Source organism: Miscanthus floridulus, chromosome 5 (assembly GCF_019320115.1).
Source record: "Miscanthus floridulus cultivar M001 chromosome 5, ASM1932011v1, whole genome shotgun sequence".
NCBI classification, from domain to species: Eukaryota; Viridiplantae; Streptophyta; class Magnoliopsida; order Poales; family Poaceae; genus Miscanthus; species Miscanthus floridulus.
Genome location: NC_089584.1, coordinates 46,175,360 through 46,247,448, shown reverse-complemented (window position 1 = coordinate 46,247,448; position 72,089 = coordinate 46,175,360).

Here is a 72,089-nt window from a genome sequence, read left to right as displayed (position 1 = left end):
GCTAGTTATCATGAGCGGTGGGTCAACGGGAGAGAGAGAGAGAGATCAGATATGGTCAAGGACATGCAGATGGAGCATTTCAAAGAGAGAGGGAGAGAGAGAGAGAGATCAGATATGGTCAAGGACATGCAGATGGAGCATTTCAAAGAGAGAGGGAGAGAGAGAGAGAGATCAGATATGGTCAAGGACATGCAGATGGATACGGGCGTTGGTTATTGAATTGGGGCATAGCATACAGACACGAGTCATCAAGCCATACCACTAGCGGTTTATCATTATTATATGTTTTTTTCCTTTCTCCTTAGTATGTTGCTTCTTCATGGAGAGTCAACTGTTGTCTTGAAATAAATTCAGCAGCCGCTTAGAAAGGATCCTAGACCAAATGACTTCAAGGCTAGGGGTGAAAGAGGAATTTTGTTCTTGACAATCCTTGTATTTTTTCAAAAGGACACACTATATTTTTTTTTTACAATCCTTATAAGATTATGAGGTCTTGATTCTTGATAGTTATTGTAAAGATCTGGATTTTGCAATAAAAAAATGAAGCCTGTTTTATAGACATGAATATTATAGATGGTTCAATAATAAGTGTTGCACATCCAATATCTCCGATAGTAGGATAGAGCTGTATAATTCTCTCATAATTTGGTGGTCCAATTGCAAGAGTCCGAATACTCAGATTCTATGCTCAATTTTAGGAGATCCAAACAAGACCATATCTATAATTTCTATATTATATTATGTACAGATAGTATGGTGGAGCGTTTAAACAGCGTGGATAGGTAGCTTTTTTATTATAATATTTGGATTTTCTTACTTAGAAAATAATTTTGCTAAATAGTTTTGTTTATAATTTAATTTTTGAACTAATCAATATCTGTTATTTTAGTGCCTCAAATCTAACTGTTTTTGTAATTATTGATAGTTAGAATTTTTTTTAAAAAAATTGTCTCCACCTTGTTCAAAACGACAAAAAAATATACTACGGGTGTACTACACCACTTCAAGTTCAAATTCCACGCCTCGCTCAAAACCAATGGTTGCGAACTTGGAAAACCAATGATGACCGGTTTCCTTAGCTTTTTGCTCAAACTAACTTGGTTTAGTCTGCCTAGCATCCATCAATTCGTCTATATTTTGTTTAGCTTCAATCTAGATTCTAGAAGCCTATGCATAGGTTTCACGTTTGGAAAGCAAAAGTTCCCATCCGTTAATCCCATCGGGATTGAATAGTTCCCTGTGAGATTGATACGAGATTTGTGTCCTAGTGGGGGGTCCACTTCACGACCCACAAGACGAAGACCTACGATGCACGACACTGCTCGACGTGCACAGCAAGACATTAAAAGCGATATCCTTAAGATACTACAAGATCTGTTAGGATACGTTCGATCACATGATTCATGTAATCTGTTATTACCTTCCGGTTGTCTCCTAGGTCTAACCGATTTATAAGCCTGCCCCTAGACTATATAAGGCAGGTAGGGACCCCCTCAAAACACACGCAACATCATATCGTAGCCAATACAATCCAACAGACCACAGGAGTAGGGTATTATGTCGCACTGACGGTCCGAACCTGTCTAACTCTTGCGTCTCTGCTGCCTTCTTGTTCTCAATTACACGCATCTTTGCCGATCAATCTACCTTCGTGGGATAACCCTCGGAGGACTGCCGACGATATTCCATCGACAGTTGGCGCGCCAGGTAGGGGTGTGCGTGCTGTTTCATGGCGAACAAGATGGTATGATTTTCGAGCTCTCCGTTCTCCCCGAAGCCCGGCTAAACCTTCACGGTTGGGTCAATCTCCTGGGTCATCAACGCTAACGGAGACGGAGAGATCGTCGAGCCGGTGCAGATCGACTCTGCGCCGACCACCCCAACACCTGCGACAGCAGATCCGATCTCGAAACCACCTCTGAGGTCGTCTTCATCAGCAACCTTATTAGGATGCCCTAAGGGACAAATTTGTCAACCACTAATATGAGGACGACGTTGCCTGGACTACTTACTCCGACCACCCGCCGCGTCGCAATGATGATCGCCGCGAAGAACGGCACCGTGACAACCGCGACCATCGTCATGACGACAGTTCAGAAAGTTCGAGGGCCAGACAATTTCGTCAACGCCGACCAGATAACTCCATACGCCGCCGACCAGACGTTCTGTCTAAAGCTAGGTCACGCTTTAATATTTCTTCTAAATATTCTCCAATCTTCATATATCGTTATGATGTTTCTCTGATCTATTTTGTCCATGTTTGTTTTCTAAATGATTTTTTTCATGTATGCCATCTTAAAGGTGACATACAACTAAGCATAATGCATATCCCTGAACAGTCATGTTGACGCTCGGATGTCCCCAGAGACAGCCCTGTCTCCGGCTTCTCCCTACACGTGCACAAGCGTCTGCCCTCTGTGTTATGGGTGGTCGGCAGCGGCTCGTTGGCGACGCTTTGTTCTTCCTACACGCACACGGGCTCCGCGCTCCGCGTTATGGTTAACAGGCTAGCTAGGACTGGAGACTCAGCTACACAATAACTGGTCGGATGGTTTATATTAAATATAAACACATCTTCAGAATAACATTAAGTATTCACACCAACTGATCACCGAGCTGCATACGCTATTTTATCACCATTGCTAATTCTTCTCCGGAGTTCATATATTTTATTTTTACTACCTATTCTACACATTTGTTTCGTAGGGACACGGCTCGATCAATGAGCTTATGCTCAGGAACTGGACAAGATGGTCATCGCCCGAGTGGTCGGACCACCTATCGGATGGACTTTATCGCCAACCAGCTGGTCGGACTGCTCGGCACTCACTCCTACTCGGCGTTCACTTCGTAGCCGACTAGTTGGTTGGACTGCTCATCACATGGGCTTCATCGTCAGCTACGCTAGGGCTCGCTAGCTAAGCTAGGGACTCCTCGGCGTTCCATCACTTCGCCGCCGACCAGTAGGTTGGGCTATTTGGTTGAAAGGTCCTAATGGCTTGAGTGGGGGTGAATAGCCTATTAAAAATTTCTACAACAACACTTAATAAACCGGTTAGACAATTATGAGGCGAAGCGAGTGTTGCGCTAGCCTTCTAAAAAGCAAGCCACCTACCATAATTCTATAGTTTCTATCCATACAATAACTATGTCACTACACTAAGTTAGTGTGCTCTCAAAAGGCTAACTAAAGAGTCACACTAATCAAACTAACAAGCTCTCACAACTAGCTATACTAAAGAGCTTGACAACTAGTTTGCGGTAATGTAGAGAGTGAGCAAGATAGTTATATTGCCATATCGAGGAGTGAACCAATCAATCATAAGGATGAATACCAATGAAAACCAATCACCTCGAAATCAAATGATGAACACAATAATTTTTTACCGAGGTTCACTTGCTTGTTGGCAAGCTATTCCTCATTGTGACGATTCACTCACTTGGAGGTTCATGAGCTAATTGGCATCACACGCCAAACCCTCAATAGGGTGCCGCACAACCAACGTAAGATGAGGATCACACAAGCCATGAGCAATCCACTAGAGTACCTTTTGGCTCTCCGCTGGGGAAAGGTAAAGAACCCCTCATAATCACCACGATCGGAGCCAGAGACAATCACCAACCTCCGCTCGATGATCCTCGCTGCTCCAAACCGTCTAGGTGGCGGCAACCACCAAGAGTAACAAGCGAATCCCACAGCGAAACATGAACACCAAGTGCCTCTGGATGCAAACACTCAAGCAATGCACTTGGATTCTCTCCCAATCTCACAAAGATGATGAATCAATGATGGAGATGAGTGGGAGGGCTTTGGCTAAGCTCACAAGGTTGCTATGTCAATGCAAATGGCCAAGAGAGTGAGCTTGAGCCAGCCATGGGGCTTAAATAGAGAGCCTCCATGAATAGAGCCGTTGTACCCTTTCACTGGGCACAACACGGGGTGACCGGACGCTCCGGTCATATCGACCGAACGCTGGATCTCAGCGTCTGGTCACGCGATACGTGCCACGTGACCCCTCTCTTCAAATGTTGATCGCCTGATCTCAACGGTCAAGAGACGACCGGATGCAGCAGCTCAAAGTGACCGGACGCTGAACCCCAGTGTCTGGTCGTTTCCAGTAAGCATCTAGAGATGACTTTTCACGATCGGACGTGTCCGGTCATGCTCGACCGGACTCACCCAGCGTCCGGTCACTTGGCGTTTCCCCTGTGCATGACCATGTTAGTGTGACCGGACGCAGTCAGCCAGCGTCCAGTCGTTTCAGCGATAGCGTCCGGTCGACCAGCGTCCAGTCACTTACAGTGATCACGTTCACCTGAGTTTAGGTCGCCGGTGGCATTATCGGACTGTCTGCACTCTATGGGTGGACACTCCACCGGTGAAGTTTCTAACCCTTGCTCAAATGTGCCAACCACCAAGTGTATCACATTGTGCACATGTGTTAGCATATTTTCACAAACATTTTTAAGGGTGTTAGCACTCCACTAGATCCTAAATGCATATGTAATGAGTTAGACATCTAGTGGCACTTTGATAACCGTATTTCGATACGAGTTTCACCCCTCTTAATAGTATGGCTATCGAACCTAAATGTGATCACACTCTCTAAGTGTCTTGATCACCAAAACAAAATAGCTCCTACCATTTATACCTTTGGCTTAAGTCTTTTGTTTTTCTCTTTCTTCTTTTCAAGTCCAAGCACTAGATCATCATCATGGCATCACCATCATCATGTCATGATCTTCATTTGCTTCACTACTTGGAATATGCTACATATCTCATGATCACTTGATAAACTAGGTTAGCACTTAGGGTTTCATCAATTCACCAAAACCAAACTAGAGCTTTCAATCTCTCCCTTTTTGGTAATTGATGACAACCCTTTCACAAAGATATGAATTGAAATTCAATTGAATCTATGTTGCTTGCCCAAGCATATTTACCATGTGTAAAGGATATGGACAAGTTTCATGAACCCCAAATGGTAGCAATTGCACCCCCTACATATGTGCTAAGAGTTTGGATTGTAGCTTGCACATATGCTTAGATAGGAAATATAGGAGACAATGTCTACCAAATGATGCTAAGGTATAAAAGATGGACCTTTGAAGTGTGATACCAATCGGAGTGCACCATTATACCATCCTTAGCACCATGGTTAGCTCGATACCACTTGGAAACACTTGGAAATAAAATCACTAGATAACCTATGCATGCTAGATTTTCATTTCATCATTTAAACATACTACTAGAATACACCACACAAGCATGGATATTGAAATTTCAAACTTGTGCAATGCAAGAAAACATATGAAATGCACATTCAAATGCACCATACAAGTTCATGAGCTTGCTCCACCTACTTATGTGCTCAAAAATTTTAATTGATCCCTTTCCTTTTAATTGATCCCTTTCCTTTGTCATATCTCTTGCCATATCTCTCCCTCTATGTCAAGTTCTCCCCTATCACTTATATCTTTATTTCTTTTCCCCTTTGTTGTCTTCTCACCATCTTAGTACATTAATATCTTTGTTTTTCTCCCCATGTACTAATATCACTAATATCTTTGTTTTTCTCCCCCTTTGTCATCATTGACCACAAAGGTTCAAAAAGTAGATAGGTTGAGATTATCAATGTCAATCAATGGGGTGAGGATCGTTTTCTCAAATTTGGTTCAATCTAGAATACTTGCCAAAGACATTTAACTCGGTTTGATCTAAGGACAAGCTTCTTCACACCTCCAAATAAGGGTTATCTTGTACCATGTTGAGTTAAACACTTATAGCTTATTTTCTAGACTAAACACTAGGTTTACAAGCCCATGAACATGTCATATACTACCACTAGATCAAAATAAGCATAGAAGCAATAGTGGTACCATATAATCATCAAATTCATTTGATTTTCATGAATGAGCCTTTTAAATGTGAAAGATGTCTAGATGCACTAACCATGTCCTTAGCAAGGATGTATGCCATGCCAATCAACTTTTACCTTGGATTGCTCAAAGTAGAGGCATGTCATATAAGTGGGGGGTGCATCAACACATATTTGAGAAATCCAATATGTTCAACTCATTTCTTAGCTTACAAAACCTTTTCTCATCCAATGGCTTGGTGAATATATCGGCAAGTTGATCTTTGGTGCCAACACTCTCAATGCAAATGTCCCCTTTTTATTGGTGATCTCTTATGAAATGGTGGCGGACATCAATGTGCTTTGTTCTTGCATGTTGAACTAGATTGTTGGTCAACTTGATTGCACTCTCATTGTCATATAGCAATGGCACTTTCTTGAACTTGATTCCAAAATCATTCAAAGTGGCCTTCATCCAAAGTACTTGTGCACAACAACTACCGGCGGATATGTATTCAGCTTTGGCGGTTGATAATGCAATACTATTTTGCTTCTTTGATGACCATAAAACAAGTGATCTTCCCAACAATTGATATGTGCCCGAGGTGCTCTTCCTTTCAACCTTGCATCCTGCATAATCCGAGTCAGAGTAACCATCTAGCTTAAACTTTGCTCCTTTGGGATACCACAAACCAACATTTTGTGTATGCTTCAAGTACCTAAATATTCTCTTAGTAGCCTTCAAATGACTTTCTCTTGGTGAGGCTTGAAATCTTGCACACATGCATACACCAAACATGACATTCGGCCTTGATGCGGTCACATAGAGTAGGCTTCTAATCATAGACCGATACAATTTTTGATCCACCATATTTCCACTTGCATCACTATCCAAGTTGCCATTGGTTCCCATTGGTGTGCTAATGGCCTTGCTATCACTCATGTCAAACTTCTTGATCATGTCCTTGATATACTTACCTTGACTCACAAATGTAGCATTCTTCAATTGCTTGATTTGAAGACCAAGGAAGTAACTTAACTCTCCAATCATGGACATCTCAAATTCATTAGCCATTATCTTTCCAAACTCATCGTAAAAGTCTTGATTTGTTGATCCAAATATGATGTCATCAACATAGATTTGCCACACAAATAATTCTTTTCCAATCTTCTTGATGAAAAGAGTGGTGTCAACCTTGCCCATCATGAACCCTTTAGAGAGTAGGAAGTCCCTCAATATCTCATACCATGCTCTAGGTGCTTGCTTCAAGCCATACAATGCCTTCTTCAACTTGTACACATGGTCGGGCTTCTTGTCATCTTCAAAACTGGGAGGTTGTTCAACATATACTTCTTCATTGATGTATCCAGTGAGAAATGCACTCTTGACATCCATTTGATAGAGCTTGATGTTGTGGGCACAAGCATAGGCTAGCAAGATTCTAATTGCTTCCAATCTAGCAACCGGGGCATATGTTTCTCCAAAGTCAAGACCTTCAACTTGTGTATAGCTTTGTGCTACTAATCTTGCTTTGTTCCTTACTACTATCCCATCTTGATCTTGCTTGTTTCTAAAGACCCATTTGGTTCCAATTACATTGTGTCCCTTTGGTCTCTCTACTAATTCCCATACTTGATCTCTTGTGAAGTTATTCAATTCTTCATGCATAGCATTTACCCAATCACCCAATCAACATCCGTTAATGCTTTATCTATCTTCTTTGGTTCGATGGATGACACGAATGAGAAATGCTCACAAAATGAAGCCAATCTTGATCTAGTTTGCACACCTCTTGAAATATCACTAATGATAGTGTCCAATGGATGATCCCTTGCAATATTGGTTGGTTGGAGGATTGGAACTTGATTGCTTGCACTTGCTTGATCATTGGGTTGAGATGATGTACTAGCCACTTGATCTTGTTCATTATCATGATAGCCACTTGTACTAACTTGATTTGTATCACCTTGCACATTTGAGATGGAGAGCACTTGCACTTGATCATCTTCATCATCATTCACTTGCATAGGCCTCAATTCACCAACATCTATGTTCTTCATGACATTTAAAAGTTGAATGCCTCTAGCATCTTCCAAGTTCTCATTCTCATCTTGTGAACCCTTGGTTTCATCAAATTCAACGTCATGAACTTCCTCAAGAGTACCACTATCCAAATTCCAAACTCTATATGCTTTGCTAGTGGTTCAATAACCAAGTAGAAATCCTTCATCACATTTCTTATCAAACTTGCCCAATCTAGTGCCTTTCTTCAAGATATAACACTTGCAATAAATGACCCAAAAATATGCAATGTTGGGCTTTCTACCATTGAAGAGCTCATATGGTGTCTTCTCTTTCAATGAGTGACAATAGAGGCGGTTGCTACAATAGCAAGTCGTATTGATAGCTTTGGCCCAAAAAGATTGACTATTATTATACTCACTAAGCATAGACCTTGTAACACCCCAGGTGTTTGCCACCAGTTAAGCAATGGGTTTGAGCTAAAACAGGGTATATTAAGTGATGATGAAGATGTCAAGGTCAAACCTATAGAAACGAGCCCCAACCTAAACTTGTATATTGCACCTTTGCTCGTCTATAGACCCCTTTTCAAGATATATGCTTGGGTGGTGTGACTGGAATATCTTCATGTGTCTCACATCAATACCCATCTATATTGATCCATGGAAAAGTTTCGTGAAGTTTGGAATCAAGAAGTCACATGAAATGACGAGTTATGTCCTTGCTTGAATAATTTTATAAAGTGAATGGAATTCTCGATCGTCAACCAAATCTTGCAACCATGCCCAAATGACTCTAGATAAACTCTACAACAAAAGTCATGAAAGGTTCATGTTGAGCAAATGCCAAGAAAATGCTCCTAATGGATCAAAAAGGATAATTTAAGCTTCATCGTGATCCTACTTTGGTCAAAGTAGAACAATAGGTTCTATACCAGTTTTGAGGTTGGACCTTAAATGAAAGTTGTAGTCCATATCATGTAGAACAAACTTTGTTTTTGGACCAAGAGCTGGATCAACTTGGAAATAAGTCAAACAGAGGCTCGAAGTTGGAACCTGCTGCTGATTTCAACACTTAGAATTATTCTAAGTCAGTTTCGCTAAGCAACGACGTTGGCATTCCGCGTTCTCCAAATTTTGCTAAGCAACTTGAGTTGGTCCAAAAATAAAAGTTGAAGGTTATATTATGGAGAAAAGCATATAAAAAGTTGGGCTAAGTTTGACTTCGTTTTGAACCTCAATTTGGGTTTTTGTTCATCGCCGTTAATACGTTGACACTATTAACTTGGAGCCTAATTACCCGCTGATCCAGAGCTCTAATGACTTGGCTCCTTAAACAAGAAATGTAGAGCGTCAGGAAAGAAGCAAACTTCGTTTTGGGGCCATTGTCAAATTCGGCCCGTAGACGTCCTAAATACGTGTTCCACTACGGCCACTCCGTCGCCCGCCAGGTGTTCGCGGAAACGCCCCAAAGGATGCCGCGTGGCCTGTGCGTGGCAGCCATGCGTGAGCTCGCCCCCCTCCATTGCCGACGCGTGCATCCACGCCCCTGCCTCCCTGTCGCGTCCCTGCGCCCTCCTTTAGTGAAAGCCCAGCGCCCGAGCTCCCTCTGGCTCTCTCTGACCTCTCCCTCTCGCTCTCCAGAGCTTGCGCGCGGGTGCCAGAGCGCGGTCGCCATGGGCGCCGCCGCTGAGCTTGCGCCGCCGCGTCCTCGCTGCCTCCGGGCTTCCCCGCGTGCGTCCACCACCTTCTCAGTCGTGCGCCGCTCCCCCTGCACTATTTTTCCAGTCACCACAGCCGCTGTAGCTCGCTGCCGCCGGCGTTGCCTGCTTGCCGCAGCCGGCCCTCCTGCAGCCTCTGCCGGCCGAGCCTAGGGCCGGGCGTGGCTCTGGCTGGCCACGGCTGGCCCGGCCGCACCACCGGCCGGCCTCCCCCCTCGCGTCCCTGGCTGGCCGAAGGCCCTCGCCGGCCGGCCGAACCGGCTCCGACGGCCTCCTCTGCTGTGATTCACGTGAAGGACCTCGCGCAGCAATTCGACTAAAGGGAGAGGGTCCTAACTGCGAAGTCATGTGACTCATGTGAATAGTGCCATAAGGACTGGTTTGTAATTATTTTGCAGGAACTTTGGAAATTCATAGTAAATCGTAGAAAATTCGTAAAATAGTAAATGAGGACTTTTTGGAATCCTTGTGAAATTGTCTATGCAGTGGATCTATAATATGGCATGTTTTAGTTTAAATATTTTAGCGGTAAAAATAGATTTGTGCAGTAAGGTTGTAATGCTAGTTGTAATTTGTCTTTTTCATAACTGTAGATCTAGGGCTCCAAATGAAGTGAAATTTTTGTGGCATGCTACTCATGTGATAGTTGATGTGTGGTAAAAATTTCATGAGTATTGGATGAAGTATGAGTGAGTTATTGGTTTATCTTGCTCTCACATGAATTCTTGCTTTAGCAACTTGTCTTTTTCATAGAGGTTGCTATACATATCCAAATGGAGTGAAATTTGTACAGTAGACTATTGAGAGGATATGTGAGCCACTGTAATTTTTGTAGAAGTTATTGTGCACTTTTGGTATATGTTCATTAAGTCACCTTGTTATCTAAAATAAATTAAGAAATGCATTAAAAGAATTTATTTGGTCATGGACACTAGGTTTTCTGGTGTTCTTTAGTCATGTGTGAAATGTTGGTAAAGTTGGTTTTGCCCAATTATGTATTTGCAACATAAGTTAATAATTATTTTCTTGCCGATGTGGTTTATGGACAGATCTGAGGAACTTAGCAAAGTTCTTCATGATAATGTGCTTTGTTGTGAAACTTGTTTATACAAAAGTTGTAGATAATTCATGTATCTAGCTTCTATTAAAATTTGGTGTCATTTGGCCAAGTAGTTTAAGAGTTACAGCTGTTTAATGTTGGGTTTCAGAAATGGCTGTTTTCTGTCAATTGTGGACCTAGTTTCTGTAAATGGATACTATTTGACTTAGTTAACTTGAGAATCATGCTAAGATGATTAAATATGAATTGTAGAAAATTTCATAAGCTTTCCATAATGTCTTCTTGCAAGTCATTTGGATTTGTGTAACTCCAGTTATAGCTAAATCTTGTAGCTGCTGTTTGCATGTCCAGAAATTGGCAGATTCCAATTATAGTGCTTGCTTGTATATTGTTAAGTGTGACGTATGCCTTGAATGATGACTGAGTTAGAGCACTTGAGATATGGGGAAACTTGTGTCATGATTGGTGTTGTCAGTCTTCTTTGCCATCTTAGCATGATAGATTGTGTGATGTTTAAGTTAAGCATCGCAAAGTACTTAAGTGTGTTAGTGTAAACTATGCTTGTCTTGCTTGCTATTTTGTGATGTGTCTCATGGTACTATTCTTCATATTTATGCACTTGCATATTGCATCTCATCTAGGTACGCTAGATGAACCACGTGAAGGACGTGATGTTGGAGCCAAACCCGAAGACGAGTGTTTGATGGATCTGTCCCGAAGATGGAAGGACTAAGCGAGTGCTAGGATCTGAGATGTCACCAGGATGGTGCAAGCTAACTGAACTGACTTGTGTCGGATCCCAGGCAAGCCCCAGAGCATTATAAGTCTCCTAATTTATAAAAGCAATTCTTTCTATATATGAGTTATATATTGTTGCATTAAGTTGTAGGAGTTGATTGAAACCGTTGATGCATTTATTACTATCCTTGCCTACCTTATTACCTTTTTACCCTGTTAGGTCAGGATCGAATAACTGCTTAGCCTTGCTTAGACCGGTAGCGATCGGTGATATCCGGTCACCTACATTATAGGTGGTTACTGGAAGAATTTAGCTATGGAAAGAATGATATCCTGGAATTAACCATATGTGATGGATAATTGGAGACCGGACGGAAAAAGTTGGAGGCAACCAGACAGGGTTCTGGGGTGCTGTTAGTTTCCGTCTGTGTCGATTAAGGACCGACCGTTGTTGGGCCTCGAGTCATGTTGAACGCATGCCTTACATTTAGCTGGCCGGATAAAGTACCTTCCGACCGCGAAGCTGGGAGATTTTTCGGGCCGAGTAGATTGCCCGCAGCGCACTGTGCCGGAGCAGGTGTGGTAGGACACGGGGGCGAGATGATAAGACCAAAGTGCAGTCGGTCGGCCCCCGGGTACATGTGGTTCCTGGCAAACTCGAGATTCCTGGAAAGTTGACTCGGTGATCAATATCTCACTTTAGCGGGTGAGTGAGGTTTGTGTAAGGAATAAATCACCAGCTGGTTAGGAATCGATTCGAATCGCCATCGCTCCTGGATAGTGAGCACTTGACTCGAGTTACTGCATCGTAGTAATTATTATGGAACAATGATGGTTATCTGGATGGTATGGGATATGCTAAATCTAAATTGGTAACTGGATGTTATTGGTTAATCAAGTGATTGCTATAGTACAGGTGCTTACCTAGATGGATAGGTCATAATAAAGATGATGCAAAGTACTTAAAATGGTTTCTTCATGATAGCTTATGCTTTTCGCAAACAAGTCAGCTAGCCCACTAAAGAAAGCCTTGCATGATCCTTGGTGTCACTTTATTTTGGTTTACGACGGGTAAGTCTGGCTGAGTACATTCGAGTACTCAGGGTTTATCCCACCTTGTTGCAGGTGATGTTCTCGACCTGTTGATGATGGTGGCTAACCACCGGTGGGCTCGGTGATTCTATACTTACTTCTCATCTATATGCTTTTGTCGGATGATGTCACTATGCTAGCAATATATTTGGAACTTATATTAATGTAATCATTTGAAAGCTATGTTGTTTTCACTAAGCGGTTTTGAAACCCAAACTTGTACTATTATTTGTTAACCCCTTTGTAATATTATTTCCGCTGCAACCCGATGTATGTGATGTGTATTTGCTTAATCACGCGATCTTGGTTGTGATGTTGATTTACCGAGGTCTTTCGGGACACTCGGCGGACTACCGGGTTTATATGAGTGAAAGTATGGGTGTGTCAACGTGTTAGCGGGGACAACCGTACTTGATCTTGTATAAATTGGGCGGTTCTGTCACAGCTGGTATCAGAGCGAGATTAAGCATAATACTGTCAGGTACATAGTTTTAAAAGCTAAGTTTTGGTTTTAAAAGGTCTATTTTAACTAAAACTTTAGCTACAGGCAAATTTGTCAAAACTTATTTGCAAAACTATGCTAGCGACATCTTCCTTTATGCCCAGTTAAGGACTATTAGGTGGCTATCTAAGTACTAACTTTAAGGGATGTACTTTATTGCAATTTTTACTTTCGTCATCCATACGGCGTGCTATTGTATGGATGCCATTCGCTTGAATGGTAATGTATGGATCAATTGCCTCTACGCCTAGGTAAGTGTGAGTTGTGAGAGCATGACCGTTCAACTATCGGTCTAGGGGAGAGTTAGCTATGGTTACTGGAATATTTACATGTTACACCCATGTATATATGAAGGTACTTAATTGTAGATATAGCTGTTGGGTAGCTATGGATACCGAAGTATATATATCTGGGGATGTATATATGGAGAGTATCTTAGTTTACTGCTTTCATTGTGTGCTTATTTATCTCTTGTGGGGATGGGCTGCAATGAATTTGCCTGCAGGTACGCTAACCACGAATGCGTAGCTTGAATGTAGCTGACGACTAGCTATATATCGAGAGAGTACGTGTTATGCCACCGACATAAACGTGATTGTCGCCTTAGGCTGGCAATTTTGTGAGGACGAATAGGACGAGCATGCATCATGATTGTGCTTGTGCATAAATATGCTTTCCCTCACCTTGTTCTAATACTAAGTAACTTGTGATCAATGTGATGTTACTATCTTCTCTGTGTGAAGCTAAACAAGAATGCCTTGTTCCATGTTGCTTGAATAGGAAGTGCTTGAGAAAAGTGTGTGCGTAGCCTTGCTAGAAATAATTGTGGTTACATGCTTAACCTATAATGTCATCTAGTTTAGCCAAGTGGTGGGTATGTATGCTTGTTATCTAATTAGTGCCATAGTTATCACCCCTTTTGTCCTCGGTAAGCATACGAGTGTTGAAGAGCGCTATCCTAGAACCACGTCCAAGTTTTGGTAATCACTTGGTGGACACAAGACGTATATGGAAATTTGGCAAGAAGTCCCCTGCTCAGTTGTCTTTGGCAATTAAGCTATGCTCTCTTGCGTTGTGTTTTGATTTTCGGATCCCTTGCTTGTTGACTCCTAACCTTGTGACTACCTTTGTTTGCTATCCCTCCTTCGCATAGTGCTTGCTCCTATGCAACCCAATTTGTGCCATGTGAGATTTCTTGTAGGTTATATGTTCAGTAATGGTGCCATGATTAGCAATCTATGGTGCCGCAACGAAACCGAGAGCCTCCTATGGGCGCGCACACAAGGTTGTGCTGCTCGGCACGCGCTGGTATCGAGGTTCCTAGTCATGATCCATTGCAGAACTGCACCGATATGTTATTCTCACTTGAGCTCTTCCTTGGTTATCTCTCCTTATCATGTCAAGAGATCTATATGTTGAACTAGATGTAATAGGACTTCTTGCTGGAGTAGTCCAACGGTTAACCTTTGAAGAACAGGTCACTAACAGGAACATAAACAGACTGCAAGAGGTGGTAGACAAGTGACTCTACTTGACGATCCCTATAATGATGTCTGTCATCTAGTGAGCAACTTATGTCATCCATGTTGGATCAGAAAGGAACCCAACACTTAATGTTGAACAAGTTATCAGTCGGATGATAAATGGACCAGGAGATTATGTGCTATAATAGGTCACCTGGTATATATGAGATTCCTGCCCAAGTTCTCAATCTTTAGGTGCATAAGGATCACGTAGACGAACTGACCTTCTTTGGTGTGACCCCTTTCTGCTGACTTCAATGGCGACCATCTGTAGGCTTCGACCACAAATTTTTATTATCAAGAGTGAAGATTTGGAACCTTTTTAGTGTTGAGGGACAACTGATTTGTTACCAGTAGGAAAGTTAGTCTTCAGTTAGGTAACGACTATTGGTAACTATGAAGGCCAGATCTCACAGAACAATGTTGATCAAGGAAACAGCAAACCTGGCCCCACAATGCAAGTGCTACTTCTTCTCCAAATGTGCTATCAAGTCAATTCCATCTTGGACAATCACGTATATAGTACAAGACGTTGTATCGGCTAGGTAGGAGCTAGCGAAAGCACGTCCCTAGTTTTTAGTCAGCATCTTTGTGCCCCAAGGTGCCACTAACACATGTGTCCGGACTCTATTGGATGAAGTGCCGAAGGATATATAGGAATGGTTCCTTGTCAATGTAGAAATGCCCTACATGTGGAATAATGTTTTGTGCCCTGCGAAAACAGCCCACAAGTCCAATGCTTGTGCATAGTCAAGTTGGTGTCTAGAACGATGGTTGAAGTGTTACCTAGAGAAGCATGTAAGGAAAACTCTAGCCTCCATCCTCAGCTAGAGAAAGGCTGCTGCTGCTATGAGAAAGGTTAGAGAGTGCAAAACACACACCTCAACGTGTGGAAGCAAAGAAAAGGGAGGAACACTGAAATCTGTCCAGATTTTGTGGCACTAAACCGGTTATCTTCAAGCCGGCGATTAGTGACTCAAACGAAGTTGGATTGACCCCAAACTTGGTGATCTCATTCCTTGCTTAGGACCCTTCAATGTCTTAAGTTGGTTTGAGTATTGGTTGAGTAAAACATCGGATTTGAGAGATATCTTGTCGGCTCGGTTTGCTGCCATTTCAGAACAGAGCAGTTTTGGTAGATGAATTGTTTGGATGGTCAAACGGTGTCCGGTTGAGTTGATTTTGGTGAGTAGTTAGAAGACCCATGGATCTACATGCCCACCAAAATTTGTGCATATTGGAGCAGTAGTTTGTGAGATATGAATAGAAAACAAAAGGGTACAGAATCTGCAATTTCGCTGTGACTGCGATCATCATTTGCATTAGACGGTTGTGTTTGTAATTCATGCCAAGAAATTACAACTTGTAGGTGTTTGCTGTTAGACAACCCTCCATACCCTTGAGAAGACTAATTGCACCCCTATGTGCCTTGTTGCCTGTTGTCCTCTTAGATCAGCAATGCGTGAGCAGTCAAGTGTTCTAGAAGTCAAATTGTGCCCTTGCAATTCGAAATAATTGGAAAGGTGTCAAACCAGATTTTTGGATTATGGTTTTTGAGATATTGATTGGCCTTAGAATGGAAGCCTCGACACAATAAGTAAGAAAGCTGGTTTTGCTACGATGCAAGTCAACCCAACTTGCTGTGCAACTGCACCACGAAGGCAAATTGTACTCAACCTGCTTGGTAGTGAACTAGTCCCTAGTTTTGTGATTACTTGCAACTTGTGTTGCCCTCCAAGCCTCACTAACATCCTTCTGCATCAACGGTTCTCCAATGCTGACATGCCTTTGGTACCTTATATGTGTTTTTACCCAATAGGTTGCATCAGATTCAACCCAGATCACTGTTGCAACTTAGATCCAAAGGTTCCCTAAGGAATGATCATCGGGAACATTGAGCCGACAGAGTCAGCTACTATGTTTACCACTCACTCAGCAGACTCAGACCATACAATATTGTTATCAAAGAAAGAGCACTGCACACATGGAACATTATGTAGCTTTCCATCAGTTGACATTTGAGTAATTGCACCGCTACAATCAGTTTGGATATTGGTTAACTAGCTTCTCATACCCTCAAAGGATGTTTACCTGTTTATGATCACATCCTTTACGAGAAGTTGTGCTCAAGCCACTTTAATAGAGAACTGCTTTTCAAACCTTGGGAGCAAATATAGCACCATTGCAAGGAATATCCATCAACCGACTATGGTCTAGTGCAGAGTCCATAAGGTCTGTGCTATATCCACTTGGAAAGTAGATGCTGCAAGTATTTAGTCTATGTTTGTATCGCTCTTCGTACATCAAGGACGAAGTACGTAGGACATTGCTATCTTGGATTCCTCCCAAAGTAACAATACATCATGAAGGCCAACGAAGGAAATTCTTCAGACAAAACTTACTTACAAAGGACAAGTATCAGAAAGTGTCTTGACCAAATTAGCCTCTCTTATGCTTGAAGCTATGTAGCCTAAAGCTCTGGCTGATATTGGAAACTGGTAGCATGTCTCTCTTCCACAAAAGTCTTTTGTCCTGAATCTCGGGACGTGATTCCTTTAAGGGGGAGGGCTGTAACACCCCAGGTGTTTGCCACCAGTTAAGCAATGGGTTTGAGCTAAAACAGGGTATATTAAGTGATGATGAAGATGTCAAGGTCAAACCTATAGAAACGAGCCCCAACCTAAACTTGGATATTGCACCTTTGCTCGTATATAGACCCCTTTTCAAGATATATGATTGGCTGGTGTTATTGGATATCTTCATGTGTCTCACATCAATAACCATCTATATTGAATCCATGGAAAAGTTTCGTGAAGTTTGGAATCAAGAAGTCACATGAAATGACGAGTTATGTCCTTGCTTGCATTATTTTATAAAGTGAATGGAATTCTCGATCGTCAACCAAATCTTGCAACCATGCCCAAATGACTCTAGATAAACTCTACAACAAAAGTCATGAAAGGTTCATGTTGAGCAAATGCCAAGAAAATGCTCCAATGGATCAAAAAGGATAATTTAAGCTTCATCGTGATCCTACTTTGGTCAAAGTAGAACAATAGGTTCTATACCAGTTTTGAGGTTGGACCTTAAATGAAAGTTGTAGTCCATATCATGTAGAACAAACTTTGTTTTTGGACCAAGAGCTGGATCAACTTGGAAATAAGTCAAACAGAGGCTCGAAGTTGGAACCTGCTGCTGATTTCAACACTTAGAATTATTCTAAGTCAGTTTCGCTAAGCAACGACGTTGGCATTCCACGTTCTCCAAATTTTGCTAAGCAACTTGAGTTGGTCCAAAAATAAAAGTTGAAGGTTATATTATGGAGAAAAGCATATAAAAAGTTGGGCTAAGTTTGACTTCGTTTTGAACCTCAATTTGGGTTTTTGTTCATCGCCGTTAATACGTTGACACTATTAACTTGGAGCCTAATTACCCGCTGATCCAGAGCTCTAATGACTTGGCTCCTTAAACAAGAAATGTAGAGCGTCAGGAAAGAAGCAAACTTCGTTTTGGGGCCATTGTCAAATTCGGCCCGTAGACGTCCTAAATACGTGTTCCACTACGGCCACTCCGTCGCCCGCCAGGTGTTCGCGGAAACGCCCCAAAGGATGCCGCGTGGCCTGTGCGTGGCAGCCATGCGTGAGCTCGCCCCCCTCCATTGCCGACGCGTGCATCCACGCCCCTGCCTCCCTGTCGCGTCCCTGCGCCCTCCTTTAGTGAAAGCCCAGCGCCCGAGCTCCCTCTGGCTCTCTCTGACCTCTCCCTCTCGCTCTCCAGAGCTTGCGTGCGGGTGCCAGAGCGCGGTCGCCATGGGCGCCGCCGCTGAGCTTGCGCCGCCGCGTCCTCGCTGCCTCCGGGCTTCCCCGCGTGCGCCACCACCTTCTCAGTCGTGCGCCGCTCCCCCTGCACTATTTTTCCAGTCACCACAGCCACTGTAGCTCGCTGCCGCCGGCGTTGCCTGCTGCCGCAGCCGGCCCTCCTGCAGCCTCTGCCGGCCGAGCCCAGGGCCGGGCGTGGCTCTGGCTGGCCACGGCTGGCCCGGCCGCACCACCGGCCGGCCTCCCCCCTCGCGTCCCTGGCTGGCCGAAGGCCCTCGCCGGCCGGCCGAACCGGCTCCGACGGCCTCCTCTGCTGTGATTCACGTGAAGGACCTCGCGCAGCAATTCGACTAAAGGAGAGGGCCTAACTGCATAACATGTGACTCATGTGAATAGTGCCGTAAGGACTGGTTTGTAATTATTTTGCAGGAACTTTGGAAATTCATAGTAAATCGTAGAAAATTCGTAAAATAGTAAATGAGGACTTTTTGGAATCCTTGTGAAATTGTCTATGCAGTGGATCTATAATATGGCATGTTTTAGTTTAAATATTTTAGCGGTAAAAATATATTTGTGCAGTAAGGTTGTAATGCTAGTTGAATTTGTTATTTTTCATAACTGTAGATCTAGGGCTCCAAATGAAGTGAAATTTTTGTGGCATGCTACTCATGTGATAGTTGATGTGTGGTAAAAATTTCATGAGTATTGGATGAAGTATGAGTGAGTTATTGGTTTATCTTGCTCTCACATGAATTCTTGCTTTAGCAACTTGTCTTTTTCATAGAGGTTGCTATACATATCCAAATGGAGTGACATTTGTACAGTAGACTATTGAGAGGATATGTGAGCCACTGTAATTTTTGTAGAAGTTATTGTGCACTTTTGGTATATGTTCATTAAGTCACCTTGTTATCTAAAATAAATTAAGAAATGCATTAAAAGAATTTATTTGGTCATGGACACTAGGTTTTCTGGTGTTCTTTAGTCATGTGTGAAATGTTGGTAAAGTTGGTTTTGCCCAATTATGTATTTGCAACATAAGTTAATAATTATTTTCTTGCCGATGTGGTTTATGGACAGATCTGGGAACTTAGCAAAGTTCTTCATGATAATGTGCTTTGTTGTGAAACTTGTTTATACAAAAGTTGTAGATAATTCATGTATCTAGCTTCTATTAAAATTTGGTGTCATTTGGCCAAGTAGTTTAAGAGTTACAGCTGTTTAAAGTTGGGTTTCAGAAATGGCTGTTTTCTGTCAATTGTGGACCAGTTTCTGTAAATGGATATATTTGACTTAGTTAACTTGAGAATCATGCTAAGATGATTAAAGATGAATTGTAGAAAATTTCATAAGCTTTCCATAATGTCTTCTTGCAAGTCATTTGGATTTGTGTAACTCCAGTTATAGCTAAATCTTGTAGCTGCTGTTTGCATGTCCAGAAATTGGCAGATTCCAATTATAGTGCTTGCTTGTATATTGTTAAGTGTGACGTATGCCTTGAATGATGACTGAGTTAGAGCACTTGAGATATGGGGAAACTTGTGTCATGATTGGTGTTGTCATCTTCTTTGCCATCTTAGCATGATAGATTGTGTGATGTTTAAGTTAAGCATCGCAAAGTACTTAAGTGTGTTAGTGTAAACTATGCTTGTCTTGCTTGCTATTTTGTGATGTGTCTCATGGTACTATTCTTCATATTTATGCACTTGCATATTGCATCTCATCTAGGTACGCCAGATGAACCACGTGAAGGACATGATGTTGGAGCCGAACTCGAAGACGATGTATGGAGGATCTATCCCGAAGATGGAAGGACTAAGCGAATGCTAGGATCTAAGACGTCACCAGGACGGTGCAAGCTAACTGAACTGACTTGTGATGGATCCCAGGCAAGCCCCGGAGCATTCTAAGTCTCCTAATTTATAAAAGCAATTCTTTCTATATATGAGTTATATATTGTTGCATTAAGTTGTTGGAGTTGATTGAAACCGTTGATGCATTTATTACTATCCTTGCCTACCTTATTACCTTTTTACCCTGTTAGGTCAGGATCGAATAACTGCTTAGCCTTGCTTAGACCGGTAGCGATCGGTGATATCCGGTCACCTACATTATAGGTGGTTACTGGAAGAATTTAGCTATGGAAAGAATGATATCCTGGAATTAACCATGTGTGATGGATAATTGGAGACCAGACGGAAAAAGTTGGAGGCAACCAGATAGGGTTCTGGGGTGCTGTTAGTTTCCGTCTGTGTCGATTAAGGACCGACCGTTGTTGGCCCTCGAGTCATGTTGAACGCATGCCTTACATTTAGCTGGCCGGATAAAGTACCTTCCGACCGCGAAGCTGGGAGATTTTTCGGGCCGAGTAGATTGCCCGCAGCGCACTGTGCCGGAGCAGGTGTGGTAGGACACGGGGGCGAGATGATAAGACCAAAGTGCAGTCGGTCGGCCCCCGGGTACATGTGGTTCCTGGCAAACTCGAGATTCTTGGAAAGTTGACTCGGTGATCAATATCTCACTTTAGCGGGTGAGTGAGGTTTGTGTAAGGAATAAATCACCAGCTGGTTAGGAATCGATTCGAATCGCCATCGCTCCTGGATAGTGAGCACTTGACTCGAGTTACTACATTGTAGTAATTATTATGGAACAATAATGGTTATCTGGATGGTATGGGATATGCTAAATCTAAATTGGTAATTGGTTGTTATTGGTTAATCAAGTGATTGCTATAGTATAGGTGCTTACCTAGATGGATAGGTCATAATAAAGATGATGCAAAGTACTTAAAATGGTTTCTTCATGATAGCTTATGCTTTTCGCAAACAAGTCAGCTAGCCCACTAAAGAAAGCCTTGCATAATCCTTGGTGTCGCTTTATTTTGGTTTAAGACGGGTAAGTCTGGCTGAGTACATTCGAGTACTCAGGGTTTATCCCACCTTGTTGCAGGTGATGTTCTCGACCTGTTGATGATGGTGGCTAACCGCCGGTGGGCTCGGTGATTCTATACTTACTTCTCATCTATATGCTTTTGTCGGATGATGTCACTATGCTAGCAATATATTTGGAACTTATATTAATGTAATCATTTGAAAGCTATGTTGTTTTCACTAAGCGGTTTTGAAACCCCAAACTTGTACTATTATTTGTTAACCCCTTTGTAATATTATTTCCGCTGCAACCCGATGTATGTGATGTGTATTTGCCTAATCACGCGATCTTGGTTGTGATGTTGATTTACCGAGGTCTTTCGGGACACTCGGCGGACTACCGGGTTTATATGAGTGAAAGTATGGGTGTGTCAACGTGTTAGCGGGGACAACCGTACTTGATCTTGTATAAATTGGGCGGTTCTGTCACAGACCTTGCCATGTCAATGAGTGTTCTATTTTTCCTCTCAACAAGGCCATTTGATTGTGGAGTGTACTTGGCCGAGAATTGATGTCTAATTCCAAATTCATCACATAACTCATCAATTCTAGTGTTCTTGAACTCACTACCATTGTCACTTCTAACTCTCTTGATGGTTGTTTCAAACTCATTGTGAATACCCTTGACAAATGATTTGAATGTTGCAAATACATCACTTTTGTCCACTAGAAAGAATACCCAAGTGTATCTAGTATAATCATCCACTATCACAAAGCCATATTTGTTACCACCAATGCTAGTGTATTGAGTTGGCCCAAACAAATCCATATGCAATAACTCAAATGCTTTACTAGTGCTCATCATGCTTTTCTTAGGATGGGTGTTTCCAACTTATTTGCCAGCTTGGCAAGAGCTACAAAGCTTATCTTTTTCAAACACAACATCTTTCAAGCCTCTAACCAAGTCATGCTTAACCAATCTATTCAATTGCTTTATTCCAACATGACCAAGCCATCTATGCCATAACCAACCCATGCTAGACTTAGTGAACAAGCATGTAGATAATTTAGCTTCACTAGCATTGAAATCAACTAAGTATAGATTCTCATATCTAAAGCCTTTGAAGATCAAATTATAGCCATCTACACTTATGATCTCTACATCATCTACCCCAAATATGCATCTGAATCCAAGATCACACAATTGAGCCACGGATAGCAAGTTGAAGTTCAAGCTCTCTACTAGCAACACATTGGAAATGCTCATGTCATTGGATATTGCAATCTTACCAAGCCCTTTGACCTTTCCTTTGCCATTGTCACCAAATGTGATACTATCATAACCATCATTGCCATTGGTGTTGATTGAGTTGAACATTCTTGCATCACCGGTCATGTGTTGAGTGCACCCACTATCAAGAACCCAATGCCTTCCTCTAGCTTTGTAATTGACCTATAAAAGAAGATCAATTTCTTTTAGGTACCCAAACTTGCTTGGATCCTTGAAGGTTAGTTACTAAGCTCTTTGGTACCCAAATAACTTTCTTCTTTGAGTCCATCCATGGTTTACCAATGAACTTAGCCTTCACACCATTTGTACCCTTAGTAAGCACATAGAAAGAATTAATCTTAATTGAGGATACATTAGTATTTTTGCTCTTGTTCTTGCACTCATGCTCTTTATGACCAACTTGCTTGCAACTAGTGCAAAACCAACCATTGTTCTTCACAAAACTAGTCTTGTGAGGAGCAAAGGCTGCCTTACCTTTTTTGAGGGTATAGCCCAATCCCTCTTTGTAGAGAGAAGCTCTTTGGCTACCCAAGCACATAAGCAAGCGGTCCTCACCACCATAGGCTTTGGCCAAGGTGTGAGTGAGCTTGTTGACCTCCTTCTTGAGGTTCTCATTCTCAACCATTAGTGAGGCATCACAAGTGAGACCATCACTACTAGATGAGGTGGAAGTAGAAGTACTACAAGAAGGATTAGTGGGAGCAACAATGATAGGCATAGATAATGATTCATCAATTATATCACAAGTTAAGCCTACATTGCAAGTCTCAACATGCTTCTTTTTATTTTGCTCATCAAGCAAAAAGGAATGAGCCTTTTCAAGCTTTTTGTGAGCCTTGCCAAGCTTCTCATAGGCTTCCTCTGGCCTCTCATGAGATGCGTTGAGCTCATAAAAGGCTTGCTTAAGGGTTTTTAGTTCCTTACGCAAGCTTTTGCATTCCCTTCTCTTGATGTCAAAGTGTTCTTTAGCATCTTCTAGCATGTCATATAGTTCATCCTTAGTAGGTTCATCATCATCACTATCACTTTCATTTTCATTTTCATTTTTATTATCATGTTCTTCATCACTTCCATAATCACAAATTTGTACCTTAGTGGCCTTAGCCATGAAGCATGATGGAGTGTCGAAGAGAGAAGGCTTCTCATTGATAGCAATGCTTGCAAGTGCCTTCTTCTTTGTGGTCTTGTCATCATCACTATCATCATCATCACTTGAGGAAGCATCACTATCCCAAGTGACCACATATGAACCACCCTTCTTCTTCTTGAAGGTCAACTTGTCCTTCTTCTCTTTCTTTTCCTTCTTGTCCTTCTTCTTGTTCTTCTTGTTATCATCATCATTGTCGCTATTGTATGGACATTGAGCAACAAGATGATCTTTGCTTCCACATTTGAAGCACCTTCTTGACTCTTCCTTGTTCTTGGATGAAGATTTCTTTCTTCTAGCATGGTACCATTTCTTCATCATGAACTTGCCAAATTTCTTGACAAAGAGAGCCATCTTCTCATCATCATCATCATCCCATGAGCCATCATCTTCACTTGATGTATCTTACTTTGCCTTGCCCTTGGATGATGTGGCCTTGAATGCCATGCTCTTATTTTTCTCATCTTTCTTTTCCTTCTTTTCTTCCTTCTCATCATCATCTCTATATGTATCATCGGTCATTATATCTCCCAACACTTGGTTTGGTGTCATGGTGTCCAAACCATTCCTCACTAGAATAGTGACCAATGTGCCAAATCTTGAAGGCAAACATCTCAAGAACTTGTGGGAGAAGTCCTTGTCCTTCACCTCTTCTCCAAGTGCTTTGAGATCATTGACAAGCACTTGAAGCCTATGGAACATCTCTGGCACACTCTCATCCTCCTTCATCTTGAAGCTTGCAAACTTCTCTTTGAGAATATATGCCTTTGCACCCTTCACGGCTTGAGTGCCTTCAAATGATTCTTCCAACTTCTTCCAAGCCTCATGAGCCATCTCAATATTCTTGATTTGCTCAAATGTTCTCTCATCAATTGCATCATGAATGGCACTTAGAGCAATGTCATTGTTTTGGAGAAGCACTTCTTCAGCCGCGGTGTGATTCTTTGGATCACCAATCTCAATTTTGGTTTCTACCACCTTCCACACTTTTTCTATTGATTGACTTGATATGTGTGGTCATTTTTTATTTCCAATACAGATAATTTGTGCCATCAAATTGGGGTGGCTTCTTGGTGTTGTTGATTTGAGCCATTTTTACACCGAAGGTTGTTAAGCCTCAAATCACAGTAAACTCGGCTCCGATACCACTTGAAAGGTCCTAATGGCTAGAGGGGGGGGGGGTGAATAGCCTATTAAAAATTTCTACAACAACACTTAACAAACCGGTAAGACAATTATGAGGTGAAGCGAGTGTTGCGCTAGCCTACTAAAAAGCAAGCCACCTACCACAATTCTAGTTTATGTAGTTTCTATCCACACAATAACTATGTCACTACACTAAGTTAGTGTGCTCTCAAAAGGCTAACTAAAGAGTCACACTAACCAAACTAACAAGCTCTCACAACTAGCTACACTAAAGAGCTTGACAACTAGTTTATGGTAATGTAGAGAGTGCGCAAGATAGTTATACCGCCCTATCAAGGAGTGAACCAATCAATCACAAGGATGAATACCAATGAAAACCAATCACCTCGGAATCAAATGATGAACACAATGATTTTTTACCGTGGTTCACTTGTTTGCCAACAAGCTACTCCTCGTTGTGGCGATTCACTCACTTGGAGGTTCACGAGCTAATTGGCATCACATGCCAAACCCTCAATAGGGTGCCGCACAATTAACACAAGATGAGGATCAGACAAGCCACGAGTAATCCACTAGAGTACCTTTTGACTCTCCGCCGGGGAAAGGTCAAGAACCCCTCACAATCACCATGATCGGAGCCGGAGACAATCACCAACCTCCGCTCGATGATCCTCGCTGCTCCAAGCTATCTAGGTGGCGGTAACCACCAAGAGTAACAAGCGAATCCCACAGTGAAACACGAACACCAAGTGCCTCTAGATACAAACACTCAAGCAATGCACTTGGATTCTCTCCCAATCTCACAAAGATGATGAATCAATGATGGAGATGAGTGGGAGGGCTTTGGCTAAGCTTATAAGGTTGCTATGTCAATGCAAATGGCCAAGAGAGTGAGCTTGAGCCAGCCATGGGGCTTAAATAGAGAGCCTCCACGAATAGAGCCATTGTACCCCTTCACTAGGCACAACACGTGGTGATCGAACGCTTCGGTCATATCGACCGGACGCTGGACCTCAGCGTCCGGTCACACGATGCGTGCCACGTGACTCCTCTCTTCAAATATTGATTGCCTGATCTCAATGGTCAAGAGACGACTGGACGCAGCAGCTCAAAGTGATCGGACACTGAACCTAGCATCCGGTCGTTTCCAGTAAGCATCTAGAGACGACTTTTCATGACCGGACGCGTCCGGTCATACTCGACCAGACTCACCTAGCATCTGGTCACTTGGCGCTTCCCCTGTGCATGACCATGTTAGTGTGACCGGATGCAGCCAGCCAACGTCCGGTCATTTTAGCGCTAGTGTCCGGTCGACGACCGACGCTGTGCTTCTTCTGCTGCTACTGACCGGACGCGTTGATACTTTAGAGACCAGCGTCGAGTCACTTACAGTGACCACGTTCACCTGAGTTTAGGGCGCCAGTGGCACCGTCGGACTATCTGCACTCTATGGGCGAACACTCCGCCAATGAAGTTTCTAACCCTTCCTCAAATGTGCCAACCACCAAGTGTATCACCTTGTGCACATGTGTTAGCATATTTTCACAAACATTTTCAAGGGTGTTAGCACTCCACTAGATCCTAAATGCATATGCAATGAGTTAGAGCATCTAGTGGCACTTTGATAACCGCATTTCGATACGAGTTTCACCCCTCTTAATAGTATGGCTATCGAACCTAAATGTGATCACACTCTCTAAGTGTCTTGATCACCAAAACAAAATAGCTCCTACCATTTATACCTTTGCCTTGAGCCTTTTGTTTTTCTCTTTCTACTTTTCAAGTCCAAGCACTAGATCATCACCATCGCATCACCATCATCATGTCATGATCTTCATTTGCTTCACCACTTGGTTTGTGCTACCTTTCTCATGATCACTTGATAAACTAGGTTAGCACTTAGGGTTTCATCAATTCACCAAAACCAAACTAGAGCTTTCATCGGTGCACGTTTCTTCGGCAACCAACTAGTCGGATTGCCCATTGATTCATCGTCAGCTACACTAGGGCTCGCCAGCTAAGCTGGGGACTCCTCGGCATTCCGTCACTTCACCGCCGACCAGTTGGTTGGGCTAGTCGGTGCAGATTCTTCTCCAACCAATTGGTCAGATTGTCCATCGCTTCATCGCCAGACACGCTGGGGACTCCTCAACGTTCAAATTCTTCGTACAAGCGTCGGCAGCTAAGCTAGGGACTCCCTTGGTGGTCGGATCTTTCTACGTCTCATTGGTGTGCTATCAAGTTGCTTCATGTTGTTCAGATCAGGGTGCTGATCTTGGGCAGCATGTCTGGGGTCTTGATACACATATGACAGATGACATTGGCAAGCTTTCTAACTTATTTTTGCATTCAAGGGTTTTGGGAAACCGCACCACGATTTGCTCCTTTCCAAATTTCCAAAGCGGTGTGGTGGGCCGTTACTTGGGCTTCCGTGCTGCAGCCCATATCGCCCATTTTTCGCCGCAATTTGTTACTGCACTCTGGATATTTGCTGACTTCTCCACAATATCATTAAGGCTCAGTGTCGGTGCGAAAAGTGACCAACACGTAAATATTTGTAGTTTTGCCGTACGTTGTGATCGGACGAGGCCTAGCACTCAATGACACAGGGTTTATACTAGTTCAGGCAACGTGCCCTACGTCCAGTTTGAGTTGGTCGGTGACTTTATTCCTGAGCCTAGGTGCTCGAAGTTTGCTGTGGGGTTACAAACGAGTGGGAGTAAGATGGGGGTATCAGAGGTTCGGTCGGACTCTAGACCGAAGGGCCGAGAGTGATGGGAGCTCTGACGTGTGCTAACTGTTCAAACATATGCTCTATTTGGCTTTGGAGTGTCCAAAACTGGCAGAGAGTATTGGAATGATCCATCTATTGTTCGTTGTTGGTTGTTTGAATCGTCTGAATCGATCATCCCCCTTTTGGAGAGAGCGCATCCCCTTTTATAGATGAAAGGGACGGCTTTACAAGAGAGAGTGTGAGAGAAAGAGAGTGTGTGTGCTACCTAGTCTTGTTTCTCATGCCGTCGGGTACAAGGCGGTTTGTTGGTGCCCACAACACTGTTGATGTCTAGATGCATGTGGTAGGCTCCATCATAATCTTCTGGTATGTCCAATAACACTGTTGATGTCTAGATGCATGTGGTAGGCGCCTACCATACTATAGATAAATGTCGGTGCCCATAACACTGTAGGTGTTCTGACATGTCAGGAATATGATAAAATACCCTTCTGACATGACCTGACAGTACTGTCCTGCAGGTGTGTAGGGTACGATCCTTGATATTGCGGTTGACCGGAGGGCCCTGCCTTACTTGCTCTATCTGTTTCCTGGGTCTTCACCGAGCGAGCATCCTCGGTCGGTCGTTCCCCAATCGGCTCTAGCATCTTGGTTAGAGAAGGGCTATAGGTAGAGGTTCGATGTACTCCTGGTCAGAGAAGTTAGTCAGAATTGGAGGTGAGAGCCGTCCCTCCTCAGCAAGGCCTTCTAGTTGGAGAGGCGGGTCAGAGTCAGAGGCGAGCGCCATTCCTCCTTGGCCAGGCCTTTTGGTTGGAGAGGTGGGTCAGAGTCAGAGGCGAGCGCCGGTCCTCTTTGGCTAGGCCTCCCAGTCGGAGAAGCGGGCCAAAGTCAGAAGCGATGGATGCGAGCGTCGTTCCTCCTTGGCTAGGCCTTCTAGTCAGAGAGGTAGGCCAGAGTGGAAGGAGAGCATTGGTCCTCCTTGGCTAGGCCTTCCGATCGGAGAGGTGGGCCAGAGTCGAAAGCGAAGGGCACAAGCGCCGTTCCTCCTTAGCCAGGCCTTCCGGTCAAAGAGACGGGCCAGAGTCGGAAGCGATGGAAGTGAGCGCTGTTCCTCCTTGGCCGGGCCTTCCGGTCAGAGACTGGATCACCCTTTTGGCCTATCGTTAGGTTTTTGGGCTGGCCCAGGAGTTGTGTGTCATTCACAACATCATCTGCTAGGCCGAGCTTTTGCTAGGAAGTAGGTCCATGAGGGACCCCGGGTTTGTGAACCCGATAGGAGCCCCTAGGCCCCCAGGTAATTCGAATAGAATCATTTGGGGGATCTTTCATCTTTACAATGAGTGCGCACGAGCGCACCCACGGGTGTAGCCCCTGAGGCCCCAGGCGATTCGGGTAGAATTGTTTGGGGGGTTTTTTGTTTTGCCAGAGGGAGAATTTTTGTTTTGACAGCAAGTGTGCGCGAGCACACTCGCGGGTGTAGCCCCCTGAGCCTACGTCCGACTAATGAGTTAGTTGGAGGCTGAGCATCTTGGTACTCTTTCCTAGGGCCTGTAAACTGTCGTTTGGGGCGTTTGCCCGTGTTTGTCCCACCCATAACCTATGCGGTCGGTTGATTTCCCTAGTCAGTGTCGGGCGACCTGATCCCTTGAGCCTCATTGGGTTTGGTAGGGGTTGGTCTAGTTCTGTGCATTACCCCTATCTATGGTTTTCACAACCAGAGGGGATGAGCTAATGTCGTTTGCCTTGATGGCTCGAGTGACGCGCTCGGTGAGCTCGCTAATGGGTACATTCGAGTGGAATCCTGGTTCATCGTTCATGATGGGGTTGGCATAGCCCTCATGTGGCATTCCACTGCTCCTTAACCCATGTCCCGATAGATGACCAGGTTGTTCCGAAGACCGACTTAGGTGGCCCACTGGCCTCCCCTCGATGGAGATTCTATGGACATGGCTCGAGATTAGGATTGAACGAGAAGGTTGAGATGACCCTATCTGCTTCGAAGCAGATTGGGCTAGGGCCACTGGGGCTCATCTATGTTTTCTCCCCTAGCTCTGTTTGATGCGAGGCGGCCTTGAGCCCTTCGTGGGCTAGCCTTCGAACCCCGGTCGGTCGTTGCTCATGTTGTATGAGGCAACTACCGCTTCATGATGCAACACGGAGCGTTGTGATGCATCAATTGCATATGTGATGCTTTGGATGTATGAGATGAATGAATGAATGTGTGAGTGAATGTGCGAATGCATGTATGCGAAGGGATGAATGATCATGCATCAGGAAAAATAAAGTAAGAGGGATTGATAGAGTTACCTTGTTGACTCGAGTGACAGGCTTGAGGAGTTTTTATCGGATATGTCCAAATGGGATCCATATTCATCGTTCGTGACAGAGTTGGCGTGGCCCACATGGGGCATCCCTTTGCTCCTTACCTGTCTCTCAGTGTTCACCTAAGCTGTTCGATCGACTCAGGAAGCCTGTTGGTCTCTCCTAGGCAGAGATCCCATTGTTGGGCCCTTCAAAGTCCTGCCTAGGAAGGTGCAGGGCCACATGCGCGTGGCTGTGCCTTGTTTCCCATGCCTGGCTTGCGGTAGTGGTGGGCCATGCCTAGGCCATGTCCCAACTTAACTAGGTGCTATCCCATCGAGCAGGGCGCATCCCATCGGTCAGGACGCATCCCACCACATCCCATCTGCATTGAATGGGGGAAGAGAGAGGGTTTTTTGCCCTAATCCTTCGCCTTTCCCCAACTACTGTGCCTCCTCCATAAATAGGGGAAGGGATAGGGTCTTTGTCCTGTTCCTTCAACTATTCTCCAACTACCGCCTCTCCTCCTTCTTCCTTCTCGCCAAGAGTGTTCATGTGTCGTGGTGGTTCCTAGGAGAAAAAGGGTAGAGTGAGGGAGAGGAGAAGCTCAAAGATCCGTTCATGAATCCAGAGCATAATGTCGAGCTAGAGCCATCGAACATGGATGAGACGATGCTAGCCGCCTTCGCTAAGAAGGGGCTGCTTCCACCGAAGGAGGTGGCGCACTGGAGGGCTCCCACAGGGGAGGCTTTTTCGCACCCTCGGGCTGGCGAGATCGTCTCCTTCCTCACCTTTCATGAGCATAGGCTAGGATACCCCACACACTGGTTCCTACAAGGGCTCCTCAATGAGTGGGGCCTAGAGCTACAGCACCTCAATCTGACTAGGGTGCTGCGCGTCGCTGGCTTTGTCACCATCTATGAGGCCTTCCTCAGGATGGAGCCACACGTGGATTTCTTCTGGTAGATCTTCACCGGGCGGGCTTTGTCAGAGGGAAAGCCAACTAGGACCGTGCCTGTTGGTGGCTTTGCCCCATAGAAGAAGCCAAGTTCATCGGGCTCTTACCCCGCGTACACCCCCTGCGACTCCAATCAGGGGTGGCATAGGGAGTGGTTGTAACACCCCTGGTGTTTTGACTGAATACTAAAATTTGACATGTCATCATGTGCATTGCAAAGCATTCATATAGTATAAAGTTTTGAATGCATTCACTAAATAAGGTTTATTTCATAATGTTGTTATTTCATGTGATGTGTTTCAAAAACCCTAAATACAGATCATGACCACAAGGGTCAAATTTCATGTGTTCATGTGAGGCCATGTGTCATTTGACTCAAATAACCCTAATGGGCCATGTTACTGGTCAAAAATCAAAATCTAAGTGAAAGGAAGACAAATCAAATTTGAATTCATATTCAAATTATAAAAGTCCTTTTTGCCCCTTTTTACTAATTCAAAATCCATGAGGAATTTGGGGCTGAGGCAAAAAGCAAAGTTGGAGATTATTTTATGTAGATCAACTTTGGTATTCAAAGTTTTTCAAGTTTACATATAAAATTTGGAGTAATTTTGAAATGATTCAAATGCTCAAATGCACCCCAAATTCAAATTTCAAAATAGAGGCAGAATTTGAAAATGTTTCTAGAAGCAAAGTTGTAGAGTTTGAAAAATTGAACAACTTTCATTTTTGGAGATTTTCAACTTCTTTGGAAAATTTATGAGTAATTTGAGAAATGAATGCAGTGGCAGTTCTGTAATTATTTCAAAAATTCACCTCCACCTCTCTGCTTGCCGCCGGTGCCACGCGGAGGTCACCGCCAATCGGTTTTCACCGCTTTCACGCGCAGTGACACGCCCAAACCTCCGTGGCGAACCCGCCCGTGCGTTGGCGACACCGGACGCCTTCTTCCGGGCTATAAATAGCCACAGTCGCCGCCGTCGCTCCCATTCTTTCCCTCTGCTCTGCTCCGCCACCGCGTAGCTCTGCCGCTCGCCGTAGGCATCGTCGAGCCGCGTCCGTCATTCCCAGCTACGTCAACACGATCGCATTGGTCTTGCGCTCCTCCTCGAGTTGCTCTCGTCGCTGGTGTTGGCCAGAATCGCCCGGCGCAACCCGTCTTCCCTGTGACCGGTCGGGGCTCCGCCATGACTGCCCTCACCGTGGCCAGGCTGCTCTAGACCATCTCAGTCTTCACCGAGTCCACCATCGTGATCATAGTAAGCTCCTGAACATGTTTATCACTTCGCTTTAGTCCCTACTGTACCATCACCGTGATTACGCCGTTCACCGACGTGCTCAGCCCGCCATGCCCGGCGTGGAGGTGTCTCCGGTGCACCTTGTTCCTTTCTGATAGCTGAGTTCGATTCGTGGGAAGTAGAAGATCATTTTGGTGAGGTCCGTCTCACCGGAGAGTCACCACCGGCGCGTTTTGTGGCCGGTCAGTGAGGGTAGCGCCGCCGTGGTTGCTTGAGTCACTGACAGTGGGGTCAGCCTGTCAGTGCGAGTGAGGAAGAAGAACAGTGATGATTTTGATTTTCTGAATTTGTGAATAGTGCTGAATCTTTGGAAATTTGTAGAAAAATAATCATAGCTCCAAAAATTCTGAAAATTTTTGTGTAGCTTCTGTACATGTTCTAGTATGATTTAAAAATTTGAAATTTGATATTTGGATAAATTTTGAATGTTCAAATATTCAGTCCATTAATTAATAAATGCAATTTCTATGATTTTTGTAAGTCACTATATAACTCCAAAAATTATGAAATTTATTTTGGTACACTAATTTGTCATGAGGAAGCTTACATAAAAATTTGAGCTTAATTGGACAAAGTTTATTTTATACCTTATGTAGACTTAATTATTTAACTAATTATTCATTTAATCAATGTTTAATCAATTAAGATTTGTTTGACTTTAGAATTGATTGTTGACCTTGGGTCATTAACTTATAATGATCCTTAGTACCTTCATTAGTATTTGACTCATACCTAATTTGTAATTAGTAAATCTTAATGACATTTCATGTGATAACCAAGGTCATTAACAAGTTAACTCGTCGAAACCCTAAGTGTTTGATTAGTGTTGGATCTTGTTTTGGTCATGTTTTGTGACTAGTAGGGTTCCAAGATCCATTAGGTCAAGTCACATGTGTGGTTCTTAATGATAGGGTTACAGGTTGGTTTTGTTGGCTTGCAACTGTACCGCGAAATAAAATCTATTGCGGGTGTTTTTACATTTCATGTGCCGTGAAAGCATCATGTTTACATTATCATCATGTTAAAGCATATGTTATCATTTCGTGTAGAACCCGAGAACGAAACGATTCTAGTTGAGCAAGTTCTGGAAGAATCCCCGGTTGTCACGGGATTTGATAATTGTGGTACTAATCTAGAACCGGAAATCGTCAACGAAGGCAAGCCCCGGTTTATGCATTAAGCCCTTACCTTGTTTAATTTGAAAAGTTTATCACCTATGTTACTTATTGCATTAAGTTGTTTAATTCAAATGTTACCTACTTGATGCATTACCTACCTTGTTACTTGTTTACCATCCTTGAAGATGTTTTCATTTACAAAGGCGTAGATTGCTTAGTATGCTTTATGGTAGGCTTTCAAAGTAAAAGTTTTGATACAATCAAAGATGGCATACTGGCCGAAGAAAGAAAGAAGGTTGAATGAACTAGAGACTAGTCGGGTGACTTATCTTGAATTTTGGGTAATGTTGCCGACTATGTCGCTTAAAGGCCACTCATTGTGGATCTTCTGAACGAGACACTTTGTAGTACTAGTCACATACTACGGTAAGCCTACTTCGGCTAATCCGATACTAAGACGAATGCCCACGCACTGGGAGTGGAGAGATGGCGGGAGTAGCGTGTACCCTCGTGGCTGGAATGTGGCCGGATTTGAGGTGTGCTGTACTCTCGGGTGGCGTGGAGACGGCTTAGTATAGGAGGATCCGATAGCGAGGTTGATATATGCAAGATTAAGTTCTACATATGTCGTGTGATAAGGAATCCCCAGCTGGGACTTGAATCAATTCGAATTGCCGGTGCTCCACGGTTATGGAGACTTGATTCATTACAGAAGCAATGTAGTACTGGTGAATTACTAAAATATGAGAAAAGAATGGAATGAGAATGAATGGAATACAAGAAATGTACATTTAGTTTGAGATAATGAACAAAAGGTACTTAGTGGTAAAACTTGAAAATAGAATGAAGAATAGTAAGCTTTTGGCAAAGAACTTTTGAATCTTGCTACATCCTTACCTTGCCCCAAACCCCTGCATCTCTAAAAGTCTTACACCCCGTTACGTCGGGTTAGTCTTGTTGAGTACCTTTGTACTCAGGGTTTGTCAACCCTTGTTGCAGGTGAGTCACATGCGTAGGCTTGTTTTGGTCCCTGCTGCATGTCTATGTTTGAAGTCAATGACGATGAGGAATGATGAATGGCCTTTGGACAAGGCACTAGTTTGTTTGATAAATAAAGTTAATGTAATATTATCCCTCTACTATGGTTGTATGACACTTTGGTATTGTAAGTTTGAAAACAACTGGTTTGTAACTATGTTATCTTAAGACTTCTGCTATCTTTTACTCTGGTGTATATTTGAATAACCTGTTGTAATCTGCAATGACTGTGATTGGGATCCTGTTTGAAAAGAGAAACATGGATGATTCGGGTTTCCCGAGAACACCCGACAGACCTGTTGAGTTGTTGGGAACTCGTGTACGCTATCTGAGGTCTGTTAAGACAACGATAGGTGCATGTGGGTCCGATTCCTTAGGAGGTTCTGCCACAGCTGGTATCAAAGAGGTTCCCATCTAAGATCATTGTAGGTTACTTTGGAAAACCTTCAAAATAATTTGGATCAAGGAAAGTAAACATGATATTTTGAAAGTTCAATTTCTTTCTTCTTACCTTTGATCTAGACTCAATCCTGACTTATTTGAAAAGTTTGTGGCGGATAATATGATTAGGTTTGTCCTATGTATTATGAAAATCTAGTACTTATGATTATATTAATCTTTTGTACTTAAATTCGTAAGACCGATTCATGCATCATGCTTGAGCACATTGCATAATAATTCCCCTTAATAGTGGTTGGGTAAGTAATGTCAATCCCATTCTTGCTAACCTCCATTATCCTCAAGCTATTCTTATAGTCCTACCCTAAATTCTTTAGGCTATGGCAAAGACCAAGAAAACCGCACGCAAGTCCACCGGACCTCATGGAGTCCCTCGTCACCAATTGGCACCAAGAAATCACGAGCTTGGTGAAGGAAGTTCCAAGAACCTAGGAGAGGAAGGATCTTCGAGCAACCTCGCCAACGTCGAGAACCTTAACAAGGAGCTCAACACTCTTCGTCGAGCTCATGCCAAAGACCAAGAAGAGCTGGCGGAAATGCAAAGGGGCATCACCATGACCATGGAGCTACGGAATGAAGCCTGGACACGAGAAGATGCGGCCAATGAACGCGTCAATGAGTTGGAGTTCTATGTAGAGGACCTGGAGATGGACAATGCCATTCTTCACAAGAATGTCCATATGCTGTATGCTCAACTTCATCCTCCTCATGGGGATGGTGAAGTTACCGATGAAGAAATGATTGTAGCTCCAGGAGAAGTCGAGAATGAAGAAGAGGAGGAGGATCCTGAGGAGTTAGTATACTTCTCAGATGAAGATGAGGTTTCGTCCAATACGGGCACGGATGCCGAAGACTAAAAGCTTGGAGTAGTAGTAGTTCCTTTACTGCTTTCCTAGAAAACCAGGGTTGTCTTGTGGGATACAAGACATGTAATTTAAATAAGAACCCTTTGTAGTCTGAAACCTTTTTAATGCTTTTAATAAAGAATAATGTAAGTAAATGTGTTTCTCTAATAGATGCCTCGTCCTATCACCCGAACTGGTGCTAGTGGCTCGCATGATGATGATGAGTGCCCAAATCCTCCACCAATGCCCTCGACTATGGCAGATGCCATAGCTGCACTCGTCAACGCAATGGCAGAGAATGCCAGGCTGTTAAGGGAGTTGGCGCAGAACCAGCAGACACCATACCCTAATCGTGGCCGTCGTAATAATGGAAACGACGAGTCAACTTATGTGGATTTTACTGATACACGTCCGCCTGTGTTCTCTAAGGCAGACGAACCTTTAGAAGCTGATGATTGGCTTAGGACAATAGAGCAAAAGTTCGAGCTGATCCACTGTACTGAGGTTCAAAAACCAAGGTTTGCGGCACAGCAACTCTGAGGAGCTGCTGGTGCCTGGTGGGCAAATTTAGTAGCAGTACAGCCCGTTGGTCACCAAATCAACTGGAGGGAGTTTAAGGATGCCTTCAGGGCACATTATATTCCGGACGGTGTGATGACCATGAAGCTGGAAGAGTTCTTGGCTCTTAAGCAAGGGGAGCACCCGGTGATGCATTATGTTGGGCGTTTCAACCACCTGTCTCAGTATGCTATTGAGTATGTGAATACGGACAGGAAGAAAAAGAATCATTTTCTTCGAGGCTTGAACACTAAACTTCAGACAATGATGGTAGCCTGTGGTAATGCAACTTACCATGAAACAATCAACATTGCTATCGCTTCGGAAGAAAATTACCGCCGACACAAAGAGGCGAAGAAGAAGAAAATAATTGCTTCTGGATCATCAAGTGGCAAGCGTCAGAAGATAGTATACCATCCTCAGAATCATGGCCGTATGCCATTTCGCCCACAACAAGGCCAAAGTAGGCAGCAAATCTTCATTCGCCCTGCAACTAATACGCCTTATACTCATCAAGCACCGCAGCAGCAGAACAATACAAATAATGCAAACCGCAATGCTACTCCCCAGAATCACAATTTTCCATGCTATAATTGTGGTAAACCCGGGCATTTTTCCCGAGAATGTCCGTATCCTAGGAAGAACAATCCTGATGCAACCAAAGCCCCTGTTAATCAAACTCAAAATCAGTACAAGGGCAATTCTCAAAACCATCAAAAGGGTCCGGCTGAGAAGAAAACTGGGAGGGTATTCTATACGCAAGTGGAATCTATTCCAAATGGAGAACCAATTATGATGGGTATGTTTCCCATTGCTAAGCATCCTGCAATTACCTTATTTGATTCTGGTGCATCCCATACATTCATCAATCGTACATTTGTTGTGAAGCATGGGATAGCTATTGGGGAAACAAAAGAACCCTATCATATACAGTCGCCTGGGGGACGAATCTATACAAGGGAGGTAGTTCAGCATGTACCTATTGATTTGGGAGGCTATGAGTTCCCTACCAACATGCTGATATTAAAGGATCAAGATATAGATGTGATCCTTGGTATGAACTGGCTAACTCAACACGGGGCTATCATAGATGTCCTGCGTAGAACAATAAGGGTAAATGCACCTGACAGCAAAACCCAACTTCTCATCCAACTTCCTTTTCCTAAAAGTACAGTGGAGACAGTTTGTGCAACTATTGTTGAAGGAGCCGAGGAAATTTCAGTGGTATGTGAGTTTACAGATGTCTTTCCCGATGACCTGCCTGGTCTGCCACCAGACCGAGACGTAGAGTTCAGAATTGATCTAAAACCAGGGACATCACCAGTGTCCAGAAGAGCATATAGGATGCCACCGAAAGAATTAGCAGAATTAAAAATGCAACTACAAGAGTTGTTAGACAAGGGTTTCATTCAACCCAGTTCATCACCTTGGGGATGTCCTACCATTTTCGTGAAAAAGAAGGACCAAACCTTAAGGTTATGTGTTGACTATAGGCCATTAAATGAAGTCACCATCAAGAACAAATACCCCTTACCCCGAATTGATTTACTTTTTGATCAACTTGCGGGAGCTAAGGTATTCTCAAAGATAGACTTAAGATCAGGCTACCACCAGATTAAGATCAGACGTGAAGATGTGCCGAAGACAGCGTTTACTACCCGATATGGACTATATGAGTATCTAGTCATGTCTTTTGGGCTGACCAATGCCCCGGCTCATTTCATGTACCTGATGAACTCAGTTTTCATGCCTGAGTTGGATAAGTTTGTCATGGTGTTTATTGATGACATTCTTATCTACTCTAAGAGCAAAGAGGAACATACAGAACATCTCCATATTGTTCTACAAAGATTAAGAGATCACCAACTATATGCCAAATTCAGCAAATGTGCATTTTGGTTAGAGGAAGTACAATTTCTGGGTCATGTGCTATCTGCTGAAGGTATAGCTGTTGATCCGAGCAAGGTAGAAGAAGTCCTTAATTGGAAAGCACCTACAACTGTTCATCAAGTTCGTAGCTTCCTGGGGTTGGCAGGGTATTACCGTCGGTTTATCCCTGACTTCTCCAGAATTGCGAAGCCAATTACTGGACTGTTGAAAAATCAAACTAAGTTTGTATGGTCAACAGAATGTGAAGAGGCCTTTCAGACATTGAAGAAGTTGCTGACAACTGCACCAGTATTAGCACAACCTGATATCGAGAGGCCATTTGATATCTATTGTGATGCATCTGGGATTGGTATTGGCTGTGTTCTTATGCAAGAAGGTAGAGTCATAGCATATGCTTCCAGACAACTCAAGAAGCATGAAGAACATTATCCCACCCATGATCTTGAATTAGCTGCTGTTGTCCATTCACTCAAGATTTGGCGACATTATTTATTGGGCAATATATGTCATATCTATACGGACCACAAGAGTCTAAAATACATCTTCACTCAGTCAGAGCTGAATATGAGGCAAAGGAGATGGTTAGAACTTATCAAAAATTATGACTTAGAAGTGCATTATCATCCGGGCAAGGCTAATGTGGTTGCCGATGCCCTGAGTCGCAAGAGTTATTGTCATTGCCTAATTGTAGAACCTATGCAGTGAACATTGTGTCAAGAGATGGAGCATCTGGATTTACAAATCATAGAACAAGGTTCCCTGTCCAATATTGTAGTTGAGTCCACTATCAAAGATCAAATCATTGCTGCTCAACAGAAAAGTAAGGGCATAGCCCATATTAAGGATAAAGTTAAATCTGGAAAACCAACATGTTTCAAGATTGATGAATCAGATGTCGTATGGTTCAAGGATAGGTTGGTAGTACCCAAAAATCCGGAGCTGCGAAAGCAGATTCTTGATGAAGCTCATTCTACAAGATACTCCATTCATCCGGGTAGCAACAAAATGTATCATGATCTGAGAAAGAGATATTGGTGGACCAAAATGAAAATAGAAATAGCTCAATATGTAGCCAAGTGTGATATTTGTCAGAGAGTCAAAGCGGTTCATATGAAGACTGCAGGTCCATTACATTCCTTGCCAGTTCCATCTTGGAAGTGGGAAGATATCTGTATGGACTTCATAGTAGGGTTGCCTAGGACATCTGCAGGCTACAATTCAATATGGGTTATTATTGATCGTCTAACCAAGATAGCTCATTTCTTACTAGTCAGAGATAAATATCGAGCGGAGCAGTATGCAAAGATTTATCTTGATAGAATTTTCAGTCTGCATGGGGCACCCAAGACCATTGTCTCTGACAGAGGATCATTGTTCATATCCAAGTTTTGGAAAAGTCTACATGAGTCTTTAGGAACTAAACTTATCCGTAGTTCTGCTTATCATCCGCAAACAGACGGACAGACTGAAAGGGTAAATCAAATTCTTGAAGATATGTTAAGAGCATGTGTCCTTTCCTTTGGTGCTAAATGGGATGAATGCCTTCCCTTAGCTGAATTCTCGTATAACAATAGCCATCAAGAGAGCATTAAAATGGCACCCTTCGAAGCACTGTATGGCCGTAGGTGCCAAACACCTTTAAATTGGTCAGAAGATGGAGAACGTTGGTTCTTTGGACCGGATGTGGTCAAGGAAGCTGAAGAGAAGGTTAAACTCATACAAGCCAATATGAAGGTAGCTCAATCCCGATAGAAAAGCTATGCTGACAAGAGGAGACGACCGCTGGAATTCAAAGTGGGAGATTATGTCTACCTCAAGGTATCACCGATGAAAGGAGTTCATCGTTTTGGGATTCGGGGAAAGTTGGCACCCCGTTATGTAGGTCCTTTTCAGATCCAACAACGATGTGGACCAGTCGCCTATCGCGTCAAGCTACCAGATCACATGTCAACGGTGCATGATATCTTTCATGTATCTCAGTTAAAGAAGTGTCTTCAAGTACCTGACCAAGAAATCGACTTTGGTGATGTAGAACTAGAACCTGATTTGACTTATACCGAGTACCCCATTAGAGTCTTAGATCAGAAAGATCGAGTCACTCGTAGATGTACCATCAAGTTCTACAAAGTACAATGGAATCAACACACGGAAGATGAAGCTACTTGGGAGTCCGAGGATTACTTAGAAGAGAACTTTCCTGACTTCTTCGCTTCTATCTAGTTGCAATACCTTGTCTACATTGTAACTTGTCTTGCTGTTAATAGAATGGAAAACCCCCTCACTAGCCTTTTGAATAAAGTTATGATGTGTTAACTTGACACATTTCCTTTTCCATTACTTAGCCTTAAGTTTAAATCTCGGGACGAGATTTCTTTAAGGGGGAAGGGTTGTAACACCTCTGGTGTTTTGACTGAATACTAAAATTTGACATGTCATCATGTGCATTGCAAAGCATTCATATAGTATAAAGTTTTGAATGCATTCACTAAATAAGGTTTATTTCATAATGTTGTTATTTCATGTGATGTGTTTCAAAAACCCTAAATACAGATCATGACCACAAGGGTCAAATTTCATGTGTTCATGTGAGACCATGTGTCATTTGACTCAAATAACCCTAATGGGCCATGTTACTGGTCAAAAATCAAAATCTAAGTGAAAGGAAGACAAATCAAATTTGAATTCATATTCAAATTATAAAAGTCCTTTTTGCCCCTTTTTACTAATTCAAAATCCATGAGGAATTTGGAGTTGAGGAAACAAGCAAAGTTGGAGATTATTTTATGTAGATCAACTTTGGTATTCAAAGTTTTTCAAGTTTACATATAAAATTTGGAGTAATTTTGAAATGATTCAAATGCTCAAATGCACCCCAAATTCAAATTTCAAAATGGAGGCAGAATTTGAAAATGTTTCTAGAAGCAAAGTTGTAGAGTTTCAAAAATTGAACAACTTTCATTTTTGGAGATTTTCAACTTCTTTAGAAAATTTCTGAGTAATTTGAGAAATGAATGCAGTGGCAGTTCTGTAATTATTTCAAAAATTCACCTCCACCTCTCTGCTTGCCGCCGGCACCACGCGGAGGTCACCGCCGATCGGTTTTCACCGCTTTCACGTGCAGTGACATGCCCAAACCTCCGTGGCGAATCCGCCCGTGCGTTGGCGACACCGGACGCCTTCTTTCGGGCTATAAATAGCCACAGTCGCCGCCGTCGCTCCCATTCTTTCCCTCTGCTCTGCTCCGCCACCGCGTAGCTCCGCCGCTCGCCGTAGGCATCGTCGAGCCGCGTCTGTCATTCCTGGCTACGTCAACACGATCGCATTGGTCTTGCGCTCCTCCTCGAGTTGCTCTCATCGCTGGTGTTGGCCGGAATCGCCCGGCGCAACCCGTCTTCCCCGTGACCGGTCGGGGCTCCGCCACGACTGCCCTCACCGTGGCCAGGCTACTCCAGACCATCTCAGTCTTCACCGAGTCCACCATCGTGATCATAGTAAGCTCCTGAACATGTTTATCACTTCACTTTAGTCCCTACTGTACCGTCACCGTGATTACGCCGTTCACCGACGTGCTCAGCCCGCCATGCCCGGCGTGGAGGTGTCTCCGGTGCACCTTGTTCCTTTCTGATAGCTGAGTTCGATTCGTGGGAAGTAGAAGATCATTTTGGTGAGGTCCGTCTCACCGGAGAGTCACCACCGGCGCGTTTTGTGGCCGGTCAGTGAGGGTAGCGCCGCCGTGGTTGCTTGAGTCACTGACAGTGGGGTCAGCCTGTCAGTGCGAGTGAGGAAGAAGAACAGTGATGATTTTGATTTTCTGAATTTGTGAATAGTGCTGAATCTTTGGAAATTTGTAGAAAAATAATCATAGCTCCAAAAATTCTGAAAATTTTTGTGTAGCTTCTGTACATGTTCTAGTATGATTTAAAAATTTGAAATTTGATATTTGGATAAATTTTGAATGTTCAAATATTCAGTCCATTAATTAATAAATGCAATTTCTATGATTTTTGTAAGTCACTATATAACTCCAAAAATTATGAAATTTATTTTGGTACACTAATTTGTCATGAGGAAGCTTACATAAAAATTTGAGCTTAATTGGACAAAGTTTATTTTATACCTTATGTAGACTTAATTATTTAACTAATTATTCATTTAATCAATGTTTAATCAATTAAGATTTGTTTGACTTTAGAATTGATTGTTGACCTTGGGTCATTAACTTATAATGATCCTTAGTACCTTCATTAGTATTTGACTCATACCTAATTTGTAATTAGTAAATCTTAATGACATTTCATGTGATAACCAAGGTCATTAACAAGTTAACTCGTCGAAACCCTAAGTGTTTGATTAGTGTTGGATCTTGTTTTGGTCATGTTTTGTGACTAGTAGGGTTCCAAGATCCATTAGGTCAAGTCACATGTGTGGTTCTTAATGATAGGGTTACAGGTTGGTTTTGTTGGCTTGCAACTGTACCGCGAAATAAAATCTATTGTGGGTGTTTTTACATTTCATGTGCCGTGAAAGCATCATGTTTACATTATCATCATGTTAAAGCATATGTTATCATTTCATGTAGAACCCGAGAATGAAACGATTCTAGTTGAGCAAGTTCTGGAAGAATCCCCGGTTGTCACAGGATTTGATAATTGTGGTACTAATCCGGAACCGGAAATCGTCAACGAAGGCAAGCCCCGGTTTATGCATTAAGCCCTTACCTTGTTTAATTTGAAAAGTTTATCACCTATGTTACTTATTGCATTAAGTTGTTTAATTCAAATGTTACCTACTTGATGCATTACCTACCTTGTTACTTGTTTACCATCCTTGAAGATGTTTTCATTTACAAAGGCGTAGATTGCTTAGTATGCTTTATGGTAGGCTTTCAAAGTAAAAGTTTTGATACAATCAAAGATGGCATACTGGCCGAAGAAAGAAAGAAGGTTGAATGAACTAGAGACTAGTCGGGTGACTTATCTTGAATTTTGGGTAATGTTGCCGACTATGTCGCTTAAAGGCCACTCATTGTGGATCTTCTGAACGAGACACTTTGTAGTACTAGTCACATACTACGGTAAGCCTACTTTGGCTAATCCGATACTAAGACGAATGCCCACGCACTGGGAGTGGAGAGATGGCGGGAGTAGCGTGTACCCTCGTGGCTGGAATGTGGCCGGATTTGAGGTGTGCTGTACTCTCGGGTGGCGTGGAGACGGCTTAGTATAGGAGGATCCGATAGAGAGGTTGATATATGCAAGATTAAGTTCTACATATGTCGTGTGATAAGGAATCCCCAGCTGGGACTTGAATCAATTCGAATTGCCGGTGCTCCGCGGTTATGGAGACTCGATTCATTACAGAAGCAATGTAGTACTGGTGAATTACTAAAATATGAGAAAAGAATGGAATGAGAATGAATGGAATACAAGAAATGTACATTTAGTTTGAGATAATGAACAAAAGGTACTTAGTGGTAAAACTTGAAAATAGAATGAAGAATAGTAAGCTTTTGGCAAAGAACTTTTGAATCTTGCTACATCCTTACCTTGCCCCAAACCCCTGCATCTCTAAAAGTCTTACACCCCGTTACGTCGGGTTAGTCTTGTTGAGTACCTTTGTACTCAGGGTTTGTCAACCCTTGTTGCAGGTGAGTCACATACGCAGGCTTGTTTTGGTCCCTGCTGCATGTCTATGTTTGAAGTCAATGACGATGAGGAATGATGAATGGCCTTTGGACAAGGCACTAGTTTGTTTGATAAATAAAGTTAATGTAATATTATCCCGCTACTATGGTTGTATGACACTTTGGTATTGTAAGTTTGAAAACAACTGGTTTGTAACTATGTTATCTTAAGACTTCCGCTATCTTTTACTCTAGTGTATATTTGAATAACCTGTTGTAATCTACAATGACTGTGATTGGGATCCTGTTTGAAAAGAGAAACGTGGATGATTCGGGTTTCCCGAGAACACCCGACAGACCTATTGAGTTGTTGGGAACTCGTGTACGCTATCTGAGGTCTGTTAAGACAACGATAGGTGCATGTGGGCTCGATTCCTTAGGAGGTTCTGCCACAGTGGTTCTACATAAGGAACCCGGTGGAGGCGCCATTCCCATCATTCACCATGATACGATGTGAGGTCCCGATCTTCACGACGTAGGATCAATCACCAGATAACTAGCTGAAGAATAGCTGGATAACTTGCTGCAGGCAGCGATAACTAGTGCAACCTGGCAAATAAAACTCGAAGCCAACCACCGTCTTTAACCGGCAACCTGAATCGAGGATTCACCCAACCACACTCTCAAGAAACCAACCAACACAACCTACAATCAATCAAGGTAAACCTTGAAGGGAGTAGGAGTACCAATTGGGAGCGGATGAAGCCGCCGCTTCTGTAAATCCCACGAAGGAAAATCACAAGAGCAAAGGGGTAGAGATCACTCTCAATATTTGTTAGCACACAGCTGAACAAAAGGGGTTCTGTATTTCAATTATCAAAAGTCTTCTTTTGTTTAGGAGTACATGGATATTTATACTAGGAACAGCCCTCCTAGATAGGTATAAACATGAAAAGAAAACGAAAGGGTAGGCTATGTGAACAGACTTCCACGAAATGGGTTTCTGAGCAGTTTCCGCGTGGCTGTTGGTCTTCTGCACAGTCTTCAATGTTTTGGTAATAACTCTATCTTGGAAAATCCAAAAGACATGTGGTTGGTTGCGTTGGAAAGCTAACTTGATAAGGTTTCACACCATGTATAGCATGCACCACGAAACATTGTAGAATGGTACAGTTTAATATGAGAAGTTATACCAATATCATGTCCCGAGAAGACTGTTAACCCTCTGAGCAGTCTGCACTAAAGCTGGTCGGATCTGCACTAAAACTGGTCGGCTCTGGTTGGCCTTGAAGCATTAGAAACTAGACTTCACAAGCTTTTTAAAAAGTCCTCATGGACCTCCATAGCCTTCAGGAATAAAAAGTTATGATATTTTGTTCTTGACAGTACTGTCAGTTTCGAGCGGTCTGACCAGTATGCACTAAGCTGATCGGATTTCATTAGTTACTGCTTAGAACTGCTCAGCATTAGCATCATTGGAAAGTAGACTCAATAAGCTTTCCAAAATGTGCTCATTCATCTTCATAGCTTCTGGAAATCAAAAGGTATGAATATTTCATTCCGACTATTCTGCAGGACTGGTCTGGTTCGAGTGTGGTTCTTCTCTGTGGTCATCACCTTGGGTGTTCTTACCATACTCTTTAGTGAACCTGAGCAACAACAATGTGCACGACTTAGGCAGTATATAATTCTCATTAATATTAAATTGAACTTCATAAAGTAGCGCGTTCACCTCTTGTTGTAGCTTCTTTGCTCGACTACGTGTAATTGGGCCACCAAAGGCTTGGGCTGGTGTCGATGTAGGTGATACTTGAGTTGGTGTTACTTGAATTGGAGGTTGTAACATGTTGGTTGATGACGTGGTCATATCATCCTCCTCCTCTTGAAAAGGAGTCGTCCTCGACTCTAATCTGTCTAAACCCAATAATTGTGCTAGAGCAACAGGGCTAGATGCTATGTTTCTATTACAATCTTCTTCTTCCATCACAGCAAGGTGTTTGAATCTATAATCATATAGATCAAGTAGTAGTTTTGTAGGTGGAAACCAAAAGGATTTAGAATCATGTTTAGCTTTCACCTTGAATGGATGCTTAGAATTAAGAGTGAATGTTGATGTCCTTGGCATGGTCATATCGTCCTCCCTCACTTCAAGAAAAGCCATCCTTGACTTTTGTTCTCCTGAAAACAACCAAAAGAAAATAGAGAGTGGATCCAAATGCCAATTGCTATGATCACTTATTGAAGACTATTCATTGTCTTCTTCACAATTCATATGCACATTATTTCTTTTCTGGTGAGAGAAATAGTTTCTCAAATTTTGTAAACCTGAAATTAGCTTTGAAAATGGTAGCACAAAAATTTCTTCCAAACCACTTATTTTATTCATGTTATCATGTTTCATCATAGGGAGATCAACCATATCAAATCATGGGAGTGAAACATTCATAGCATTATAAAGATTCATATGGCACAATGAATTCAAATGTTTAGAGAGTACCTTTCAAACTCCATGGTTCCAGACGTAGATGGAAAAACTTTGGGTGAATGAATAGAACATGTTTGCACAAGATTTCTTTCTTTGGATGAAAAATATGAACAATGGAATAACATTGGTAATTCTGAACAGTAAGCATTAAACAATCTATTCATCTCAATTTTAGAAAAATATGGTTCACAAGATGTACTACTCATTCTATTCAACTTCAATTCAGCAAACTTGTCCCATGTTATGCAAAGGGCACAAACATTAAATTGATTTACAACATGATGTCCAATGATGTTAAACATGAACCTGCAACCATTTGCACTATTGAAGGATTTCATAAATGATAGGTTAAGAACATTTTCAAGCAATTTATCAATCTCAACAAATTCATCAAGCATGACATAGCACACACATTCAGTAGGGGATGTTCTTGTGAAAAAATCAGCATGAGTAAGCAATTTCACATGGTCCACATTATTGGCATGTAAAGTATTACTTATATCAGTCAAAGCATAGCAATGATCTTTCATGATTGAGCAATGGTTATCAACTTGTAAATTTTTAGCACTTGTATTAATATATGAATCTATCAAATCAACACAAAGAGTTTGTGTATGCTCAATTCCACTTGAAACAAATAGATCATCACAATTTCTCACCAATTTATTTTGTAAATTCAGATTTAAATTATTTTTATTACCTTTCAGGTTTGATGATGGTGCATGAACAGTGGATTGTATCTCTGAGTTTTTACCTCCATCATTGCCATGATTCAAACTTGGGGCAGCAATGAATTGGTTATCAACATTGATTACCTTTTCACTTCTCTCGTCAGGTATGGTGGAGTTATGAGCATCCATCTCTTCCTCATTTCCCTTGCACACCTGCACATTTTTAGAGACAACACTAGAAGTAGAGTTTAGGGGGTAGTGTTAAAATCATCCTCACATGTCTTGCAATAAAGCTCTCTATCTTTGTGTGATGTATCCCTCACACTCCATTTGTTGATGCTCTCAGCCTCACATTTAGTGGAATCACACAACTTACTTTTATTTTCACTCTCACTCAATTTGGCTATGTGGCTCTCATTCTCACATGGGTATTGATGCACAATCACTTCGTTGGCTTGTGGAGCACCATACGAATAGGCTCCATCATTCATGGTCTCATCCAGTGGCATTGTGACAGCAATAGTCAAAGCACAACAACCATCTTTTACTTCTCAAAAGACATTGAATTTGCATTGGTTGAAGTGGATTCATCTTTATCAATCTTGCCTTCAATCTGAGTTTTAAGTGGCATGTTGGAGCACAAAGTTTTAGCACCACTGTCCAATAATTCATCACATATTGCAGCTGATGGTACCACACATCTTTGCATTATGTTCATGCTTGGAACAACATTAGTTTGCAACCGCAGTTTTGTTGGAGCATGATGAACTTCATCTTGGATAGATTTGTCACTCGCACTAGGTGACACAATAGTAGCATCTTTGTTCTCACATTCATCTTGCAAACTGAAGATATGGGTAGCCATCATGTTCAGATTAGATGGTCCTTCAAAATTTGAAGTGTTCTCAATCTCTTGATCACATTTTTGCTCTGAATTTTTATCGTGTTGCATAGAAAAATTCTGGATGGTGTCAGAACATGTAACTTCACCACATTTAGCACTAGAACAAGACTCAACATATCTGAGATCTCCAACACTTGTGTTCATGCATTGTGATGGTACTTCTTGCTGAATAATTTTCAGATTTGCTTGCTGTGAAACTACAACAATTTCCTTCAATTGAACTCTCAAAGGATCAACCTTGGAAAGAGAAGTATGTTCTCTAGTATCACAACTCAATTGATCATCTTCCACAACTTGCATAATGGTTTCTTCTAGCTCACCTTCTTTGGTATGTGTAGGAGATTTATCTTCTTTCTCTTGCTTAGAATTGAGACAATCAATGATGGGATTATATGTGACTTCTTTCTTCACAATTTTAGATTGTAACTGACACTTTGGGATAGCAACTCTCTTAGGAGTTGGTGTAACATTATGATCCACAGTAACGTTACACACCTCATCATTTCTCTTATCAACTTGAGGCACAATGTTGTCTTCTTGCTGCTCAATAGAGTTCTTCTTGGAGTTGCATTGCTGGTGTTCACTTCTTTTAGCATTAGAATCAACTGAAGAAACTTTTGGGACAACATGTCCTCTCTTCTTGCATGCAGTTGATGCTTGCTTCTCTCTAGCAATAGAGGATACATTGGGCTGAAGCTTAGAACACATGTCTTGGCACAAATTAATGCACCTTCATAATTTTCTTCTCTTCTCTAATTGCACAACTCAAAAGATCTTGCATGCCTCTAAAATATTTCCCCTCAACAGCAGCAGCAATATTAGGATTAAGGCCTCTCTTGAAGTAGCTCATTGTATCGATGCCATCAACAATATTGGCTCGATGCATGGAAGAATATAGCTTGTCATAATATACTTGGACAGATTTAGTTCCTTGCTTCACATTCTCCAAACGACGAAGCAAAATTAGCCCATATTTTCTTGAAACAAATTCCTTTCTCATGGCCTTCTTCAAATCTTCCCAATTCTTGATGAGACGCTTATGTGGATATTGTTTCCACCAATCAAGAGCATAATCTTCAAATTCAAGTATGGCTCATGATATCTTCTTGGTTTCAGAAAATTCTTGGACTTCAAGTTCAATCTCCATTTGCTCTTGCCAATCAAGAAATTCCTCCGGATCAGTACTTCCATAGAAAGGAAGCTTGGTATATTTTCGACCTATCTTGGTTAATATATATATACAAAATAGCAATCTTATATGTGGTATAGGATAATATGTGGAGCTCTCACAACCTCACCTCTCTGACCAACCGAAGCTCTTATGAAGTCCCTGTGGGTTACAGGAAAAACAGCGTGTGGTGGTAACGAAAGTGATGGCTAGGCGAATACAAGACTAGAGAGTACCGATTACGATGGCTTGTATGTGGAGCTTGGTAGGGAGTGATACACAAGGAATGCAATATGAAATCTAGTTGTTGTAAAGTTAAATAACAATCCAAACTAGAAGTTCTCTGCCTAGTGCTGACCACAGGATATGAATGATGTAAATAGATCAAACACACGCGCAAAGAAATTTCAGATTTGATGCAAACAAGGAGTATGATTGGGATGCAGGTGTTGCGATCAGACCCAACCAAAATTTGCACCAAACAAAGATAGCAAACTGGTTACTCACTTGATATGAAAAACTTTCAGCACTTGTGCACATAAACCAACTGATCTTCACTTTTCTTTTCACAACTTTTTGTTTTCTCAACTCCTTTTTTTTGCACTTTTCTTTCTTCTACTTTTTTTTATAGGGATCAGATATAATACTTGCACACTTAAGGATAAAAACAAAATACAACCAGTAGCTGTAACTTGATAGGATCAAAGTTTACGCGAAGGAGATGATATGGGTTTCTGATTTTCTTTTTGTAGGGATTTTTCAGATGTATGAAAGAGGCACAAAGGACACGCAAAGGAAAATATGATCAGCAACTAAAACAAGACTCTAAGGGACCAAAACTTAACAAAACTCACTAAAATAACAGATTGAAACAAAGGGCTATGGCAAATATTTTTGTGGCTTTTTAGTGGATAGGACGAACACAAAATATATGTAGCTAAGGGTAAAGAATCCTACCGTGGTAACAAAAGCTTTGATACCAGATGATACGATGCGAGGTCCCGATCTTCACGATGTAGGATCAATCACCAGATAACTAGCTGAAGAACAGCCGGATAACTTGCTGCAGGCAGCGATAACTAGTGCAACCTGGCAAATTAAACTCAAAGCCAACCACCGTCTTTAACCGGCAACCTGAATCGAGGATTCGCCCAACCAAACTCTCAAGAAACCAACCAACACAACCTACAATCAATCAAGGTAAACCTCGAAGGGAGTAGGAGAACCAATTGGGAGCGGATGAAGCCACCGCTTCTGTAAATCCCAAGAAGGAAAATCACAAGAGCAAAGGGGTAGAGATCACTCTCAATATTTGTTAGCACACAGCTGAACAAAAGGGGTTCTGTATTTCAATTATCAAAAGCCTTCTTTTGCTTAGGAGTACATGTATATTTATACTAGGAACAGCCCTCCTAGATAGGTATAAACACGAAAAGAAAACAAAAGGGTAGGCTATGTGAACAGACTTCCACGAAATGGGTTTCTGAGCAGTTTCCGCGTGGCTGTTGGTCTTCTACGCAGTCTTCAATGTTTTGGTAATAACTCCATCTTGGAAAATCCAAAAGATGTGTGGTTGGTTGCGTTGGAAAGCTAACTTGATAAGGTTTCACACCATGCATAGCATGCACCACGAAACATTGTAGAATGGTACAGTTTAATATGAGAAGTTGTACCAATATCATGTCCCGAGAAGACTGTTAACCCTCTGAGCAGTCTGCACTAAAGCTGGTTGGATCTGCACTAAAACTGGTTGGCTCTAGTCGGCCTTGAATTATTAGAAACTAGACTTCACAAGCTTTCCAAAAAGTCCTCATGGACCTCCATAGCCTTCGGGAATAAAAAGTTATGATATTTTCTTCTTGACAGTACTGTCAGTTTCGAGCGGTCTGACCAGTATGCACTAAGCTGGTCGGATTTCATTAGTTACTACTTGGAACTGCTCAGCATTAGCATCATTGGAAAGTAGACTCAATAAGATTTCCAAAATGTGCTCATTCATCTTCATAGCTTTTGGAAATCAAAAGTTATGAATATTTCTTTCCGACTGTTCTGCAGGACTGGTCTGGTTCGAGTGTGGTTCTTCTCTGTGGTCATCACCTTGTGTGTTCTTGCCATACTCTTTAGTGAACCTGAGCAACAACAACGTGCACGACTTAGGCAGTATATAATTCTCATTAATATTAAATTGAACTTCATAAAGTAGCGCGTTCACCTCTTGTTGTAGCTTCTTTGCTCGACTACGTGTAATTGGGCCACCAAAGGCTTGGGCTGGTGTCGATGTAGGTGATACTTGAGTTGGTGTTACTTGAATTAGAGGTTGTAACATGTTGGTTGATGACATGGTCATATCACACCGGAAGGAGACCGGAGAGGTGGGAGAGCTGGTTGTGGGGCCCCTCCAGCCAGCAGAACAAGCTAGAGATCATCAGGGCAGAGCTCCAGAAGTTGTTGCAGCATGGCCTTGATAGGGTGCGGGTGTTCCACACCTTCTTCCACCATCAGGTCACCCTATTGGTGGAAAGGATGCAACCGATGTGGCTGTACTCTGGCCTAACAGATCCCGACCGCACGTCGTTGGTGAAGGATAAAGTCTGTAGCCGACTCAACTGGGTGCTACAACTGAAGGCCCTGGAGACCATTGGAGGCAATCTCGTACCTCTCCACACCGGGAAGCTGCCCAATCTAGTATGTTCTCCATTCCTTATTCCATGTCCCTTTTGATCTCACTCTCCTATAATTTGACTTCAAGTCGTCCGTTTTTGTAGGGCCTCACCAGTTATAAATCTTGGCCGCATCTTCTGAAGGGGTTGGAGGGTGTGGCTCGGCAAGCCACCCTGAAGGAGGTGACGGATGGTAGGAAGAAGAAGGGAGCTAAGAACGCTCAGAGGAAGCACGTGAAGGAGATGGAGAACGCTCGGTGGGTGTGGGCAGGCAAGAATCAGAACGACATCGAGACAGAGCTCGAGTCGGAGGACCCCATAGAGATGGGTCATGACGTGATCTCCTCTGAGGATGAGGAAGGCTGAGAGGTCATGACTTCGGTGGAGCGTCATGAGCCTGTGGCCATGTTTGCTAGTGGTGGGTGGGAGGTAGAGAGGCGTAGCTATCTTCCCGCGCCAAGGAAGCACGCCACGAGCTCGGACACCGTCGGCGAGCGGGAGGCAAACCGGACACGGTCACCACGCCCTTTAGAGGCATCATCGGCCTTGTCCCCACTTGGTCCGAGCACGGCGGGGTAGGCCAGGTGGTCAGAGGAGCGGGCTCGCACCCACGCATCATCGGAGTCGGCGCCAGCGCACGACCCACAATAGTGGGATGCCCCGCCAGCTGCTCCGGTTGGCGTGCCTCTAGCCGGCAATCGTGGCAACGTGTGGGCTGATCGGGAGCTGGCCGGGTCGACCCCCCTCGATTGAAGTGAGGGGGCGCGGCTGGCAGCCTACGAGCGGCCCTCATCTGGTGGGCCCATTGCCAGCATGTCGAGGCTTTAGAGCCCTACCGCTTGCGTCCCGATATGCTTTCTTTGTTTCTTTTCGATCTCAAAGTTGAGTTTATGGGGTGCGACTGACCTACATTTTTTTGATAGTGGCCAGATACTAATAGGGTTGAGCATCACCCCGCCTCCCACGCGGGAGGAGTGGAGGCCCACCTTGTACCGTGTCGCGATGAGCGATGGGGAGAGCCGGGTGGCGGTAGTGTGACCTTCCCCTCCGGGGGCTGCGCCCTACTGGTCAGTCGCAAGTACGGCGGTAGCGGTGGCGATGGTGTTGGCGGCGATCCTAGTGGCGATGGCAGAGGCTGGGTCAGAGGTGACCCTCGCGATCCCTCCTGCACCGGCTGCGGCTAAAGAGAGGAGGGAGATCAGGCTCGCTGCCTATCCCAGCGAAGGGATGCATGGCTTGCCCTCTTGGTCAGAGCTAACGAGGTCAGGAGGAGACACAGCTAGACCGGAGGTAGAGCAACCGCTAGCGGTCCATGAGGTTGAGGAGGTGGAGATCCCCTACCCCGGTGAGGTAGGCACCTAGGTGGAGCCACCGGCCATCCTGCCATCACAAGAGCTAGCGGTGGTCCGGTCATCGGCTTAGCCTTCCAGCGGGTTGGGGGCGACCACCAACCTAGTGTGGCCCTACCCTGGCGACCCAAGGAAGGTGTGGTTCATCCTTTGGGATGAGGAGGAGGTGCAGCTCTGGGATGTACTTGATGGGAGAGGACTCATGATGGAGTCAGATCTCGCCCAAACCAGGGCGAGGCTTGGGAGGCCTTGGAGCAGGTCAAGTTCATCAATCAAGCGGTGATGGTCGACCTACCCTGCATCATAGAGGTAAGTTTTCTATGTTCATCCTTGGCTCCTTGGGTTTTCACTAGTTGTCTCAGCACACCTGCTTCTTGCTTTGCAGGGCTTGGAGGAGATGTTGAGCCGCAAGTCCCGTTTTCTCTGAGAGGAGCACGTTCGGATGGAGCGGGAGGCCGCAACATCGTGGTGGCTCACTGAGCTCAAGTGCCAGCTAGAGTCTACCCATCATGAGTCTCAAGACTGAGCGGGCGACCACCGTTGAGCAGGGAATTGTGGCGGCGAGGGTCCACCTAGCGGAGACCTAGGCGGCACTCCAGAAGTCCCTGGTGGAGACCAAGGTAGTGCTCTAGAGTTCCCTAGAGGCCCTAGAGTCAGAGCGGAAGGCCCGGTCGAAGGTCGACCAGGAAGTGCTTGTGCTCCGGGGGTAGGTGCTGGTGATGGAGTCGAACACTTGACTGTGCGAGCAGGTGACTCGGTAGGAGGAGGGACTCTCTATCCTCAAGAACACCCACCTTGGTATGTACCTATTCTGCCTTTGATGTCTTGGTTTTTCCTTTAGCTTGCTTCTGAGCTTGTCATCCTTCTTTCAGAGCTGGGTGGAAGGGTTGGTTCTCTGGAGCAGGACCTGGAGATGGCCAAGGTGATGATCGGTCGGAGAACGGAGGCGCTGGCCAAGTCCCTTGAAGAGTGATGTGCTCTTGATGGGAAGCTTGACCTGGTCCACAATGTCACCTAGGTCGTCGTCTCGAAGGTGTTCGGGTTGGCTCCAAGCACCAACCCACCCACCATCCGACTGGCGGAGGTCCTAGATAAAGTTTGGGTGCTTATCTCCGATGGGATGTTTTATGGGACGTCAGGGGTGCTGACTTCGGTGGTGATGCACCACCCGAACCTGGACTTCACCGCCATCTATAGTGGGTACGCCGACGGCTAGAGCCTAGACGCCATCCATGTGCTTGGGGAGAGCTTGCTACCATACGCACAGTTGGTGACAGAGCATTTCTCCACGCATTGGGTGATGGCGGTTTGCCATGCGAGCGCGGTTGAAGGCGCATGCCAGGAGGACATCGCCTAGCCTGTGGATGGAGTGGAGCCTAGATCGGAAGTGAGTGTCGCCCCACCTCCGCCTGAGCTGAATGTCACCCCATTGGAGGGCGAGTAGCCTTTGTCTTTGTTGGTCACATTGTCAGCCGATGCTACCGGGCGGCCATAGTAGGAATTAGAGCAGAAGTACTTAGCATATGTAAAGGATAAGTTTGGGGGGAAGCCCTCTGTGAACAATTATTTTGTTTAATACATCAATTTTTGTTTTGTGATGAATCACTTCATTTGGGGAAGCTTGTCCCATCCGTTCCTTACATTTACCCTAGCATAACTTTGTTTCTTATTCTTTCTTTTTTGCACCTGCCTGTTTGAACCATAGACTGCAACCTTAAGAACCTAGGTGTGGCCCATGAGGCTTAGCTGCTCGTAACTGTAGATCATGGCGGGGTGTGATCGGTTGGAATGTTTAAAGCGAAGTTACGTAAGGTAATTAAAGGAACGGACTACCCTTTTGTTCGGGTAAAAGGGTATTTACCATATGATAGAAAAAAGAGGTGGTATCGCACCCTCGTGGAGCCCTCGAGCAACCCGGGCCAAGAGTGTTTGGGGCGGGGTGCTTGTAGGAGCAAGCGTTGAATGAAAGAATGCCGTAAGGCCAAATTTTTAGGGGAAGAAATGACGTGACTGTTTGATGTTCCAAGTGTTGGTGAGAACATTGCCGTTGTCCTCCTTCAGTTGGTAAACGCCTGGTCGGATCACCTCGGTCACCATATAGGGTCCTTCCCATGGTGGAGAGAGTTTGTATTTCTCCTTGGTTGATTGAGTCCTTCAAAGCACGAGGTCTCTGACCTTGAGGATTCTCCCTCTGATTTTTCTTTCGTGGTACCAACGAAGAGTCTGCTGGTAGCGAGTGGAGTGGATGACAGTTGTCTCGTGGGCCTCCTCGAGCAGGCCGACTATGTCTTGTTGAGCCTCCATGGCTCGGTCATGGTTGAAGGCCTTCACTCTTAGGGCGCCGTGGTCGAGGTTAGAGGGTAGCACTGCTTCAGCTCCATAGGCTAGGAAGAAGGGTGTGGACCCTATGGATTAGTTCAGGGTCATTCTCAGGCTCCAGAGAATCACTAGGACCTCTGCAACCCATCGCCCGACATACTTGTTGAGTCGGTCGAAGATGCATGGCTTGAGTCCTTGGAGGACCATGCCATTGGCTCGCTTGACCCGACAGTTAGTACGTGGATGTCCGACCAAGGCCCAGTCAATCCTGATGCTGTATCCATCACTAAAGTCTAGGAACTTCTTCCCAATGAAGTTAGTTCCTTGGTAAGTGATGATATAGTTAGGAACGCCGAACCGGTAGATGATGTCGAGCAAGAATTTGACCGCCTCTTCTGAGCGAATGTTGGTGATGGGCTTAGCCTCTATCCACTTGGTGAATTTGTCGACCGCTATGAGTAGGTGAGTGAAGCCGCCCATGCCCTTTTTGAGGGGTCCTACCATGTCGAGGCTCCAGACCATGAATAGCCAGGTGATGGGGATGGTTTGAAGCTCCTTTGCCAGCAAGTGCCTTTGCTGAGCATAGAACTGGCATCCCTCATACCTACGGACTACCTCCTCCACATCTCATAGTGCAGCGTTTCTAACCAGCGACCTCAGGGCCATGTGATGTCCATAGATTCTGGCATGAACTTCGAGGAGGAGCTACTTGGCCTTGGTCGGTAGGGACGCACTTCATGAGTACTCCTGATGGACTTCGTTTGTAAAGTTTGTCACCAAACATGATGAACATCTTAGCGCATCAAGCGATCCATCGCGCTTTAGTCCTTTCAGGTGAGAGAACCGCCTCGAGGAGGTAGGCGAGTAGCAACGCTCGCCAGTTGGTTTTATCGAGTGCCAACACGGCGATGTCGATGGGCGACGTCGTCACAGAGGCATTGGGGTCAGAGCCCCTGAGTGCTGAGTTGGCATCAGGGTGTGTCTAGATCAGACCATCTAGGAGGTGGGCAGACGGTTCGTGAAGGTCGTTGATGAAGACCCTGTCCGGAGATGGAACCAGCCTGACAGCCAATTTTGTGAGAAAATCAGCGGCATCATTGTCCTTTTAGGGGACATGGTGTAGCTCGATCCCCTAGAATTTGTCCTCAAGCTTGCACACCTCCTGGTAGTATCTTATCATGAGGGGCTTTTGCAAGAGGACTCCTTCATGACCTGGTCGACGACTAGCTCCGAGTCGCTGTGGATGTAGAGCCACGTAGTGCCGAGCTCGATGGCGATGCATAGTCTGTTGATGAGGGCCTCATATTCCATGGTGTTGTTTGAGGCTGAAAAGTGGAGGCGGATTGTGTAGCAGAGCCTACTCCCATCTGAGGAAATCAGAACCACTCCAGCGCCCGAGTCGGGTGCCATTATAGACCTATCGAAGTACATCGTCCAGTACTCGTGGATGATGTCTGGGGTCAGGAGTTGGACCTCCATCCATTCGATGACAAAATCCATGAGAGTCTAAGACTTTATAGTGGTACGGGGGATATACCTGATGCCGTGTAACACCCCGGGTGTTTAAATATTAAAAACATGACATGTCATCATATGCATTGCAAGGCATTTGGTCAAATTGCAAACTTTGATATGCATTCACTAAAACAAGTTTACATTTGTGTTATGAGTGTTGAATTGAATTGTTTGAATCAAGTCAAAATTTGGTTTGGATTTGAATTTTCCAGAAAACCCTGATTTTCAGTATTTAAACCCTACCCTGAAAATCCATTTCAAAATCTAAGCATATTTTGGGGTTGAACCCAAAAGCAAAAGTGTAGATCTTGACAAGTTATACAAAGTTTGTTTTTGGAGTTTTTCAAGTTGTTTAGAAAAATTTGGAGTAATTTGAAAAGGCGTAATTCGTTAAATGTCCCCTATTTGAATTCAAAAGATCATTTCAAAATGTAGACCGAATTAGGAGTTGGTTATAAAATCAAAGTTGTAGAACTTTTGATTTTGAACAACTTTTGTTTTTGGAGATTTTTGAGTTGTTATGAAAATTTGAGAGTAATTTGTGAATTTTGGCGAATGGCAAACTTGTAATTACTGTGAACAGTGTTCACCGCCGTAGCTACACCGCCGGCGACCTTCGGTTCGCTTCCAGACGCACGCCTGGACGTCCTCGGCTTCGCGCTGGCACAGAGAAGGCTCCTGTGTGGCTTCCTTGTGCTTCTGGCCGCTCCTTAAGGCCTAAGCCGTCGCCGTTCTTCGCCGTTTCCCTTCCTCTGTTTTCCCGGCGCCATTGCCGCAGCTCCGTTGAGCCCTCGCCGTCGAACCAGCGCCTGTGTCATCACAATAAAGTGCTCAACAGCTTCGCCTCTTCCTTGCGCACCCATCCAACCGCTCGTAGTCGTCTGACTTCGCCAAATTTCGCCGCACGTCGTCTTTCTTCCCCACGGCAGGCAGCATCTCCGTCGAGCGTGCCTCGCCGTGGCCAGCGTGCTACGGTGAGCCTCTACCCCTGCTGAGTCTTGCTTTAGCTTCGCCACGATGCTATGGTACTCCATGACCCATTGATTTCTCATTTTGACCACCATAGCTCTCGGAACATCGCCACCGACGACGATCTGCTCCGCCGTGCTTGCTCGGAACGTCGACCCACCTCTCCATTGCTCCTCTGGCCTTGTGCTCTACTCAGTCGCATTTGGGGTGAGCTGCTGATGCTTCCTGGGCCATCTGTTTAAGCTTTATAGGTCTCACATCGCCAGCATAGCGTAGCCGCGCCGTCGTGGCCGGTATAGTGCTCGGTCCAGTTCGTAGCTAGTCCAGCTTGTGCCCTAGAATGATGCGCCTAGTCGAGGGGAGTGTTTTGGTGCTTTGGCCGTCGCCGTAGGTCTCGCCATCGACAACATATTGCCGGTCAGCGCCGTCGTTGCCATGGTCAGCGCGCAAGGTTAGGGATGACAGGTGGGGTCGGGTTGTCAGTGACTCAACGTTCAAATGGAATTTTTCTATTTTCAGATTTGAATGAATAGTGATGTAATTTGTTATTTTTGTGTAGATTTATTTAGAGCTCCAAAAATTATGAAAATTTTTGTGTGACTTCTCTGTGATGTATAGTATTTAAGAAAAATATGAAATAATGTTTTTCAGTAGTTTTTGAATGTGATAAAAATTACTCAATTTATTAATAAATGGATTTCCATGATTTTTCTAGGCTTATTTAATTATCAAAAAATTTTGAAATTTGTTTTGACACTTACTTATCATGTAATAAACATATACTAAAATTTTGAGGTCAATTGGAACAAGTTGATTTATTTCATAATTCTTAATTAATTAATTAATTCATAAAAGCAAATAGTAACCTTTAGTGATTTAGGTTTTGTTTGCATTTTTGATTGAGTGATGTCCTTGGGTCATTAGTGGGTAATGATCTTTGGCAGTTGATGTAAGTAGTACGAAAAAGATTTGGTTAGTTTGACTTGTAACTGTACCGCGAAGGAAAGTTGTATTCAAATTGCTAATTTTTGCATCCATCATCGAGCATCATGTTTCGTATTCAGCATCATGTTAAACATGGCATTGTTACTACGTGTAGGGAACGAAGGTGAATACGTGGTAGTTAATCAAGTTGTTGAGGAGGTTAATCCGTCTGTTGAGGTTGGATCGAATACTTGTGAAACGTCGTAGGAACCGGACTTTTCCGTCAACGAAGGCAAGCCCCGGATGCATATAACCCTACCTTATATTTTACAAATTGATTTCGCTTTTGCTTCTCTTTGCTGCATTAAGTGATTAGGAGTCAAGTGAAAAACAAATTGGTGCATTACCAACCTTGTTATTCCATATTTACCATATTACCAGTTTTAAATTCGTATATGCCTAGTTTTGCTTAGCTATGCTTAGAACGATGAAAGTCGGGTGATTACCTATCACCTACGAACTTTAAACGGAATTTTGGTTAACTTATGTTATCATGTGATATGGGAATGTGGAGTAATAAATCTAGACCGGGCGGACTCGGTGCGTGTGAGCCACAAGACATGGAGGTCTTGTGAGCGGGTTCTTTCTACCTGTGTCGATTAAGGCACGTCCGTTGTTGAATTGCATGAGGTGAGAATTTGTAGTACTAACCACATACTCTGGTAAGCCTTAACTTGGCGATTCTAGTATGAGAATGGCTACTCGCGCACTAGGAGTGGAGAGATGGTGGGAATAGCGTGTACCCACGTGGCCATGGGCCGGAATGGTGGAGTACTGTATTCTCCGATGGCGTGGACCCATTCTTGTTTAGAGGATCCGAGGGTAGGTTGGTATATGGAGGTCAGGGGTCTGCATATGTCGTGTGGTCTGGAATTCCTAGCTGGGTTTTTAATTGGTTCGAATCGTCGTTGCTCCTCGGTTATGGAGACTCAACTCACTGTTCATCATCGTAGATTAATAACTGGAACTCGAATAAGGCTTATGACGGTGTTGGATATGAAGTTTCATGATCTCAACACGGATCGTGTTAGCTTTGTATATGATTTTATGAAGTTTTCTATATAAAGAATTTTGTTAAAGATCTTTTATGCAAAAGAACTTTGATTGTTGTTAAAGCCATACCTTGAATCCCTTAGCCTGCGTTCCTGAGTTTATCAATTCTTATTTCGGTTAAGTCTTGTTGAGTACTTTTGTACTCAGGGTTCGTTGACCCCTGTTGCAGGTGAGCCTCATCAGCAGATCTGTTTTGGATCGTGCTGCATGACGGTTGTTCCTTGTGATGATGATGAGAAGTGAATGTGTGGCCCTTGGGCAGGGCGGTTTCATTGTGTGTTTTGTATTATATTATAATGCCACTCCACTATTTCGTTTTGTAATAAACATCGAACTTAGTTGTGAGGTTTGAAACTACTGTTTTGTAAATTATGTTATTGTAAGACTTCCGCTGTTTTTACTCTGATGTCGATAGTTGAATAAATGTTGTAATACTGCAATGACTCTGTAATGTGATCCTACTCGGAAATCGTGGATGATTCGGGGTTCCCTGAGGACACCCGACAGACTTCTTAAGTTACCTGGAACATATGCATAGTTGTCAAAGGTCGTTGGACAGTGACAAGTGCATGTGGGTCCTATAATTTAGGAGGTTCTGCCACATGCCGTGGCCCATTAGCTCGGGTGCCCACTTGGAGATTCATCCCATGGCGTTGCGGTTGCGGATGATGTCTCTGAGCGGGTATGAAGTGACGATAGAGACTTCGTGGTAGGTGAAGTAGTGCAGGAGCTTTCGGGTCACCATCAGCACGGCATATAGGAGTTTTTGCACTTGGGGGTACCAGACCTTGGGGTCGGTGAGTACCTCCTTGATGAAGTATATGGGTCATTGGACCTTAAGGTGGTGTCCTAGCTCCTCCCTTTCAATGACTAGGGCGGTGCTCACCATGTGGTTGCTTGCCGCGACATAGAGGAGGAGGGGTTCTCTCCGTTCGGGAGCGACGAGGAATGGGGCCGATGTCAGTGACACTTTGAGGCTTTCTAAAGCCTGCTGTGCTTCCTCAATCTAGACAAAGGTGTTTGTCTTTTTGAGAAGCTTGTGGAGAGGCATCCCCCATTTATCCAAGCCAGGAGATGAATCGACTCAGGGTGGCCTAGCAGTCGATGAGCCTCTGTATGCCCTTGACATTGCGTATGGGGCCCATGTTGGAGATGGCCATGGTTTTTTCGGGGTTGGCCTTGATAGTGTGTTCGAACACGATGTATCTAAGCAGCTTCCCCTTCAAAACCCTGAAAACACATTTTTTGGGATTCAATTTGATGTTGAACCTTTGGAGGTTCATGAACATCATGGCCAAGTTTACGATCAGGTTGCAAGCTTGAGTCGTTTTGACCACTATGTCATCAACATAGATGGCGATTGTTGGTTTGGCCGCTCGACTTGGTCAGCCTGATCGAGCGGGTCAATTTGGTCATCGAAGCATTGCTGCATGCACCATTGATAGGTGGTGCCAGCTTTCTTCAGACCGAAAGGCATGGTTACGTAATAGTACAAACCATACGGGGTGATGAACAAAGTCACGAGCTAGTCGGACTCTTTCATCGTGATCTGGTGATAGCCTGAGTAGGCATCTAGAAAGGAGAGGATTTCGCATCCTAAGGTGGAGTAGACTATCTGGTCTATGCATGGTAAAGGAAAATGGTCCTTCAGACATGCCTTGTTGAGGCCAGTATAATCAACGCACATTCTCCATTTCCTGGTCTTCTTTTTAACAAGAACTGGATTAGCGAGCCAGTCGGAGTGGTATACCTCTTTGATGAATCTAGCTGCTAGGAGTTTGATGACCTACTCACCTATGGCCCTACGCCTCTCGTCGTCAAAGCGATGTAGGCATTGCTTGGCGGGCTTCAAGCCCGGTACAAGGCGTAGTGCATGCTCGATGACCTCCCACGGTGTGCCTAGCATGCCGGAGGGTTTCTATGCGAAGACATCACGATTGGCACATAGAAAGTTGGCGAGATTGCATTCCTATTTGGTCGGGAGCTAGGTCCCAATCCGCATCATCTTGGTAGGGTCAGTGGGGTCGATCCCCACCTCCTTAGTTTCCTCTAGTGGGCAGAAGGTAGTCAAGGAGGTTGGCTTGTTGTAGTCTAGGACTACTAGGGTCGACAACTCCCCGAGTCAGAGGAGCTCGAAAGAGTTGATGATGGCTGTGGCGAGCTCATAATGCTCATGGTCGCATGTGTAGGCGTGCGAAAAGGTGCTACCCACAGTGATGACACCGTTCGGTCTTGGCATCTTCAACTCCAGGTAGGTGTAGTTAGGGACCGCCATGAACTTGGCATAGCATGGCCACCCCAAGATGGTGTGGTAAGACCCCAGGAAGTCCACCACCTCGAAGGTAAGCATCTCTGGGCAGAAGTTGGCTCGGTTGCCAAACATGATAGGTAGGTCAATCTGCTCGAGCGGGTATGCCTGCGCTCTCGAGATCATGCCATGGAAGGGAGGGCTCATCGGGCAGAGCTCCGACCGGGGGATGCGTATGGCGTCAAGGGTGTCGACGTAGAGAATGTTGAGGCCACTTCCTCTGTCCATTAGCACCTTGGTGAGGCGCTTCTTGCGGATGATGGTGTCGATGAGGAGTGGGTAGCAACCCGATCTGGCGACGTGGGAAGGATGGCCCCTCTGATCAAAAGAGATTGGAGATTCTGACCAACGGAGGAAGGAGGGGACGGCCATTTCAGCAATGCATGCCTCTCTGTAGCGCACTTTGTGCTGGCGCTTGGAGTAGATGGCATCAGAACCCCCAAAGATCATGATGCATTTCTTGGGATTGGGAAAGCTATCCCCATCCTTATCCACCATGCCTCCTTTCTTGGCTGCTGCCTCCTTGCCCTTTTCTTCTTTTGGCCCACCGGCCTATCATAGGAAGCGTTTGAGGACCTCGTAGTCCTTGTAGAGGTGCTTGATGAGGTAGGCATGGTTGGTGCCTATGCTATCCATGAGCTTGTCAAAGTGATCAGACTGACCCTGCTGGGGCTGCTTGCCTGCGCGATCAGCTACGGCGACCAACGCGGCATTGGCCGGTCGGTGCCGATCCTTCTTGTTCTTTTTGCCCCTCTGTGTGGAGGGGCCCTCATCTTGGTCCTCGTGTTTGGCCTTGTCCTTGTCCTAGCCTCCGTTGAAGATTGCTCCGACCATCTCCTCGCCGGAGGCGTGATTCGTGGCAACATCGAGCAGGTCACGGGTGGTACGGGGCTTCAGGCAGCCAAGCTTGTGGATTAGGGACTCGCAAGTTGTCTCGAAGAGGAATGCGCTGATGACGTCCATGTCGATGACATCAAGAAGTGAGTTGCATTGCTTTGAGAACCTGTTGATGTAATCCCGCAGAGACTCGTTGGCCTCCTGCTGGCAGCTCTTGAGGTCCTAGGAGTTCCTAGGGTGAACATACATCCCCTAGAAATTCCCAAAGAAGACACTTAGAACTAGTCCATCCTGCTGGCAGCTCTTGAGGTCCTAGGAGTTCCTAGGGCGGACATACATCCCCTAGAAATTCATGGATCCTATCATGCGGGAGGAATTCGAGGCATGCTCGAACATGTTCCCCCACGTAGATGGGGAGGTACTGAATGATGAAGAGGTCATCATCCACTCCTTTGGCTCGGCAGGTGAGTTGGAAGTCTTTGAACCATATACTGGGATTTGTCTCCTTGGTATATTTGGTGACATTGGTAGGCGATCGGAAGCGCTACGGGAACGGCGCCCTCTAGATGAGTTAGCCAAAGGCCTATGGTCCCAGGCCATCTAGGCTAGAACTCTGGTCATCGGGTCGGTGACCATGCCTAGGGTGCGTTTCACCACTCCCCTTGATGGTCTGGCTGGGACCCATGCCGCCCGCCCTCACCGCCACCCGATGGACATCATCATCATGCTGGGCCTGATGCCAGTTGCTGATGATGCTGCAAGCATCTTGGTTTGGCCTAAGGTGTTCACACATAGGTGGCCGGTGTGGAGCGGGCGTCGGGTCAGGCCATGGTGCAGCTGCGGCCTCCTGTTCCACGCCTGGCGACTATAGTGGTGAGCAGATGGAGTGATTCATCTAGTGCATCCCCGCTCCCCTAGTGGCAAGAGAGGCCACGAGTCGGTGTCACGACATGGAGCTCTCCACCTATTGAACGGCGGTAGTTTCCACCAACACCCGGAGGTTCCTGTGGACCGCCTGCTCCTAGGGGTCAACGGGCTCTGGAAGGCCATGTAGGAACATCGCTGCAGCGGTGATGTTCTGGCTAGCCTGAGCAAACTATGGGGGATCGTTCCCCCTATCCATGATGTTGCGTTGGACCTGGTGGGCACCACCCTGGACGCCGCTCACCGGGTTACGCGCATGGGGCGCGCACATGCTGCGCCAAGCGCGCCGGTGCAGGTGGCGGCTGGTTCTACCGCCTTTGTCATAGCTCCTCGCTATGCTCCCATGAACATGCGAGGGCCTCCATGTGAGGGTCCAAAGGGTTGTGGGTCTATAGAGACTCCACAACCACCGGTGGCTATCCCAGAGCATCCGTCATAGCGCACTCCTAGGACAGAGGGTGGCTAGGTGCCACGACATCGCCAATGCTAGAGTCATCACTCTCAACCTCGTCATCCATGAGGTCATGGAAACAAGCAGGAGTATAGCTCGCCATCCCTATGAATTTGGATGTGAGAGGGGGTGGTGCCAGCATTCTTCGGAGCCCCTGGGCATACGCGTTCTTGGGGTGCAAGGCCGTAGGGGAACCGGGCGCATGGCGGTCACGGCAGGGACAACGGGGCCCCTCCGGAGAGTCAGCGGAAAATATGAAAAAGTGAGTAAAGAATAGTATGTACTGTTACTCACAGTGGAGTTTAAACCCAACATGGGCTCGGAGTGAAGCGCAAGGCGCCTCATCGAAGAGGTCATCGAGTGTCCCGGAGCCGACAGAGGGTGCTCCTCCTCCAACGGGTGCTAGGACAAGTGCCTCCTTGTGGAGGTGAAGCATGCCGAGCCGGTCAGCATTGAAGTCCAGGCTTCCGAAGAGGAAGGCTTGGGACGGCTCAAAGACGGGAGGAACCCACATCCTAGTAGGTGGGAGTGCAGGAAACTCCTAGTGAACCAAAGCGAGTCGTATCGCTTAAGCCTGCCATGCCGAAGATGGTGGAAAGGTGGACCATCCGATGACCAAAAACATTGAACGTATGGCGTCTTCCCCACGGACGGTGCCAATTGTCAGTGCGAAAAGTGACCAACATGTAAATATTTATAGTTTTGTCATACGTTGTGATCGAATGTGGCCTAGCACTCAATGACAAAGGGTTTATGCTGGTTCAAGCAACATGCCCTATGTCCAATTTGAGTTGGTCGATGACTTTATTCCTGAGTCTAAGTGCTCGAAGTTTGATGTGGGGGTTACAAATGAGTGGGAGTAAGATGTGGGGTATCCGAGGTCCGATCGGACTATGGACCAAAGGGCCGAGAGTGACGGGAGCTCCAACATGTGCTAAGTATTTGAACTTATGCTCTGTTTGGCTTTGGAGTGTCCAAAGCTAGCTGACAATATCAGAATTATCCGTCTATTGTTTGTTGTTGGTTGTTCGAATCATCCGAATCGATCATCCCCCTTTTGGAGAGAGTGCATCCCCTTTTATAGATGAAGGGGATGGCTTTACAAGAGAGAGTGTGAGAGAAAGAGGGTGTGTGTGCTACCTAGTCTTTTTGTCCACGCCGTCAGGTACAAGGCGGTCTGTCGGCGCCCACAATAATGTTGATGTCTGAATGCATGTGGTAGGCCCATCGTGATCTTCTGGTATGGCCAATGTTGGCGCCTACCATACTGTAGATAAATGTCAGCGCCCATAACACTGTTGGTGTTCTGACATGTCGAGAAGGTGATAAAGTATGCTTCTGACATGACCTGATAGTACTGTCCTGCGGGTGTGTAGGGTACGGTTGTTGATATTGCGGTTGACTGGAGCACCCTGCCTTACTTGCTCTGTCCATTTCCTGGGTCTTCATCGAGCGAGCGTCCCTAGTCGGTCGTTCCCTAGTCGGCTCTGGCCTCTTGGTCGGAGAAGAGCTATAAGTAGAGGTTCGATATACTCCTGATCGGAGAAGCGAGTCGAAGTCGGAGGTGAGCATCGTCCCTCCTTGCATAGGGCCTTCCAGTTGGAGAGGCAGGTCAAAGTCAGAGGCGATCGTTGTTCCTCCTTGGCTAGGCCTTCCGGTCAGAGAGGTGGGTCTAGGGCGAGCGCCAGTCCTCTTTGCCTAGGCCTTCTAATCAGAGAGGTGGGACAGAGTTGGAAGCGATGGATGTGAGTGTCGTTCCTCCTTGGCTAGGCCTTCCAGTCGGAGAGGTGGGCTAGAGTAGGAGGCAAGCGTCGGTCCTCCTTAGCCAGGCCTTTCGGTTGGACAGGCGGGCCAGAGTCGAAAGCGACGGATGTGAGCGCCATTCCTCCTTGGCCAGGCCTTCTAGTCGGAGAGGTAGGATAGAGTCGGAAGCGAGCATCATTCCTCCTTGGCCAGGCCTTTCGGTCAGAGACTAGATCGCCCTTCTGTCCTGTCGTTAGGTTTTTGGGCCAGCCCAGGAGTTGTGCGTCGTTCGCAATGTTGTCTACTGGGCCGAGCTTTTGCTGGGAAGTAGGTCCATGAGGGACCCTAGGTTTATAAACCCAACACTCAGTAACTCCTACTGTACAGCCATTACTCTGGTTTTTTCTCCATGATTTGATTTCTCCAAGATTTCTACTTGTGGCTTGGGGACTACGTCATCACTATGACTTGGTTCCTCACCACGCTGGGAATTTTCTTCTAGTTACTGTTGTTTCTGACCCTGGCACCAAGTGACCACATCACCTACTGTCAGGCTCGAGGACTAAGTGGGCACACTTCACCTTGCAGTGAATGTGGGTTTTTCATTTTAGGGCTCCACCCAGGGACTGGCTGCCTGCTCAGCTGATCTTCTGCTTTCCTTCTAATTTGGACCCTGGCACCATGTGTCTACGTCACCTACTGTCAGGCTCGGGGACTAAGTGGGCACACTTCACCTTGAGGTGATTGTGTTTGCTTTAATTTGGAAGACTCCATGACTCTTTCAAAGGATCAAGGTGCCCAAGTGGGGCTGAATTGGGCTAATTCTAAATTTCTTTGTAATAATTAAATCCTATTGTTAGCCCAATTAACCCCTTGTGCCTAGAAAGTGTTTCTAAAGTTCTATCGCACAAAAGTGTTGCAACCTAAGTTCCAATCCTACTCAAGCATGGCAATTCTATGAATGTAAAGACAAGTATTGAATTGCTCAAAGTAAAGAGAGAAGGAGGAATGCGGAGATGTTTTGCTGAGGTATCAGAGAATTGCCACTCCCCACTAGTCCTCGTTGGAGCATAGGTGCAAGGGTGTAGCTCCCCCTTGATCCTTGTAAGGATCAAGTGCTCTCTACGGGTTGATTCTTCAACACTCCATCGCGGTGAATCACCCACAATCGCTCACAACTTGAGTTGGGTCATCCATAAGCTCTACCGGATGATCACCAATCTCCCAATCACCACCAAGCCATCTAGGTGATGGCGATCACCAAGAGTAACAAGCACGGACTCTCACTTGACCACGACAAGTCTAATGAGAAAGGTGGATGCACACTTTGCTACTCTTGATCTCACTAATGAGGGCTCTCTTTGGGATTCTCAAATCTCAATCACCTCACTAGGACCTTGCTCTTCTTGGCACTCTCAAGGATGTTTCTCAGCTATTGAAATGAGCAAAAGTACCCCCACACATGAATGGAGGAAGTATTTATAACATGGGATAAAAAACAAACAATTATGTGCCTCTGCGGGGTGACCGGACGCTCCGGTCATGTTGACCGGACGCACCGATCAGTTCACCCCGACCTCCAGTGTTTATAGTGTGACCGGACGCTGGCCAGTGTCCGGTCATAATTTTTCGTCTCTAGAACCTTACTGGAGTCGACTAGATGCCAGACGACTTCACTTTGATCAAATGAACTGACCAAACTCTGCGCCAGCGTCCGGTCACACCGAAGCCAGCGTCCGATCGGTATTTGACTCTCCATTCACTTCCAACTTTCGATCATACATGAATGAAGTTTGCTCCAATGGATCTAAGGGCTTTTTAGGAGCTACCTAGTGCTAGGTTTAGCAAGTGTGCACCACACCTAAACCACTAGACTTATCTAGGTCAAGCTACCCGTCCATACCCCCCTTAATAGTACGGCCAAAGGAAAAAAACAAAGTCCTCAACTACTCTAAGTGTCTCTTTAACTCCAATCGACACTTAGAACTAGTCCATCCTTAATCTTATCATTCATCCTTTGAAAACCGAAATGATTTCCATCGTAGGGGCATGACCACCATGATAGCCCAATCGATCTCCATTACCATGACCTAACTTAATTGCCTCTACAAAACACACGTTAGTCATAGTAATCACGTATTGTCATTAATCACCGAAACCCAACTAGGGGCCTAGATGCTTTCAATCTCCCCCTTTTTGGTGATTGATGACAATACTACCTCGAGTATGAGAAAGAGTTGAGGTTTTTGACATGCTTGGTTCATATAAGCTTTTGGCAATAAGAACAAAAATGTTAGGCAAGCTTATATGACCCAAGCCAACATGATGTACTCAAAAGATATGAAATAAGCATGAGTACAAGTAATAAAGCTCATTCGCATTGGAGTAAAACACGGAAGCAAGAGCAAATGAGCTTAGCACAAGTGATATGACATGTAAATAATTCAAAGTAGAGAGCACACATGTCATATATCACGATCACGTAGATATCACTATCACATAAATATAGTTTAATGCATAAAAGTAAACACACGACGAATGCATAATAGTGTATCACACATAAAAACCAAATATAAAAGATAGTCTAAGTAAACTAAGCTCCCCCTAAGTCTAGCATACTCGATCCCTCTCCCCCTTTGGCGTCAAACACCAAAACCTAAGGGTCAGTCGGTGGGGCTATAGCGGACGAGTCAAGCGCTGAGGTACGAGGAGCAAGCTAGAACTGAGTGCCATCATCATATGAACTAGAGCTCTGAGCTGTTTGATCCTCTGTAGCTAGAAGCGACGCTAAAGCAGTCTGGGTCGGATCAACAACTAGAGCTGTTGTAGACTGTGCAGGTATGACTAGAGCAGCTGGCTCTGATGATGCCACTGATGAAGGGAGCGTCTCTATAGTCCCAGTAATAGGTGCAACTATAGAAGGACCTAGGACATGTAAATATGGCGGAGTAGGCTGCCCTATCAACTCACTAAAAGATGCACCAAAGCTCCTAGACACTATAGTCTCTGGTACTAGCAGCGAGGAAGTCTGAGCCAGTGTGAAGCCCATCTAGAGAGGTGTGAACTGTGGGGCTAATATGGGCGAAGCAAACCACTGGGACACCTGCTCTATAGGTGAAGCAAACTATGCTGGTGGCTATCCCTAACTCTGAAGCCCACTAGGCTGTAACGCTGGAGTCATAGAAGTGGTGGCAGCCTAACCAAGCTAGGTTGAAGGCTGTGGCGGTGGAACCCCAATAGCTGTCACTACAAGCTACATAAATCCAAGGAGCTGCTGCTGTATGAGGAGCTACTATAGATGCATGGCCTACTACTGCTGCTGTATTGCCTACTGCTGCCACTGAAACTCATCCTGTCGAGCCAGGAACTGTGCAAAAGTAGCGACGGTCTCCTGAGCCTGGCGAGCCTGATCCTGCCTCATCCGCTCAAGTATGGCAAGTAGAGCGGGGTTAGTCTACGATGCAAATGGAGCTAAACTAGAGCTACTGGCCTCATGATCATGTCGTCATGGAGGCATCTATGGAATAGTGTGGTAGTCCTCATCTGAGCTATCACTGGGGTCACTCTCGACCAGCCCCTCCTGCTAAGCATCTAACTGCTCCTCCTCAATAGCTGCCATGCCCCTAATAGTATCATCCTACTAGGCTACAGTCTCTGGCACCTCTAGACAATGACACGGCTAGCTAGGTGCACTCAGTGTACTATGGCGGATCATCTGAGTTAGGTTATATGCAGGAAACTCTATCATAGCACCACTGTACTCAGCTAGCATCTTAGGTGGCCTCACTGTAACTGCCCTGTGAATAAGAAACGTGATCCAATGGGCATAGGGCAACTGTTGGTGACCTCTGAACCCCTCAGCAATAGTACCCTCCATCTCTGATAGAAGGAGATCCCAAATATCAAACACTATCTGCTGCATCAGATAGTTTAGTAGCCACAACTATATGCGAGTCAAGCCCTCGCGATACCTCATCCTCAGAAGTAGTGTCCTCCTCATAATGGCATCAAGCACTCTAGCAGTGGGAGTAAGATCACTGGGTGTCCTGCTAGACCCCTCGCCGAATGGCTCTGTGAAGCAGTGGCGGACTAGATCTGTAGGGGGGCACCATCCCACCATGAGGATGTCTGGGGGCGCTGTCTATCCATAGTAAACCTCATGTAGCCGGATGGGCTGCTCCTGAAGCCTGAGTATCTCTCTGACCCTAGTGCTCATCAGCCTGTAATCTCTGCCACTGAATGCAAAGTGTATGAATCTGTGCTGCAGGTCAATCTAGAGAGAAGCATAGAACTGATGGACCCAAGATGGAACATATAAGCCAGTCCGTCCAAGTAAATCTGTCAGCCCTGGCAGGTAAGAAAGGTAGGGGCGAATGTGCTCTCCAGCTGTCGCAACAATAGACTCTATGTTGCACACCCTCTGAGATCTGAAAACAGCTCCACTGTTAAGATATGTATTGTAGAAGTCCTCCTGCAGTGGTGTGTAGAAGCCCTCAATGCATGATCATCTCGCCTCAGCGGAAACCACTGCTCAAAATCCACAAATCTAAGCTGTTACACCTACTTGGCCATGGCAGCCCTTAGATCTAGATGAGTCACTGGAGGCGGACCCTATGGTCTGGGCGGTGGACGAGAACCCCTCTGCTGTGTATCTGCCCTCGGTGTGACTGGAAGACGGGTACGACCAGAGCGGCGAAGCTATGGCTGAGGTGCCTACTTTTTTTCCTCGGCCTACTGTCCCTCTTAAGTCTACTATGCTGCCTGTGGCTCCTGCTATGACTCCTCCTAAGGCTGACTCTCATCCAAGACAACTCGTCGTCCCACAACCATGATAGTCCCAGCTAGACCACCATGATGGCGCTCAACCTACTCTAGTACAGCCCTTGTAGATGGAGAGAGCTGATCTGCAATAACAACACCACTACGAGCACCTCCTCTCTCAGCACACCCTGTGGCCTCTACAACTACAGCTGCTATAGTTGTGTTTGTATCTGGATACTTCCACTTCTTTGTTGCAAGTTTCTTCGTCGCCTTGCCTTTTGGATGTGTAGGCAAGCGAGGCGGGTGTCTCAGATCCTCATCACCGGGACCACCTCCAACATTCTTGACGTGAACCATAGGTTGAATCTGAAAAGAACAACTACCGCTGACAAGAAACAACTATCAACTGTCACTTTCGAGGCTTAGCCTCAATCCGTACTCACGGGATTGGCCCCGAGTTGACTAACAACTACAAATAGGACATCAATGGCACCGACTCGCTGCACGATAGAATAGAGGATATACAGATAATCTTAATTATTCATCGAGAGATACAAAACCCTAAGAACGCAAGCAATTAGGTACAAAATTGAATCTAGGGCTTGCTACCTGACAAATCGGCGATCCGAAGAGATGAGAAGCGACACGTAGGGAACCACTGAATCGGCTAAGGTTAGGGTTCCGGTGACACACTGTGATGAATCAGTGAGGAGAGTAGTGGCTAGGGCACCGATGGCAATGAAGCTAGGGCACGGCGATGCTGGAGCTAGGGCACGGCGACATAACGGCTAATGAGCAGGAGCGCATGGACGCAGGTAGGCGTGGTGGAGCAGCACGGGCTCTCGACAGCGGCGGCTCAGGCGTGACGCAGCGTAGGTGACGGCGCATGGAGGCCCGGTGCGGCGGTGGCGGCAACGCGGGCATGGAGGTGCGGATGCGCGATGGGTGGCAGCGCGCAGCGACACATGGCGCGGAGGACGGTGACGTGGGCGCGAATACGAGCGGCGGTGCGGGCAGCGACAGTGCACGGCCGCGGCGCAACACGAGAGCGAGGTGGTGATATCGGCACGGAGGCGGCGAATTTGCAGCTCAAGAGCAGAACATGGCACGATTAAATAGTGGCCCCCAACATGATGGGAAAGGAAACAGAGAAGAGTTGGAATCCCGCATGATTTCAACTACCACCCAGCATCCGGTTGATTCCATAGAGGTCCAAATCCCTTGGAATCGCGACCGGACATGTCCGGTGGACACCAACCGGACACAGCCAGAGTCCGGTGCAAGCTGTCTCCTTCATCTTTGATCGACCGGACACAAAGCCACCATCTGACTAGATGCTGGGAGAACACTGTTTCAGCGTTCAATCACTCCTTCGCAG